Source organism: Homalodisca vitripennis, chromosome 4 (assembly GCF_021130785.1).
Source record: "Homalodisca vitripennis isolate AUS2020 chromosome 4, UT_GWSS_2.1, whole genome shotgun sequence".
Classification (NCBI taxonomy): domain Eukaryota; kingdom Metazoa; phylum Arthropoda; class Insecta; order Hemiptera; family Cicadellidae; genus Homalodisca; species Homalodisca vitripennis.
Genome location: NC_060210.1, coordinates 52,697,282 through 52,769,370, shown reverse-complemented (window position 1 = coordinate 52,769,370; position 72,089 = coordinate 52,697,282). Strand labels below are relative to the sequence as shown.

General features: G+C 33.4%; 2 protein-coding genes across 2 annotated transcripts; both read right to left on the bottom strand.

Annotated features, from left to right (window-relative positions):
- Positions 1–16,257: 16,257 nt before the first annotated feature.
- Positions 16,258–22,260, bottom strand: LOC124359321 (protein takeout-like). The gene is made up of 6 exons (XM_046811975.1): positions 22,139–22,260; positions 18,952–19,044; positions 17,781–17,937; positions 17,556–17,689; positions 17,168–17,320; positions 16,258–16,594 (listed from the first exon to the last, which is right to left on the bottom strand). The coding sequence occupies exons 1-6, from the start codon at positions 22,212–22,214 to the stop codon at positions 16,440–16,442; spliced, it is 768 nt and encodes a 255-aa protein (XP_046667931.1). The 5' UTR covers positions 22,215–22,260; the 3' UTR covers positions 16,258–16,439.
- Positions 22,261–39,803: 17,543 nt separating this feature from the next.
- Positions 39,804–49,808, bottom strand: LOC124359319 (protein takeout-like). Its single transcript, XM_046811973.1, has 6 exons — positions 49,668–49,808; positions 44,368–44,460; positions 44,022–44,175; positions 43,383–43,516; positions 40,731–40,883; positions 39,804–40,200 (listed from the first exon to the last, which is right to left on the bottom strand). The coding sequence occupies exons 1-6, from the start codon at positions 49,738–49,740 to the stop codon at positions 40,049–40,051; spliced, it is 759 nt and encodes a 252-aa protein (XP_046667929.1). The 5' UTR covers positions 49,741–49,808; the 3' UTR covers positions 39,804–40,048.
- Between the last annotated feature and the right edge of the window lie 22,281 nt (positions 49,809–72,089).

The following is a 72,089-nucleotide window of genomic DNA, read 5'->3' as shown; positions in this document are numbered from 1 at the left end:
TTTGCTATCATATGCTTTAATTTCTAAACGAACAATTTTGTTTATTTGCATATTTTGTTGAAATTGTTGCTGATAGTGTCTGTTTTATAATAGAGCCTAGCTCAATTGTGTTTAATTAAACCTAATTTCAGGTAAACTCTTTGTGTTATATCTATTACAATCAGTAACACTTTAACTATTTTAGACCAGTTTAGAGAAACTCCAAAATCAAAGTTAACAGCTTTCTTAGTGTAAGTACTTATGATGTAATATAATAGGATACTATGATATTTTTTAAATGAAATTAGCTATTAAATATGTTAATGATTAAGAGGACCAGAGGTAATTCTTATTTGAGGTTTGCACTTTTAATTAAAATTTATTATATTTCCAACGCAACATTGGATTTTTCTATTTGGGCCCCAGAAACCAAATATAAACTGTAGACCTGCATGTAATTCTGCAATAAGCAACATTCAAAACAGTACAGTTTTATACATTTTTTGGATATAGATATTTTTATTGAAAATTAAAAACTAAATTCAACGTCAACAATGCATACATTATAACGTTCTCATTCAAATGTAAAGATTACACATGATACAGTAAAGTATAATACACGTTCTTGCTTCCCAATCCATGCTCGCTATATCGTACCATTTCCACGGTCCAGTTTAGAAATCAGCAATCATTTGTAAAAATTCTTTATTAAAAGTATTTTCTTAACAATCATATAACGCAGTACTCAAGCACCATAAAGGTGCATGTAAAGGTAGTAGAAATTATATCAGAATTGATACCTAAGCAGTATCGTATACCTCATAAGTGAGAAATGGATGCGATGTCCCCTCAACGATTTTCTGTAAAAAATTGAATTTAGTGTTTCGTGTATTGCTTTGTGATTCCTCTTTCTATAATCACAGACTCACTGCACTCGCTTGTTTCCTTGAATTCTTTTCACAGAGCGAAAGGTTTGTTGAATCATGATAATGCGCAGTCCCTCCATTTGTTTATCTTCAGCTACTGTAAATATTCCGTCCCACAATGTGTAAGGGAAACCGATTCAATACCTGATATGTACACATTTAGGTACTTTGGGATTATACCGACCACACCCAGACATGAATCGTTATTTCACATTTCGTTTCTACTGATTACTAGATTAGCGTAGAACAATATTTCGTCAATATAAAACAGGAATTGTTTTATCGCAAACCCCTCCCCATCCTCAGACAGAGGTCAAAGTCGAGCGTCTAGTAGATAACGTGATTGCAGTCTCGCCGCCCGTTCAGCTGGTGCATCGCTTTGTTGTACTTCCGTGTTTTACCTCTACATTTCTCCAAACACAAAAATTCAACAAAAACAATCATTTTACCAAACTAAACTCTTTATTAAAAAAACACTAAAAACTTGTTTTTATTCTTGATCACATTCCGCCACCCAAAATGCGAGTGCCTCCGGCCATCAGCGCGGGCTTTGGCAGCACCTTCGGTGCTGCCCCGCGCTGATGTCGACGAAAGAAAAACATCCCTCGAGATAGTACCTATCAGTAAAATATCAAATTCTAGAGGGGCTAATCAGAAATATAAATTGAATTGTAATGGAAAGGCAATTATGTACCGTGCAAATCACGTGATGCCGCGCGGCCTGCCGTAATCAGGATTCTCGAGAAAGATAAGATAACAGCGACAACAATACCGATCACAATACCTGGAAATGCTTGTAAGTTTGTAATTTTGTAATTGAAGAGTTGTTTTTTCGTTCTATCATGTTTGTTTCTATAAATTTCTATTTTTGTGTTCTTCATACTAGTGTGGTCGGTATAATCCCAAAGTACCCACATTTATAATTTAGTTTATTATGTAAAGTCCAGAATAAATTAATTGGTTTTACTTGTTGCCACGATGTTTGAAATAAGATGTGTTGTTACTTTTCTTTTGATTTCAGTATATAAATGTAAACGAATTGAAATAGTGGTTAAATTAATGGAACATATGGTTGTTCTGTCATTATACAATGTATACAAACAACAGATGATTACATTTAACAGGCTCTTCCAATTTAAAACTTCGCTACTTTAGAGACCAAGATGGGGTTTTTAACTGCTTTAGATACCAGTCGGGTGTATTCCAGAAGTATTTTAGAAATAAAGCGTAGGCCTACATTCATCCCAGGGATCCTTTCGTATTTATAATATTAGTAGATCGTATATAGACAGATTTTGTGTATAGACGAGAGACGCTATTGGCGAAGTTTGGTCCTGTTTCTATTAAGAATGCTCTAGAGAAACTAAAGATGCTACCATGTTTCTTATGTGGATCAAAGATTATGCATTTAAAAATAAAGGATCTTCTGAGATGTTCCCTTTAACAACATGCCTTATGCTCAAGGTGGGAAAAGGTGTCGTGAGAGAAGACCTTTTAATAAAGTGAATGTTCAGTTCCACTCCATTTCACCTACCGCCTTTATCTGAAATCTGACGCTGGCACAAGCTTGACTAGTGGAATCTGGAGTCCACGTCCGTCTGGAGAGATTCAAAAGAAACTCATCTACGAAGCAGCTCAAAACGATCTCTTTGCATCGTTTCGATGTCAGAAACACCTGGACTACAAAATCAACTGTTATCTAGATGAAGAGGTATTCTCATTGCGTCATCAGGTGCACAATTGAGTGCAATAAGATGTTTTGAACGCGATAGAAAGCTCGAGTTTCTACATATATGTAGAAACTCTCTGTTATAACATAGATATGGTGGGAAGGTTCACTCAATACGAATACTGTCGGACGTGGACTCCAGATTCCAGAGGTCAAGTATGTGATTTCAGACGCTGCTCTAAAGTGGGAGATGAAATGGAGCTGACCTGAACATTAGCATTGAATCAACCCTTCCCACCGTAGTTACGTTATGCGTAGAATACTAATAATAGTGTCTTTCTTGTATTCGTATTAAATGAGCGTGTGCCCTGCGTAACGCATTGGAAGTTTTAGTTTTTATTAGCCTGATTTGACGTATAATAGTCATTGTTAGGTGAATCATGTAATGGATGGATGATCTCTATGCAATCCCAAACAAACTTGGTCGATTATGAGATACGAGTAAATAAATATACACATATCTATTGGATTTAACCAAGCAATTTGACATGGTTCTTTTTCCTCAAGACTGAACAAATATTTTAGATATGATGATATTCTATGATGACCTTAAATCCCGGACTTGTTACAAATAAAAAAATTCTAGACAATTACCTTCCGTAATCAGTAGCGGTGATTCAATTGAGCAATTATTAAACTGTGACTGTAAAATGATCTACTCTAACGAGCACATAATTGCAACCTTGCTGACAAAGCATTATAAGGGGAAATTGGCCTATCTGAGATCTAAAGGAGTGGTATTCTACTATTACCAGCGTATAAAATGACTACATGTAACGCATAGTAATGTTGTTTTCACAAGACTGAAACTATGATAAAATGTGGAATATATCATTAGTCAAGGAAAAGTGGTCTATACCCACTTGGTGAACAGTGTTCTAATAGATGTTTTTGTATATAAAAAATTACAGGAAAAGGAATGCCAATTTAAGATTTTAACACTATATTCTCAACATTTGGTTACTTATTTATACATATTACTTATATATAAAATAAATTAAATTATACGTATTATACGTATTTGGCTACTACCGGAAGTAAAGAGTACGAGCTATAAATAATACAACACCTCTCCACAAATCCTGGAACTATGAAAATGACTTTGAAACCACTCCAAGCATTACTGAGATAAGTCGAGGTAATTATGAGAAAATTTCATTCATAATGCACACATCAGGTCTCTTGTAACCTCCAACATGGAAATCCGCTAGAGGAACCTTGACAAGTCATAGTAATAGGTGAACCTCAACTCTGAAATTCGTTAGATGTTTTAGCTTCGGGTCCAAACAGTATATGATGCAAATAAATCCAAGATCAGCGCCACCTGGACTGGAAAAATGTCTTTCTCAGTATGACTGAGCTAAGTAGTGGTCATTGAAAATCTACTCCTAAAAACTGTGCTGCTCTTTACAGTATTCATGTGGTGTTCAACTGCCCTGAAGTGAACGATGAATTGTACTCCGTTATTCACCACTTTGTTTAGTTGAAGAACCTATCTCACTCTATCGTGTTTCTTTCCGTAATAGGGTTCATGCAGTCTCCAAACGAGACATCTGTAATTTTCTGACATTAATTTAAAATATATTATTAAAAGATCTTGTGATTAATAACGTAATATCCATGACAGTTTGGTTTTTTTATTATACTTTTAGTAGGTGAGTTTCTTTCATGTTAATTCCGTAAACACCTTCAACGCACCATACTTTAATTTCAGTAAGGAACGTTTTTCATATAAGCTTGCGTGAAACTATCGTAAATAAGTTATTCCAAATGTGTTACCGATATTTAAGGAATACATGGATATGTTTTACATAGTCAGCAAAGCGCGTTCAGATAACGACATATTGTTACTCTGGAATTGTGTTAAAAGGAGGGCAACATTTAATAAAAAGTTATAGCCTACTATGTTGATGCTTGTCACTGAACGTGCAGGAAGACATTATCACGCGGAGGTAAAATGCAGTTTCGCAATGCCAAGTTATATCTACCCATCTGCTATAACTACAGTCGCTAATTAAAAAATAACAAGCAGCAACCGCAGCCGACCAAGGACTCGGAGTGTCCTTGTAACAGAAGGTCTTTGACCGGAAGTCCTGTTTTTTGACATGGCGTAATCTGTCCGCGTCTTGTTAATTATACATTTCATTTTGGCTACAGCTCTCATTTGACTTAGTGTTTCTCTTCAGTAATCAGTACTATAACAAATGTAAGAAGTAGATAAATACTCGAAGAGAGAAATGTACACTGTTATCTCTGCGGGGTTAATATTCCAAACATTGATATGGACTATTAGCAATGAATCCTCTTACTCTACAAACTGGAAATCCGTTAAGCTTTAACTAGATTGAACATCTGTACTGTAATTTAATAATACTGTAAATATAAATGCAAAATCTATTTAGTTACATGCACTCTATGTTTTATAAATTCATTGTGAAATGGTTGTGTTAACCTTTTTACTATGTTATAATTGTATATTTTTACAGAAAATGCAGTTTTTGTTTCTTAAAGTATTATTAATCTGTTACTAACATACTATCTTGTTTTTACTATTTGTAAAAATAAATTATCTCCATTTATTGCTAAAAAGTGGGAGGAAGACGATTTTAAACAAATGTAAGCATAAAATATTAAAAGGTACATATAAAGATACATATAGAGATAACCTTTATGCATACTTATATGAAAGATTAAATAAATACTGTACGTATATTTTTAATAAAAAAAAAAAAAAAACTACAGTTTCTAGGCCCGAGTAGTAGAGTAAAAAAGAGTACGCCAGCAAATTATACGCTGCGACATATTAACGCGAAGTATGTCAATATTGCTTGATTATTATTTATTGTCATATAATTTACCATGTTTACTGCGGCACAGAATCAGAATGAGAGTAACGAAGGTCACTCAGAACAGGTCCGCGGTAAACATGTTAAACTATCACTAGAATTTGAATGTTCTAATTGTAGCTCACTCCTTTTCAGTTTATCCCGAATTTGAATATCTTACAAATATATTTAGAAGTTGATATAAGCAATTAATTGAATTTTACCAACAAAACGTTACATTACGACTTTATCTTGAAGGAATCGGACTGGTCTATGACAACAGATGAGTCATGATACAAGATTTTAGTTACCGCAGTTTGTGTTAAAAGTAACGTTAAGGCTATACCGATAATATATCGGACTGGTCTATGACAACAGATGAGTCATGATACAAGATTTTAGTTACCGCAGTTTGTGTTAAAAGTAACGTTAAGGCTATACCGATAATATATCGGACTGATCTATGACAACAGATGAGTCATGATACAAGATTTTAGTTACCGCAGTTTGTGTTAAAAGTAACGTTAAGGCTATACCGATAATATATCGGACTGGTCTATGACAACAGATGAGTCATGATACAAGATTTTAGTTACCGCAGTTTGTGTTAAAAGTAACGTTAAGGCTATACCGATAATATATCGGACTGGTCTATGACAACAGATGAGTCATGATACAAGATTTTAGTTACCGCAGTTTGTGTTAAAAGTAACGTTAAGGCTATACCGATAATATATCGGACTGGTGTTTGAGAAATTTGACTCATAAGCCATTTGAAAATGTTATTCACTAGAGTTTTTGATAAAAGTAGCGTTACACTACGACTATACCGACTGTATGTCGGACTGGTGTATGAGAAAGTCGACATGAACCCTTGCTCGCATCCACGCAGGTGCGGTTTCCCATTCTCGCTTCTCGTACCGGTGAGAGATACATCAAATGCACTCCAATCCGCTGTTCAGCTCCAAATTTCACTATACACTAGCCCTGTACATGCACAAACAAGCGTGGTCTCCTATCAAATATGTGCGTAGGCTACAACGTACAATATATATGATAATAAAACATGACCAGTGATACTATTTTGTAATTGTAATTGTGGTGCGGACTCATAGTGTGTCTATGTCGCCTATACTTAAATCTGGCACTGAGTAGTACGACTATACCGTAAATGTATCGAAACGGTCTATGAGAATACTTCAGTTGAGTTATGAGATACTTCAAGATTTTATTCACCACAGTTTGTGTTAAGAGTAGCGTTACGCTACGACTATACAGTGAATTATCGGACTGGCGTCTGAGAACAGTTGAGTTATGAGAAAACTAAAATGTTATGTTTGAACTAAATCTGTTGGTTGCCACTTTGAAGGTTTAAGAACATATTAGAACACTTCTAATAGGAGGATGTTACCAGTTTGTATTAAAGGTATTTTTACACTATGACTATACCGTGAATGTATCGGACTGGTGTCTGAGAACAGTTGAGTTATGAGAAAACTAAAATGTTATGTGGTAACTAAATCTGTTGGTTGCCACTTTGAAGGTTTAAGAACATATTAGAACACTTCTAATAGGAGGATGTTACCAGTTTGTATTAAAGGTAGTTTTACACTATGACTATACCGTGAATGTATCGGACTGGCGTAAAACAAGAGTTGAGTTATGAGAAAACTAAAATAATATGTGGTAACTAAAATGAAGAATTTAGTTAAAACAGTTTTGTGTTCCAAGTAAGGTTACACTACGACTATACCGGCAATATATGTCGGACTGGTGTATGAGAAAACTTGAGTTATGACACAGTAGAAGATTTAGTTACCGCAGTTAAAAGCATTACACTACGGCTATATCTTAATGAAATGTAATTGGGGTGAGCAGTTAAGTCACGGGAGGGTTAAATATTTCAGGTATCATTGTTTGTGTTAAAAATGACATTACACAATCGTATATTGTTGCACTAAGTTTAATCTAAATCGGTAAACTATTTAGGGGGTTCTCGTGTTGAAGAAGGTTTTTTGACATATACCTAAAAAATATGAAAAATAATTCAATCCACTATTTTTTAAGCTCACTGACAATACAAATTTAATCAATCAGTTTCACATATTGTATTATCGAAGGACGCAAGAGAACGTAACACAACTCTTACGAATTAATCCAACAACTATCTATTTACTATTTATCACATTTATTATTCTGTAACATGGTAAATGTCGTTATGGTAATCATATTTCTTTATTCTTTATTTTCTTATTGCCATCATGGTCATTTATGTTACAGTTTTTTTTTACCTTTAATCTTGAAATTGTAAACCTAAATCTATAGAGATCTTCCTTACACCAAGATGGACATATGTGCCACGTTTAAGTCTCTACGAATTTTCTATCAATAGCTATCGCAGGACGGTCAGACTGTCGGACAGACGGTAAGAGTCTCCGTCGATTCCTTAAGGCGTGCAATCGATTTTTAGGTACAATACTTTAAAAATGGTAAAAAATCTGTTACAGCCCTTTAAGATATCTTTTCTCAAGACAGGAAACGTGAAACATTGTACGTTTATTCCTTGTGGTGATGGGCATTCGAAGCAGAATTTTAGGTTTTACTTATAACCAAGCATAAAAATATTATTGAAGATTGAAATATGAATATAGTTAAATGAAAGATTACGACTTTAGATTAAAGAAAACGACACTTTTTTAATCTATACAAATGTTCCTTCTTAACTTATAATTATTAAAAAATAAAATGTTCTTAAGTCATTAATACTTCAAAATTATGCCACTACCTAAAACTATAATTCATTTAAATATTCTCAGAAAATTATTTTTTTTAATCTTCAACTGTTTTTATTTTGGGCTTGGTTGCAAAACATCATAAATTTTCAACTTTGAATTCCTTTAATTCAAAGCGGAGTGAACAATAAGTGTTTCTATTCTTTTTTTATCTTTCGGGAAGTTATTTTAAAGGGTTGTGACTTTATAATTTATTTAAATTAACCCAACCAGAAACCGATTGCTACCTAAAAATGTACTCAACAAAGATATATTCGACATTAATGACAATTTTTAATGTTGTTATTTCTGGAGGTGCGTGAGAATCATAAGGTAAGTGCAACTCGAAATGTGAACTAGAATTATTTATTTTATATTATAGGTGCAGCTATAACCACAACTCCTACCGTTATTTGGAAACTATAAATGTACCAGTGAGTATAGAGATGAAGCTAAAACGTTGAAGGCGCTAGCAATACAAACACAATTCGTAAATTATAGGTTTTGTTTAAGTTTACATTGCTGTAGGGAATAACACAGTTATCTGCCTCTCTCGTTTTCTAATTGTTTGCAATTTTTATTGCACAGATTTACCTAATATTTTTAAGTACTTCAAACTAATACTGTAGTGTGAAATGTATCACTCCTACAAATTTTGGATTTACAAAAAAGTTATATTCGTTTTATGGCAATACAAGTTGTCAAGAAATCATATACTTTATCTTTGAATTTAATTTAACACAATTAAAGCTTGGTAATTGTGTTAATACTATTACCGAAACCAATATTATTAATTAATTCGAGTTTTTTTTAATAATGTCCTTGATAATATATTGTAATTTTGTTATTGTATGTAATATTTATATTTTGAAATCCTCTATTAAATCTATATAAAATTGATGTATGTTACATATTATGAGTTAAATTGGTTCGAGTTATATCATATTAATTACAAAACAGATTAAATGCATATTTAATGTTAACATTGATTTACTATATGTAACAATACTTGTATTTTGTGATGTGTGATTAAATTATTCTTCTGGCTCTGAGACAACACATACTTTTAGTACAATTCGTAACACGGCGTACTCCGAAAACCCACGTATAATAACTCACATGGTCAGAATATATTTAAACTCTTGTACTGTAAAAAGAATAGCATCTGTGTAACATATTGAGTATAGTAAGAAGAGCTTAACCTATGTTCAATAAACCATTCTTTCGTTACTCTACTACCTTCACGCCGTACAATCTACGTCCTGTTTGCAAAATAATGTCGACATTTATCTCAAAACTAAGACCGTGTGGCAATATCGTTACGCTTTTACTCCCTCGTTTTTTGTATTAGCGTTATGGATGACGTCTCATTCTAAAGATATTATATATATATACAATCCTACAGATTTTTAATTTTTCTTCTATAATTAATGCTTTTCTTTTAAATGATGAATTATAAAAAAAGATTTGGGGTTTTTTCTAAATAACCAATAATTATATGGGGAAAAACTAAAAAAACATTTTTATGCGTATTACTCATATCTATAAAACGACTCTCCTCTCATAACTCTACGCTTAAAGGAAGATCCGAAAATGTTATTCTCATAGACATAAATAAAGAATGGTTGCCAGTACAGCCGGCTTTAAGTACTATATATTTCTTTTTATATATATGTTTAACTATGTTTTATATATATAATTTTAAAACTACATGCAATTTTATATATGTGTCTTATTGCTTATCGATTGTAATGTTTACTGACATTTTTACTAGTCTACTTAGTCTTTCTTATGGGTGCAGTAGTTATTACTGCAATGTAAATAATAGCATTTTAAAACAATAAATATACAGAATTAGTATAAGGTACAATCAAGTATTTACAGAAACAAATCGCTTTTACTGAAAATTTACAAAAAGTAATGCATTATAAAACTGACAAAGAGAATCTGATGGATTTTCCATATTTTTACGATGTTAGAGGTCTGTTTTGGTACATTCTTTTAGTTGTTTCCATCTCAGAGTTAAACACCCACATTCCGCAGTACGGGGTGGGAAATGCATGTGCCATAAGCTACGTGGAGGCTGATGGTTGTTCTTCATTGGCTACATATTTTGTTAGTTCTAACACAACAAAATAGTAATAATAATAATAATATTAATAGTATGTTGTTAGTTTTTTATTGTCTAAGACATTAAGAAGAAAAAAGAAAACATTTAATAACAATTATCAACATTTTAAGAAATTATTAGATGACGCTGACACATTCTAAATCTTCTTTACTGATGAAGGAGAACTGGTTTGTAGCCCCCGACCCTCGTACAAGTATTTTTCATAAATGTAACTCTGTCAATTCTCAACTTTAGCTAGAAGAAATAATCATAGTTATAGACAGCATGGAAATAAACATACGAACATTTATGTCCTGTACACTTGGGTAGTTAAATTTATTACATTTACTGCTACAGATGTAATAAATTCTATTTGTGGACGGCTTTTATAAAACATTAACCGCTTTTTATACAAATCTAATGAGTTTTATTTTGTAGATATCAATATCTTACAATGATATTAATATGATATGAAAGGTGTATATTTATAATAAACTCATATATTTCAAACATAATCAACAAATGAGCTATGCAGATATTGCAGGTAAATGTTGCTACATAAGGTCCCTCAAGGGATTAATATTATACTTTACCTTTGATATTATAGTACCTAAACCTACGCAATTTCAACATAGGTAAATAAAAATTAATTCGGTATGCAGATGCATATTATAAATTATATTGAAAACGTTTAATTAACTATAATACTGTGATAATTAACAAAGTATAATTGTTTGACAATAACGTTGCCTCAATACAATATACACAGACACTAATGACTCTTAAAGAAGTGATAAGTTATTCATTTCTTGAGAATACTTTTTGATAAGAGGATAGTTGACTAAATCATATTGGTAATGAAATCTCATCTGGATTTTCATCCATTCAGTGGAAAGGGGGGGTTCCGTACAATGTTCATAAAGCGTATAATTATTTGCATAATTATGTCTCGTTTGGGGGGGGGGGAAACTATCATGACCATTAGGCCCAAATAATAATAGATCTTCACAACGAAGATTATCATTTTATAATAAATCTGCTGTTTCAATTAAAGAAAGTTAAACACTAATACAAACAATATGGACACAATCACCCCTAGAGCTTACACAATCTCACTGTGCCGTACAGTCCAGGACTAGACACTGAGCCACGACCACTTGATAATCAATGTCAAGAACCGATGTGTTTTACTAAGTGAATACATTTATGATTCGGTAACAACTTACAAATAAATATAGAGGATATTTCTTCTCAGTTTTACTTCTTTGTAGTATATTTATATTGTCTCTAAAAATACTTAAGTTTATTGTATATGATTCTCTTCAAATAATGTATTAAAATATAAGTTTAAAATGTGGACTAGTATCACTGTACGTGGTTAGTAAAAAACAGGAAAATTAGGTTTTGTTTATATTAGATGCTAAAATTGCCTAACATTGCAGTGAATCTATTTTGAAACTATTGTATAGTTACATTTATATTGTTAAAGTTAATTATTAAAGTAACCGAAAGTTTTCTTCTAGCCATATACAATGTATCCGCTTCTTCCATCACAGATAATTTCATTGTTTACAAAACTAACAGAAAATAAATAATAAAAGCTGTACTCTCAGTGACTTGCTCACAGTCACCTAATATCTGTTATATTGGGAATCTCATCTGAACGTTTTCACTGGAGGAAATGTTTGCTTGAAGTTTTCTTCAATTCCTCCTCTCATTCAGTTTTTCTTAATGGACTAGACTCATATCGAAACGCTCATATCACAAAAATATATTTCATCCAATATAGTATAACATCGTCCTGTAGAACTGCAAGCTACAGTATAATGTCTAATATTGTAACTGAGATACATACTCCTGTATTTCTGAGTCTAATTTTTATTCTAGGGCAATAATATGTCTTTTAGGGTTTATGAATTATTTAAATGTACACCAGCTTCATACAGGTTAGAGCGTCCTGGAGTTCATCCTTAAAAGTTCACATGTCCTACGGCTATAACGACTATAACTGGTCAAGGAGACATCAGGGGCCGTAATTCTTTAAAATCTCGGTATTTAATCAAATGTTGCACATGAAACCTTGTTGCATTTTCTTATTGGAATGTCGTTTATAAATTAGGTCGTTATGCTTTAACACACATTTGATATTTGAGTTTGGAACAACGTTTAAAAAAATGTTACAAACGACTTAAAGGTTATGTTTAAAGCTGGTATTTATCAAAAAAATATCTACGATACCTAGTAATATTTGGAAAATAAATTAACTTTTGAATGCAAAGCGAAACCTGTTTTCGCGACACGTTGTGTGGCGTACTCCTTAACTTGTATAAATTAATATAACAATTTTTTACAATATAATATAATAATACAAATGTTGTTTATATACATATACACCTACTATATACATATATTAGAACGGAGTGTCTTTAAAATATAAAAGTACTTATCTAGGATTCTAGGATTGACTTACAATTGATTCTTTTACTCCAGATACAATTTACAATTGTACTGCAGTTTTATCATAAGTACAAATGTGAGTTCCCAGTCTATGTTGACAATCTGACAGAAGCCCAGACAGCAAGATAGGTCCACTCGTGGTATGTATTAACAATCATTTGCATATCGAGTACTCGCCAAACTACCTGGAGGAAGCAGGTGCTCAAAAAGTAGCCCGTCCTGTCGACTTCTTCGAGTCACAAAAACTAACCGAGACAACCAAAGAGGAAATGACATTAATTCTGCTCGAAGGTCAGTTTTTTTAGTAGATATTCGTGGTTTTGTCAACTCCACTAAGACGAGAGAAACGTCTTTGTGATCAATGGGTCCAAAATACAGTAAATTATCCTGTGCTTCATGCACTACATTCATTACAATCTACATCAAATGTTACATTTTGGTTTATGTATATCTGTAAAATTATTCACCGTTCGATCATAGAAAGAAGAACTAGAACTTGCAGCAAGCAGTGCTCTGCACGTTATATAAGTAGGCTGCGGTGATGACGCACATACACGATATATGTATTTTTGGAATTTTAAGTGAAGGCCTCACCTACCCCCCCCCCCCCACCATCACTGGCAATGGGACCTGGCCATAACTCTAAAATACCAAGTTTCCAACACAAATGTACAACACTTAGAAAAAGGTTTTGTTCGAAACAAGAATGCAACAAAAACAAATTCCGCGTGACATTCTCACCATCTACAAAAGCTTGCCGATGTTGCTATAAATTAAAATTGTTTGCGATGTCCCTACATGTAATTACTGGGTCACATACACCAAAATTGGGACAAAAACGGAGGTCTCTTACGAAACGCTTACACCGGTACTCCCAGATATATTTACCCCGATAAATCGAGACTATGTCGAACTTTACAGAAGAACAATAATTAGTCTATCACAGCTCGACGGCTGATAGAGGAGGAGGTCGTTCTTGAAACACTTTTCACATATCTACTTCAATCAGTTTAGGAAATGTGTAAATCCATATTCATAGCCATTTCTGCAGATTTCGACATTTATTATTGTGAACATTTTATAAGTTTCTTGGCTCATTAAGTTGTATATTTGTTGTTTTTTGGCTCATTAATTGTTCATTATTTTATGAGTTGATAATATTGTACGCCAGAAGGATGATACGTGTTGTTGGATACCACGCCAGGCTTTCTCCCACAATTCTTCTATACCACTGGAAATAAATAGATTCCAAGTTCCATCTAAGAGTTGTATTTTAATTTTTTTTAATCGTGTATTGCAATGACACGTTTTTAATATATATACACTAGCGTTAAGTAACACAAAAATGAATGAGTTGGGAGTTTTAGGCTATAAAAAGTCAAAATAAACACATGTGAACAAAACAAACATTTTTATTACAACAACTTATAGTCAAAACCATCACACATTTAATACCCAACACAGATAAAAGTTATATAAGGCTGGTGTAACCATGCTACTAGAAATACGATTCCAAACAACGTTTAGAGAGGGTTCTAGTTCGTAACGAGTAACTAGCCTATCCATGGAACAAATAAGAGAAAATTTGTAGAAAAATAGCTCATCTAATTAATTGCAGATGTGTATTTTATTTCCAAATATATTCCCATCCCTTTAAGTTTATAGAAATTAATGTTACACTGAGGAGCTCTTAGAGATCCCATGAAAAAGTTTACTTTTTGAAATTTCATATGCAAGTTGTTTTATAAATTTCGACTAATACTTAGAGAAATAAACATAGAGAAAATTAACACGAACACTTCCCTGGCCATATCTACAATGTATCATTGTGAAGCGACTTTGAGTTGAATTCCATAAGAACAATATTTGACCTCAAAAACGTTTGCAACGTTATATATATCTACAAATAAAAGCGCAGATATATATATATATTTCAATAAACGTTGAATCGCAAAAAGTATATATATATATATATATATAATATATATATTATATATATATATATATATATATAGTTATGAGAGATGTCTCATTTTGAAGATATATATAATTAGTACACATATAAATAGTTTAATTTTTTATAAGGTGTATACTTTTTAGTATTTAAAATTAAAAGTAAAATTAGTATTTATTCCTGATAAATACAATAAAAATGTCGAAAATATAAAAAGCTCTTGGTAGACATCAAAATTAATTAAACGTTATAAGTCTCACCCACAGCTCTACACCCACAGCTCTACACCCACAGCTCTACAACAGCTCTACGCTCTACACCCACAGCTCTACACCCACAGCTCTACACCCACAGCTCTACACCCACAGCTCTACACCCACAGCTCTACACCCACAGCTCTACACCCACAGCTCTACACCCACAGCTCTACACCCACAAAATAACAGCGTAAAAGTGTTTGAGATTTAACGTTTTTTTTATGCAATAAAAATCATTATGGCTACCAGTATAGACGTTTTTAACTATGTTTTTCATTTTGAACCTCTCACCAATATTGTGGTTTTTAATTGATTATTTTGATAATCGAATTGAAAAAAATCAATTTGAAAATTGTTGATGTTTTAACAATTACCATAATAACTCTCAACATAAATTCATAAAGTAAAATATAATATTTGTGATTTTGTACTTTAACTCAAATATAGGCTGTGTGTGTGTGTGTGTGTGTGTGTGTGTGTGTGTGTGTGTGTGTGTGTAATTTTTTAAATATTACAAATTAGTATTTGAGAAGGTGCATGTAGGAACACATGGAGGTTTTTTTATTATAAAAATACATTTTTATTGAATGTAGCTAAATATTTTATATTATTTTCATCTTTCAATTATCACTTCATTATATTTCATACACATTAATTCAAACTTTATTATTGTTTTGCTCCGTCAAAATGTTAAAATATTCACTAATTTCGGACCCTCAATATTTTTAAAAATTACTTACAATAACTTATTTATCCAAAATTGTAACTTATTACTATTTTAACCTATTTTGTATGAATTTGTAAATAAAACAAATACTTGCATACGCATACCCAAATCAAACTAATATAAAATTGTCCCATTTTTAATGATATTTATATAACATTTTATCAGTATCGGTCTACACTTTTCAAAAGTCCTGCAGCCTATCCACATATAATTAATTACTTATGTATTTACAGCGCTATGCAAAAGATCCACCAATACACAAATATCTTGTAAATATTAAAGTTTGCAAAGGAAATGTAACATACTTGTTCTTTGGCTACTTTATAGATCTGTAAAAACAACGTCGGATTCTTTAAGACCAATTTAAACACTCACGCCTTTCACTGGCATGCCTGTGAAAACCTATTCAAAATAAATAACAAAATTATATTTTTATATTATTTACACATTATTTCTATAGAATTTTACAAGCATGCCAGAAAAGGAAAGTCCAAAACTAATTTTACAACGAACACCATGTTAAAAAGAATCCAACGTTTCCAGTTTTGAAAAATAAGTCAACCATACACATACATACTCATGAAAACCTCAAATTATGTAGGGACGCGTTGTGTCTGATTTTATGGAAACGAAAAGTATTACACTAAAAAATTTATAAATAAATGAGAGATGTTGTGATGAAAAGAACTGATTTCTTGTTAAGATCACTGATTAAGAAGATATTCATCAAAAGGCACTTTCTCGGATACATTGTTGACAATGAGAGTAGCGATTCTAGTGACAGCTTCGCTGATAGCGGGTCCGAACTCTGCCATGACATCGCGCCAGTTATTGTTCAGGAACAAGTTCATCTGGTTACCTGGGTCAGAGAAATAGTCTTCTAAGAACATATTAATAAAAAGACAATTTCTTTGGTACATTGTACACATTGTACATTGCATACTTCATTAATCAAGTAATTTCACCATACTACACGGAAAATATAACATTTTATTTGTTAATATTGTAATAATTTACTTATATGAGTATGTTCAAACTGTTAGGTTTCGTTAACAGATGTTGGAACTCAGATTTCCATTTTGAGTAGCGCTTTAGAATTCCTTTTTGCGTCTACGTTAAACAAAAGTTGAACGGACTCATAAATAACATTTTCAGAAAAAAATAGAAAATAAAAATGTGTTCACGAATAAAAAGGTTAAAAACATCATTAAACGTAAAAACTTTGCACCTCAAAGATGTGTTACAGGAGTACTCAGATTTATACTATTTTCGAAATAATCTAATGAAAAATATAACATCGTATGAGTTGGAAAGTAATAATAATTTGTATAAATGTATAAAACTAATAACCATGTATTATCCATACCATTAATTGTTTTCTATATTAATAAATAATCAAGGATATGAAATAGTTTTTCATCCTTATACGTACCCAAGTTCTCATCTCCCTTGAAGAGGTTGGTCAATTTGATGTTGAAGCCGCCCGCTTTGAAGTCCAGAGAGGGATCCTTGATACGGGCGTGATCGCGCCCATCCTTGCCCTTGCGCAGGTCGAACTCTGCCTTGTACACCAGATGCAGGTCAGCTGTAATAAACCATCAGTAAATCTTTAATCGTGATTCGAGTAGCGTAGAGTTTCGGCTTCAGAGTGGCCAAGGTGGGTCCAGGTCTGAATGACCTTAATTCGTAATTAAGTCGTAAAACACCAACTTTTTAATCTTAACATAAGAAGGTAACTTCCAATTTATGTATGTCTATGTAAACTCTATTTGTCAATAATATAAGAATTAGGTATTGCAGGACTAAATATACAGACTTACTAATAGTCAGATCGGAATTGCCCGCGCCTTCGATGGGCAGAATAAGCACCTTGCCTCTGGCCGTGTACTTGCCCGATACCTGGAGTTTGGGCAGCTTGCCCTCTAGCTCCAGGTGCCTCTTCTCTAAGTCGATACTGGAACAAGCAGAGCACATTTAGTCACCGACCTCCATTGTGTGGATTGAGACCAGCAGATTGGATTACCAAAAGTGTGTGAGTTACCGACCTGACCCCTAAAGGCTGGATGTCCCTGAGTCCCAGAAGTCGACACTTGTTGCAAGTAAAGGTTAGGCCCAGGCCGCTAGAGCTCACTTTACTGTCTCCCACCACGACCTTCTCGATGACCAAGGGGTCGAGCTTGGGGATGCCGTACTTCGGGTCGCCTGCAGACAGGCAAGACACTTTACTGGACCACCTAACTAGTAATTTAGAATATATCGATAAAACTAACTACTAGCAAAGTTTCGACGTAATGTGAATCATAACATTTTAGTGGCACTCAACCACGCATAATTATTGTTGTCATAGCTAATTTTTACATTTCTGTACCATTTAGAGACAACCTGGGATTTCAGAAAAGAAAACATTGATGAGAACTACAAATTCACGCTTCCAGAATTTGAAATGATGTCGTTAGTTAACATTTTCATATTTTTGGATTATTCATCACCAGTACGCACGTTCGAGAAACTCATTGGCACATTTTTATGAGTTGACTTAACTAAACATAGTTAACTTTATTTTTCATTTCATTTAATTTTTCATGAACAAAAGTGGCCAATGCCATACTAAGCAACGTGATTTAATGTTAAGTACATTGGAAGATGAAGGAAATACAACATTTTTGTGTGTACAAAATGATTTTTTTTTTTTTTTTTTTTTTTTTTTTTTTGACGTCTTGTACAGACTGTTAGTAGTATATAATGGCACTTTTAAATATCACCTTTATTCAAGGGCGTTCATAAAGATCCTTTGATATTTAGCAATCTGAAAATTTCCCTCTAATGTAAGAAAAATAATGGTGCTCAATAACCCACTATTATTCTTTCAGACAACTGAGTGGTTAACAGTCTTTATACGTTTTAAACTGCGAGGAATATACTTAAATGTAAAAAAATACATTTATATTTATATATATTTTATACTTTTAAATACAAGCACATTTTTTGGGTTAAATGTTATTTATTATACGATTAGTAAAGGTTAAAAATTGTTAAATATGTAACCTTATAATACTACTGGAAAGTAGTTACTTTTTACTAACTATTATTAATTTTAAATCCTGTATTACGTAATTTAAAGTAGCTATTATTTAGAAATTGTCATTTTTAGTGTTTAAAAACATGTTTTATCCCTTTTCCGTTGATTACTTTAACGTTGTGAGAAATGTTACTTACCTCTTATAATAAAGGGTAACGCCTCCATGCCATGTTTGAAGACACACGCATTCAGATTAGGGTCGCTTCGCTTGCAAGGCTTGATATAGGAGGCTGGAACATCACAGAGAAAACGGAGTGTTTTAATGTCAGTTGTTTATTATTCGTTTTATTACAATAATGTTTAAGTATTCGTTTAAAACTATAAGCGTTTTTGTCTTGGGTTCAAATTCCTGAATACTCTCATCGGTGATACTGCATTGGTAGTCCTTAATTAAGGAATACGATTTAAATTATTCAGCGTATCTCTGTAAATCTCGAAAATGTGAGATAATCTCACCGAAATGATAAAAGTTGGTTTCCATTTTATTACTCATTAATCATCAAACTAGACTTATTCTTATACAGTAGACAGACGAAATCTCTCTCTGTAACATTTTCTGTAACAGGACCTTGGCATTTGACCAGTGACTGACAGGTCGATGACGCTGCTCTCCTGCATGTCACGCGTACTGTTACCGATCGCCTTGAAACTTCAGTTGTTACATTCGTGCACCATTTAGAACTAGTTTGAAACTGTATTTGAATTAGCAAACAATAGACATTAGTGATTAAAACATTGATACTTAACAGCATAGCAATACTTAAAAGATGTTTACTAAGAATATGTAATAGAAAGTGTTATTTGATTTAATAGAAGTACAGCTTACAACTGTAGGTTTATTATATTACTCCCACAATTGTCTTCAACTTGAAAGGAGTACATAGTCATCAGTTGTCAGATTTATTATGTTTCAGGTTTAGTAGGAGTCAACTAAATTCGGTGAGTTGAATTTCTTAACTCACCGAATTAGATTTTTGTGGGTATTAGATTATTTACTACATAGTCGTGCCAAACTTCAACAAATATTAAAAATGTAAGATGAAAGTCATGTAGCAGAAATGTAGCAAGCCTTTGTTTGTTTTGGAAATTAATATAAAAATGTATCATTCATTGTTAAAATTATAAGTTACATATTCTTAAAATATTTCATTACTGCCTTTTACATATTTAAAGGAAAACACTTCAGAAACAGATAATTAATATCACACACTTCGGAAAGAGGAAATTCTTATTTTAAATCAATTATATGGAACAATTTTACAAAAATATTATAAAATGTAATATCCTTGAAAACCTTTATTGTATGCGTATTATGAAACAGAAGCTTAAACTAATTTAAAAAAGTACTCGTACATCTTGCATTATTTTATTGTATTGTTACATTTTATTTTCTTAGTAATGATTAGAATAGAATATTATAAAAACATTCCGTTCAGTTTTTATAAAACATAGTTATACATTCACAGAATGTACATAAAAAGGTTAAACGACGCAAGTTTTATTCCCATTCAGATAAAAAAATAATTACGTACATGTAATTACCACTTTCAAGTAAGGCTTGCAATTAAATTAAAAGCTCACTCCTAAGCCAATGATGTGTTTTCATCGTTGTAGTTCCTTTATAATACGCATATTCCCGTCAAGTTTTACAAACGAAATGCAAACTCTGCCCATCAAGTCCGTAACGCATTGACAATGCTTATAATTTTAATGACATTAACGGGAATATTGGCTCTTTCTTCCAAAACAGATGTTACATGTGATTATTTTAGGTGAATTTTCTATTGAACATTAATTGAAAACTAAAATTTTAAATTAAATTTGTTTAAACGTTTTATGTGAATAACGATACAAAATATAAAATAAATAATAAATAACACCCTTCAGAATTTGGAATGACTATCTTGTACTGAAATCTTGTATGAGACTACAATGAAAACTTGTGAATATTTTTATTAATGGATTTTTTCATAATGAAGTAAATTAATCTAAATTAACAACTTATTTTGCATGATTGTTTCTGATTATTTGATGTATTGGCATTTAGTACCAATGCAATACAGTATGAATGTATTGCAGTATAGGTATAAGTACATTGTTAACAAGTAACATGTATGTTTTCGGTAAAATTATTTGACCTAGACAGATTAGATATAGTGATTTTTCAATACATGCTGGGCATCTTTACTAAGTAACTTTTCTCTTTCTTTATAATGGGGTGGGGAGGATTTCAATGTTTACTAGGAAACCTCACAGAGCCACTCCCTAAAACTACTCGGTCCTTTCATGTGGAGTTGCTTAATAGTTAAAAATGCTCAATATTATCATAGATTGCTCGTTGTTACTGATAATGTTTTTTACCCTGTCAATTCACAATACCGCAGTCGATATATTGTGAATTGGTTTAGTGCCTCCAATCGACAACATCGACAAATTCTGCCCGAACTGGCAATTCCTGAGCTGTCCTCAAACCCAGTATGGACCTCAAGCTCACCTCCTATGACCCTCGTAAAACGGAACTAATGGCAACTAGCTCAAGGTAAAATTTAAGTCAAGATAGCCAAAGTACACCGAGAACCTTTACACCAAACCTCTATGTGTACAGTTTTTGTGTAGTTTATGTGAGAGGATAACAAAGTTTCCTTACATTTTCCAACGTATTTCAAGAATTTACAACTGCTGAAGAGAAGTAGAAGACCAGGCGCCACTATTAAAAAAGAAAGTATACCAACTCTCAAAAAGTAATGTCCCAGCATTTGTAGCCTGCATTTTCGATGAAAATGTCCGAATTCTTTCTTTGGACAAATTATAATACTTTAATGTACGTACCTAGTTCCGTAAGTTTTTACAATTCATAGATTGGCTTTTTCTGAATCCCAAGATGTGCAATAATGGATACAAATTACATACAGTAATATTGTAATTCAGTAATCAACAATAAGCAGTCTTTGTACTACACTATTAATAAAGCCGAAACAAGTAGAAACTGGGTACAAAAATGTATCTTGTTAATGTTTCGGCTCCGCTAGTTGGTTCGCCATTTCATATCAATATTACGGCCGTTCAAATCTAAAAAAGTTGTAACTTCGTTATTTATAAACATAGAAAACAAACAATACTCTGAAATGCTTATAACAATTCCAAAACATTTTTAAATTGACAATGTTTTATATCGAACTGTTTTCAAGATATTTAGTACATTTGCCACAAAACTCTACCTACTTTTTCCGATTGACAAAATTCAAAAATTAATAATCACTCCAAAACTAACACAGTTGAAACAAGTAATGATACATGATTGTTGTGACAAACATTTATACTCACGAAGCTTAGCGGGGGAGACAAGGATGACAGAGCCCAGGAGCAGGACCGCTGCGGCGGCTAAGGCAGGTGTCCTCATCCTGTGTTGGCTTGTCGGCGGCTGGGGAGGCGCGGGGCGAGCGGCCTTTATATTCGCCACACGCTACTGACCTTGCACGGCCAAATGTTACAGATACTCTCCAGTCATGCCCTTACTACGAAACCAAATATGAACAGAACTTTTACAAAAAACATGCTGACCCTAACTTCACTAATACTAGCTCAACGTTCGGTCATTTGGTATCTGGACGAAACATTTGGTTTGTTACAGGGAGTGCTGAGCGCGCTTTTTGTGGCCCCACACGTAATAACCAACTGATTGTGTATCGATTGGCTAATGAAGTACTTTGTGAGAACAGACAAAAGAAATCGAAAAGAGTTAAAAGAATTCATCAACAAATTTGCATATAGAATTTAAATGATTTTCTTTTTATTTCCTGTTTTAATAGTGAATACACCGAGACATTTACATCTTTCCAGCTTTTTCGAAATAAAATGAGACTTTTTTGACATTCCACATTCCTTGAAATTTATATTTCCAAGGCTTTGAACTTTTTACATTTATTATTCTATGCTATCTGCTATATGATCTTAATTCTAGGAGAAAACTTTTCATACCCTAAAATTCTAAATTATATTCTATTTATTTGAATATTTATTTGAACCTGATTTTATTTATTATTACAAACATTTTATTCCTACTATTATTATCCAGCTATTTCTTTTACGAGTATTTTGAGCTCACGATCCCTTGAACTTCTCAGACCTAGGAGGAACTGGTCACCAATCATCTGGATTATCAAAGAATTCTTTTGAGTATCCACATACCTGTCCAAAAGAGTTATACCTTCCAGTAGAACCAATACTGAATATAACACAAAACCAGTGTATCACAAATATCTGGGTAACATAGAGTATCCCATTACTAACCTCAATTGTCGAGTTACTTGGGTAAGATGGTAGGCCTAGTTTACAGTGGAGGATGACTTGGAGTGAGTGTAGCTTCCTTAGTGTTAAAAGTGATTTAAATATGAGGGAATATTGCTTCCCCGTCCACTTTAGGTCTAACAGAACTAGGCTCCTCTTCTAAGGTCACAACATGACTGAGATAATAATGCCGCTACCCTCCTCGTGCGATCTCAACAGAAGACGGCTCTTTCCCCCAACCTTACCCATCATGAATATGAGGAAGCAGAGCAGAGTTCCTTTTAGGACTAAGTGCAATGAGGGAGTTTCCTGATATTCTTGTTCTAATTAAAGATAACAGCCACATGTTTCGCTGGTTTCTTGGTCTCTTTTCTATATCATTGAGACCATCTAAGGAACGGATGCGTCGAGATCGTTGAGTTTCTTGTTTCCCGGACTACTGAGTTCATGAGTCACGTGGTTTCTCTAAGGCAAATCTTGTATTAGTAACACGCATTATATTTTATTTTATGTCAGGATCTTTTATCTATTAATTATTTTATTGTGTTTGAATCCTTTTTTTCTTGACTATTGGTCCTACATACATTGTACTAACAAAGGAATATTTATGAGATCCTAGCCTATGAATACTGAAAACTCAAAATAGGGAAAGTTTAGTTGGTTAAAAGTTGTATGTACTAACTTCCAACCAATATGTGTGTTACCATCGGGGATATAAAGAAGAGTATTGAACAACAACTTATCGAGTGTGCTGAAACTGCAGTGATTGAGAATAATAAAAGCAGAAGTCTGTATGTGTTGAATAAATGAGATATTAAAAACGTACTCAATATACGAATAATCAGCTCTTTAAGATAACCTAGAATATTTGTTGCAGTACATACTTATTATTATGTGTTGGGAAGCGGGAAGGTGGCAGGAAATGCGGATTGGACGGGGTAATTTCGTATTTGGTAGATGAGTAGGGTGATATCAACAGTTTAAACAAATACAAATTTGGATATGAAAAGTATTTATACTAAAAGTTTACAAATTTAATTAAAGATTGTTAAGAAATTATCTAATACCTATACAAACTCTATGGACTGACGAGACTCTAACCTAGCGTATTTTTGGGACCCCAGTAAACTTATACGTCACACAGAAAAAAAGCACCCTGAACCTTCGGTTCTCACAGGTAGCAGTTATTTATTTCTCATACCGCTTATTATAATGCATACTTATTTACGAGTATTTCGTGTAGTATTGCTAATGACGTATTTTAGTATAACGTTGTGTACTTCAGGTACCACATCCAGTTAAATAGTAGTTAAACCTGGTGGATGAATGTAGCGTCTCCTCAGGGCTTGCCATTCCTGAGAGCTGAATTCGAATCCAAACAATTACTGTGACTTAAAAATAAAAATGGTGAACTGTTATGGAACTCAGTAATGGTTTCTGCGATAACTTATAGGAATAATTCTTGCCTAATCCTCGTTAATTTCTGCGATATTTAGTGAACATCTCGTGCAAGAATGAGTCCATTTCGAAGGGCACATTTATTTCAGCTCTAATGCAGCAAAGATGAATGCAATCGTCATGAACTCTGGAAAAAGATTGTTTCTCATAATTACCTTTTACATAGAACATGTTAAAATACTAATTAAAAACACAACTTCTATTAAGAAATAAAATGACACAATATTTAAGGAAACGTCTCGGGATGCGCCAAGCATGTTTTAAGTTAAATCTACAAATGTTTTTAGTATAATGCAAATAACACTCTCTTTCTAAGAAGATTCAGCAGCAAGAATATTCTAACTTTATTCATTACTAGAGAGCCATTGCGGATGTGCCCGGATCCTAGTGTAGGATTTGGTAGAAATCCTTAAGCTAGTGTCGACCTGTTCCCAAACATCGCTAAAATCAGTAATAGTCATTACGTTAATCACCGTTTCCGTACCCAACATTCCCCATTGTACCAGGCCCGTAATCTCGGGGTTCAAATATGGACACTACCAAGCACTATTACATGCATCATAGTAGGCAAACTTTCATACTTCAAGTATCGGGTATCCAAAATTACGAAGAGTATTGAGTTCTCGTGACTGATATTGCTATTTTGTACGGGTTATTATGATTAGTTGATAACAAATGCAAAACGATATAGTCTTGGTGTATCTAAAGGATTTAATTGGAAACCTTACGATAATTTTAATATTTTAACAATATTCTTAAAAAAACATTACAAGCATTGTAATTTTACGTGATTTCTCACGGTTAGATTGCGAAATCTCTACATTTCTTAGCGAGGCCAATGAATTACGAAGAACATGTGTAATATAAGTCCCATGTAACCCCGTTCTGTAGTTTCGGGGATCGCGTGTTGTCATTAACAGAGTTGTGGTTTTTCAAGATTGATTGTAAGTTATCTGAAGGAATATAAACGGTGGGACCGAGCACTAGTATGAATGAACAAACCATTCGCTCTAATTTGAGGAAACAAACAAGCGCAGTGAACCTATATGATATATATGAATGTGTGTGTGTGTGTGTGTGTGTGTGTGTGTGTGTGTGTGTGTGTGTGTGTGTGTGTGTGTGTGTGTGTGTGTGTGTGTGTGTGTGTGTGTGTGTGTGTGTGTGTGTGTGTGTGTGTGTGTGTGCACGTTTGTCAAAAGACAACGAATTTTTAATAACAGTCTTTAAAAGTAAAAGTTAGACTTCATCGTTTCTTATATCTACACTGCTAGTAGTTACCCGCTTCTTTGCACGCAATTTAGTATGCGTTGCAAGTGTATGACCACTGCTGGCTCGAGTTAATTATATTTCCGGCGCCAATTTTGAGTTTGTCTTGCTGCTGCAATCAATAAAATACGTCATACAGTGTAAATTCTTGCCCATTGTAGTTTTCTTAGTTCTTAGTATGTGTTGTTCCATACTTGAAACAACATGGTGTTGTTGCATTGTTTCCCGATGAAGAAAATATATCACAGATCAGAGAAGCCTACTTCTGTCAAAAGTGAACTCAGATAAGTTTTATATGTCTCTAAATGTATAATAAAAGTTTTATAGTAACATTGTCTTTAAATATAATATTTAATATTTGATAAAAATGTACAGTTAAAAGTACATTAACAATGACACTACACCTTTGTATTTTTATAAAAGATATTGTTAATATTTTAGAACATTTAGAGCTGGAATTGGTACATTATTCAAAAGTTCAGTCCAGCGAATTTTTATCTAGCACAGTTCTTGCGGACTGCTTTAAAGGGAGTCTTCGGTGTCCAATTCTGACCATCTTGTGTTTTAGGGCATTTGGTAAGGTAGATAAGTACGAGTACTTACCTAATCCCTTAACTCTACAACTGCGTTAAAATATTTGTTATTCCTTAGAGAATTTACTCACTATAAAATGTAAACAAATAACAACAAAATGAAAATAATAAACAATGTTTACACAGAACAGTTGATTACATTAGACATGCTCTTTTAATTAATATTTCACAACTTTAGAGATCAAGATATTGATTTTTTGCTACTTTAAAGATCAGTTGGGCGTAGTCCGGTTAGAGTTTTAGAACAAGAATAGGTCTATATTCATTCCAAACACCGAAACAATGTCCATGTAAAGTTTCAGTACTTCAATACACCAACAAACAAAGGCACTTTCTCATTTACAATATTATTATTATGTCATTAAAATCATCAGTAGGATAGTGGATTCGATTTGCATGGAAGAGAAATAAGATTAGGTATTTAATAATTATTATTAAATTTAACATAACATAAAATTATTCCTAGACTGAACCATAAAAAGGGTGATATAGCTAATAGAAATTGAAAACCAAAGACATACAGATCATTGTATCAGATATACAGACATGCATACCTTTGTAGAATTAATACAGAATGTACAAGAATAGGCAGCAAGCCGGTTGGTGCACAAAGTTGTTCTATTGAGGAAGTTAGATATTTCCTCCATACCTTATACCGAAGTAGATGATAAGCAACAAAATATATTCAAGCGACCATAAATTTTTAAACTATATGGAAATTTATGAGCTTGTTATATAACAAAATTAATTAATGTTTTAGTATAGACATAGACTAAAATTTAATTTAACTTTAAATACAATCCATATAGTTAATAACAATGAGTATTACACATTGAAATTTAAACATTATGCAGCTAAGAGAGGGGGAGGTATACAGCTGGAAAGCGGGTAATAACTATGTAGTAAAAAAATGAATGCCAGACTCACTGACGTGTCTTCGTGTGTCACACACACACAATGGCACAATTCAGGAATGTTTCCTACCCCTAAACGGACTATCAAAAGGTCGACACACTGTTCGTAGATAACTTCACAAGCTTGAGTACACAACATAGTTCCCAGAAATCAGGTTACCTGACATCGAGGGGTTGGATGGACAGTAGCACAGGAGAATTCACAAATTAAACTTAAAACTGGTCGAGGGAGAGAAAAACCTCAAATGTTTACTGTTAAAGCGGTATAAGAGAAAATTATTCCTCACCTTGGTTTATTAGTCTTACGGAAACATTTTAAAGAAGAGGAAGGGCAACGGTGACATGTGAACGGCTACTAAACTAGCAACTCTGCCCGAGATGTGGTAAAGCACTATTCATGTTCAAGAATGAGGTGAAGCAACATCACGCCATGATCACGCGACTCTCAGATAAGTCCTAGAGCGGTACAAAGAAATGCGTTGACCTCTGACCAACCAAACACGAGCGATCCCCTGATCCTCACAATCGTCTATTTCTATGCATCCTATGATGTTCCAGTGTTCATTAGGAATTGCGTGCTAGGTTGCGGGCAACTAACTCTAGTTTATATATAATTTGCTATTGTATATATATATAATTATTTATTTTGTATCATCTGTTTACAATATACTGTACGACATGCCAGGTCCTCTAAGAGTACTCCCCCTAATTATAACTTTGTAACGGTTGAAATTTTTCAATTTAATAAATATATGTATCGAATAACTCAAGAGAACAATTGGTTACCAACCCCCATTCCGTGAATATAAACTTTTCAATGCTCTAAATATTGTTCCCGTTTGAAATCCCTTGGTGTATGAGCCACCTAGCGGCTAACGCTAGAAACACACGCTATTTGTGACCGGCGAGTAGCGCCAAGCGGAGTGTAGTAGAACTAGTGCAGCGCGCGTAGTTTAGAATATTGTTTCAGAGACCTGAAACGGGCAATGGGTCGTAACGAAAGAGCAGGCAGCAGAGCCAAGCAATTCTGACTACCACCACCGACAAACCCCGAACATTTGCAGATAGGCGAGGGGTTAGAGGAGAGAGGGGCTGATAGGTGAAACGATGGTTACGACTCTGGTGACGGGTACGCGAACCACATAAAACGCGTACACTGGCTGTGGTCTTCATAATGATGGACAATACGTAACCAACGTCTACCCAACTGACTATGTAACATTTTACTGCCTATAACGAGCGCCTTCCATCCAATGTCCACACCACCACATGCCGCTGCACTGCATATATTGCATACAAACCAGGCGCATAATACCTGACCTGATGATCCTAAAATCAATACAGTAATTTTTTATACCGAAAGGAACCTATGTACCAAGTTCACACGAAGACAGACACGGTATTAAGATTGCCCTTAAGGGTCCTTAATAAGAATTTTTTAGATGGATTGTAAAATTACTTCGCTCTCTTCCAAATGAGGATTAAAGATGATGAAATACAGATTATTATGTCAAATTAAACGTCTTAAGACCATTAGTTAGGCACACACGTACAATGCTAAATAAACAATACTGCACTTCTTTATTTGTGCTAGTAGTGTTATAGAAGATGTATTATTTTTCTTAGTACACACCCAAACGGATTGTCCTCCTACTTGTTATGGTTTATTTTAAAACAATTCAAACATTTTTGTACTTTTAAAATTAAATACTCATAAACTTTACACTTCCCATTATTTCTATCTTTAAAATGAGATATCTCTTAGAGTTCTACCTCCCAATTGAGTGCGTGAAAAGATTTTAAGCTTTCATTTGATTTTGTGGACTAAAACTCAAAGTAGTAGTACTTCAGACGGCTCTTAATGTGTAAGACTGGGTTTGTTACAAACAAGTTATTTATTCTTACAGTTCAATTTTAACTTATAAGAAACTGTAAAGCGCGTTTGGATGCGTTTTGATTGCATATTTAAAATTGGACATCTTCCATAATTCTACTATTTTTCAGGTTTAACACTGTTCTAACGGGGTAAAACTCAAGATTGCTTTCCTAATGAGCAAAACCAACTTTAAGGCACCTATTTCAGTATGCCCTCTTCAAAATAGGTACCGCTTAAATAATGGTAAAATTCTAATCTAAACTTAGTTAATGACGTATCTTAGTTGGTACGAAGATTGATTATTACGATTATTTTATGTATATGATCAAGGGTAACATTTAGTTAATGACGCGTGTAATGGCACGTGTGAAAATTATTTTGATTTATCGTCACTATTAAAATATATGACGCGTGTAATGGCACGTGTGAAAATTATTTTGATTTATCACCACTATTAAAATATAATGTCATACGGTTGTTTTACTGTTGAAACATGTATCCTCTCTCTAAATAATGGGTGAGGTAAAAGATTGTAGGAGTAAGTAAAGGATTTTAACATTAGTAATCAAACTGTTGTCGTCAGATTCATTAACACGGATTACGAATACATCCCTGCTGCCACCGGCGGCCGTCTTTATACATCTAATGTATGGTTTTGCACTTTGAGGGTTGGCTTGTGAAGTTGCATAATTAAGCATTAAGTATTTAAGCATTGCCGATCGTACGAGCCTTCAAAAAAAGGATGATCTAGTGTGGTTGTTTCTCTATGTCAATAAAGTTCATAAAACATTATTTACCTTGCACTTTCAATTTACTATCTGATAAACAATTTTCAAAAGTCATTAATTCAATTTAAGGTCAGAGTGTGGCGCTTTTTAATGGAAAACCCTTATTATTGTATCTCAAATGTATTATCTCGATAAGTCCTTAAATCATTCCATTGTCTGCCCGTCTATCCATCTATCCGTCTGTGTGACAATTCTTGATCAAACATTATGTAGATTTAAAATTTGTTACATAGACTTAGATTCCAGGGTATCAGCCTAAAGGTCAAGGGACTATGTGCCAAGCGCCTAGATAGTATGCAACGCACGAAGTACAACGAACGGGTGTTGCCGGCATCGGGTTGAAGGCGCTTGTAATACCTTCTTTGTATTCTATAAATGGTCCTTCGATTGGTATGATACGTTGCATCGGTTTATTTCTGTAAGCAATACATACTTTCTAATTCATAAAGGCGCAGCAATACTTTATTAATTTACGAGTACATTAAATAGATCACAGTGGTGGTTTATAACTACTAATAATAACATTTACCCAAAATAGGTAAAATTGAAATTCTGGAACTGAAGTTTTAATTTAATTTACTTGTTAGGAGTAGTTTTCTTGTTACCTTACATCTATATGTATTCGATTTTCTACTACCGCTCTCCCACTAACGCTACAGTGCAACATCATAGCGGTTTTACAATGTGGAGAATCTCAGGCAAAAAAAATATATGGACAGAGTTTAAAACACCATAAAAATCAATACATCCTTAAAAAACCTAAAACACTGATTAGTTTACTGACTCTCTCCTAGAATTGCACATACTATCTTTTCCTTATCTCCACTTTTACGAAGTAATTATTCAAACAAAATGTCGTTGCCATATTTTAAATACAAGATTGGATTACGAGGTTTTGCAGAGTTTCTAAGTAAAATATCAAGTCTTTGTCTCATTTCATTAGGCTATATCTGTTACCATGTCACATGTGAAATCGTCATATCATAGTATTAATTTTGTTTACAAATTTTTTTGCGTTTTTTCGTTGCCACCTTGGTTAACCAATTTAAAAATATTCGTTACGCACAGCAAAGTCCCATAGAGTGACATTGCACCATCATGAACTCGATTGTGAAGGAAACAGGATTTTTCCGGACATTTGCCATCGTTCAGTGAAACAAGAAATCAGTAACACTACGTTTCGAGATCTGCAATCTGATCTCTTTTTCAGGTAAAGAACTAACCTAATACATAATTACAAACTAGGTTAAAATAAACAAATCTTACCAAAGCGTTGTGGCACGCCTAAGTCAGGAATCACAACCTACATGTTGTTTGTCAACTTCACTAACTCTATAAACGTGCACTTAATAAAAAACTATACAAAACACTAATCATTAAAACTTAACTACGGAATACAGGTCACAATACGTCTTCACTCGTCTACTAACCACCTACGACTGACCAGAGGGACTAGCCAATGGTAATCGTCACGGCTGGCTAAAACAAGATGGCGGAAATAAAAGAAAATGGGGACAGGAAGGGGCCCTTTCGTTATTATTGGTTCATGCGAGATGAACTTCTTAAAACCATATTGTGACTCCGCATTTATTTATTTATTTATCAACGGTAATACACCATTTTACAGATAAGGATATCAAGATGACAATACAAATTATAGAAAAACAATCGCTGGATCCTGTCTAGACGTTCAATGTGATTGTGCTGATAAGGAGACCAGACAACAGAACAGTATTCAAGTATACTCCTTACCAAGGACTTATATAGGGTATTCAACGCCACAATGCCAAGACCACTCCTTGAAGCTCTTAGTATGAAGTTGAGCATTCGTAGGGCTTTGCCGCAGATGAAGTCAATATGCTTATCAGGGCTAAGATCTGCAGAGAAGACGACACCCAGATCACGGACGATTGTACTGCTAGATAGTACAATTCCATTGAGCACGTAGTGAGATACCACAGGAGGTTGGGCAGAGCGAGGTGAAAGAAACAAACCAATGAACATTTGGCGGCATTTATGCTCATAGCGTTAGTGATGCACCAGTTCTCAATTAAGCATAGGTTCATCTGCAGTCTCTCAGTGTCAGAAGGGTCCCCTAACAGCACGGAAGACCTTGACATCATCCGCAAACATTAGGCAGTCAACATTTAATGACTTGACCAAGTCATTAATATAGAGATTGAAGAGAAGGGGCCCAGGCGTGACCCCTGAGGGACACCAGAAGTGGCGGTGAAAGGTCTTGACAGGGTGCCAGCGAAACTAACTAGGAAAGTTCTATCATTTAAGTAGGAGTGAAACCAAGAAAGTAGGCTACCACACATATACCATAACCGTGAAGTTTGGCCAGAAGGTGCCCATGGCTGATAGCATCAAAAGCTTTGCTAATAAAATCAATATAAACACTATCGACCTGAACGCCACTCGAGAAGGCAGACAAAATGTAATCCACATAAACAACCAAGTTGCTAACTGTTGACCTACCCCGGACAAAAGCCATGTTGCTGCGGCGCTATGATATTTTTGAATTGGAAGCTCACATAGTCAAGAACTAAGCTTTCGAAAATCTTCCCCAGAACTGGCTGAATAGCAATAGGTCGGTAATTGTGGACATCAGAAGGATCAGACGAACTTATGAATTGGCACAATAAAACAGCTCTTAAGTCCATCAGGGAATATACCATCCTCAAGTAATCTATTGAAGATGACATTAAGTTGAGGCGCAACAATGGGAGCACAGAAGCGCAAGACGGATCTAGGAATCAAGTCAGGCCCAGTTCCCTTGGAAGTGTCCAATGAAGAAAGTTTTTCTCTCCACATCCTCAACCCCAAACGAACAAGACGACACATTGATCTGGGTAGAGAAGTCAAACTGAGGGATGAGGTCAGCCGAAGGTCTATATACGGATGCAAAATAATCAGCAAATAGGTTACATATACCCTCAGGACCAGATTCACTTTTATCATCCGAGAAATATTCGTTTGCTCTGGTAGACTCATATTTTCAAGTTCCTGACAAAACTCCAGAAAGCCTTGATATTTAGGGGAATAGAGTTGTTAACTCGCTCCATGTATGTTACATGGCAAAGGTCACTCAACTTCTTACAATGGTGTTGGGCCCTCTGGAATTCTAAATAATGCCCATTGTTACCAGTAGCCTTTTATTTTCTGTGCAAGATCTTTTTGCACACGACAGCACTCCTCAACTCAGGAGAAAACCATGATGGAAATCTACACACACCGCCTCTCTTCAACGGAGTATGCTTCAGAACAATATCATGAATGGTCTTTTTGAAACTTATCGAAAAAATCATGACTATCAGGTATATGATAAAACACCTCACCACAGCAAAGACTAAGCTCGTTGTAAACTTCTTGAGTGTTTGCATCGCATAAAGTTATAATTCGTTGCAACATTGGACACCGACCCACAGGTTTGTACGGGTACCTCGATGTGAAGAGGAGGATGAGCAGCTTCAGAAGGCAAGACAGGATCAGAGGCAGGAGAGACGACACACTTCTCATCACTGCTGAACACAAGGTCAAGCATAACCCCTCGAGCATTATGGACTCTATTAATCTGATACAGTCGGTGCAAGGACATCAGGTCGCGCAATAGCTGAGATGACTTATTGCTGGCAGGTGGAGACATGTCAGACCAATTAACATCAGGGAGATTAAAATCACCAATCAGCAGTACCACATCATAATCAGGACCAGTACTCAAAAACTCTTCAATAATGTCGCAGAAGTTCGAGTAGGGTTCAGCAGGTTTATTTGGTGGTATGTAAAGTCCAGCAATAAACATGGATGGACTTAACGATGTCTTGTTTAATTTGAAGAAATACAGATTCAGTTGTGCTAATACAAGGACTAAGTTCGGTAACCATTATTGAATTCTTCACAGCCACCAATACTCCACCACCACTAGATTTGGAACTTGTGGCAGAAGATCTATCAGAACGAAATACTTGAAATTAGAAAGGCCAAGCTCGGCTGAGGATATGTCATCACTCAGATTGGTCCTCAGTCAAGACTACAATATCGTATACAGAAACAGGGATGGACTGTTTGATATCTTGAATTTTAGTTCTTAACCCATTAACATTCTGATAGTAGACACTGGTGACTACTCCGCTCAGTTTTTTGAAGCCTGCTTCATTATCTTCGGCGTTCCATTCACGTACCTTATAGTGAGATTCTTCTCTCCCTTCTCTGAGCGCACTTTGAGCTGGTCCCTCAAGCTGTTGAGATGATCACGTTCACGGGGTGTACGATCTCTTGACACTCTTACATCAGCAAAGTCGGGATCGATGCCACGAAGGACGTTTTCATCAAAGTTTCTCAGAACTCAATGACAGCCTGTAGAGTATGGAATAATGAGCTTTAGGGGGCGCACCTTTTTATTAGTCGCAGCACCAATACGGTAGCATTTGAAGGTAAGATCAGTTTGGGATGGACAGAAGGCATTGGTTTATTACAAATATCTGATCTGTTTGATACTTTTGGTTTTCTCTTTAGTTCATTTTTTAGAATTGGCAACCAAAGCGGCCTAATCTCGACTGATGGTTGACTGATTGGTTGGTCTGCCAATTTAATGTATGTTGCCTCAATTAATTTCCTTTTGAAGAAATGTGGTTCCCGATGTGTTATGTTGGCTTCATCCCAATTTATATGATGGTCTTCGGACCAACAATGGTGTGCAATTTTTTACTTTTCTGTGAGACCCTTTCTCGTGTTTTCTTTGTGCTCTTTTATCCTTATGTTTAGTGGTCTTTTTGTCTCGCCTATGTATTCCCTATTACAACTACATTTTATACTGTAAACACAGTTTTTGGAATCCTGTGTGCCATTTTTTTTTTTGTTTTTACGAAACTTTGTCTAAGAGTGTTGTGTGTTTTAAACGCGGTTGTAATGTTGTACTTTCTACCTACTCTTCTAATTTTCTCCGATAATCCCGACACATAAGGGATTGAAATAAACGCAAATTTATCACAACTTTGTTTTTCTGACTCAGGAATGATTCTTCTGGTTCGTTTGCACTTATTTATTACTAATTGAGGGTATCCATTGCTTCTGAGATCCGATTCAATTTTCTTAAATTCTTCTTTTAGTCCATCTTTATCTGAGCACAACCTCTTTGCTCTATCAAACAACGAGTAGGCTACTCATTCTTTGACAGATTTTTGATGGTTGGATTGATAATTTAAATATTTTCCTGTGTGTGTTATCTTTCGAAAAACAGTTGTCTTAAGGACATTCCTATCTCTTAATACACACACATCTAAAAAGGGAAGCTTGTTTTGGACTTCCACTTCCATTGTGAGGCGGATGGAAGGAGAAATACTATTAATGTGATTCAAAAAATTATTTAATTCAATGTCTCCATGAGAAAAAATAACAAAGGTATCATCTACATACCTCCATAAAGATATTGGCGAAAATAGGAGACAGTGGAGAACCCATTGCCATCCCCTCATCTTGACGGTAAATTTTACCCTCTAACTCAAAATAATTGCATTGAGTGCATAGTTCTAACAGTTCCATAATTACTGGCACGGGAAGTTTAGTTCTATCCTTTAATGTTTGGTCTTCTTTGAGACGAGATTTAATAATTCCGAGAGTTTCTGGAACTGGTACATTTGTAAATAGACTTTCGACATCAAAACTTACCAGTTTGTCAGTTTCAGTCAACTTTAGGGATTTTGACTTTTCTACAAAATCCCTGGAATTTTTGATGAAAGAGTCAGTTTCCAATGGCGTTAAGATGTCCAAGAGGACTTTAAACAATTCCCTGCAAGGTGAATCACGGGAACTAATGATGGGCCGGAGAGGGATGGTAGGTTTGTGGATTTTGGGAAGGCCATACATATGGGGGATTTTGGAGTGGTGAGGAGTTAATTTAGATCTAAATTTATCTGAAAAAAATTCTTTATGTTTTCTTAAAGTGTTTGCTACTTTGCGTTCAAATGAATCAGTCGGGTCTTTATTTAAAACTGTATATTTGCCAGTATTTAAAGTTTCCGCAATCTTTTCTTTATACGCTACTGAGTCAAGTACAACAGTAGCGTTGCCTTTATCGGCTGGTAAGATTTTGACCGTGTCGTCTTTCCCAAGGATCGACATGGCCTTTTTCTCCTCTATTGTCAAATTGGGTTTTGTGGGAGGAATTTTTCTGAGTAAAAGACTGGCCTCACAACGAAACCGGTCACCCTGTTCCTCAGGGAACTGTGAAACAGCCGACTCGATTCCAGCTACGAAATCCAGTGCCTTTACCGATTTTTGTGCCACAGAAAAGTTTAAACCCTTGGATAAGACTGATATTTCCGCTTCATTGAGGATTTTTGAAGAGAGGTTGATTACATTTTTATTATTTGCATCCGTATTCACGTTGCCATCTTTAGGCAAATCAAATTTTTTGGGCCTAATTTTTTCAAGTTTGGAGATTTTCTATTTCTTATCTGTTTCAGAAACTTTTTTACATCTATTTTGGATGCTTTCGAGAATGTTGTTGAATTCTGTACCGATCAGTGTTTTTAATTCAGTTCTTTTTACACTCAATACTATTTTGGAGGAGGCATCTTTCACGATGATGATATGCAATTCTTTCTTTAAGTAAAGATTTAGAAGCAGAAGACAAAATTTTACTGGCTTCCATACTATGAAAAGGAGTTTTTAGAGTTAACCCTATAGGCATAAGGTTTTCAACCTTACAGTTATGCAAAAATGTTAAATGATTAATGTGTTTAGTTAACTTAAGATGCAAGCTCTCAAGGTCTTTGATTTGTTTACTGGTTCCGGGTCCGTACCGAGAATCAATTCTTTGTTTGAAGGTTATTTTTGACGATGGAAGGATTGTGAAGGAAACAGGATTTTTCCGGACATTTGCCATCGTTCAGTGAAACAAGAAATCAGATTGCCTGAAGAAGAGATCAGATTGCAGATCTCGAAACGTAGTGTTACTGATTTCTTGTTTCACTGAACGATGGCAAATGTCCGGAAAAATCCTGTTTCCTTCACAATCCTTCCATCTTCAAAAATAACCTTCAAACAAAGAATGAACTCGATGTTGCTGTACAGATTTGAATCTTAATTGAAAATTTTAAAATATTTGGGTAATTTAGTCCTCAAGATATCGTGGGTACAGATAAACAAAAATTACATTTGTCCAGCACCTCAAGTGGTTGTCTTCGCTAATAATGGTCAAGCAATAATATTAGAGTATAGGTGTTTACGTTATTGTTACTATAGCGATATGGCATAACTGTATGTGATTAATAAAACTGATGGTGAAAAGAAAAATGTAAAGGGCGTTCTCCAAACATTTTTAATAGAGGGCAACTTTCATGAACGTAGCCAGGAAAACATTATGGGGGGTCCAGACAACTGATATTTTCCCGTTGTGGACAGAGAGTAAGGTCCCATTTTGTTCCTTAAAAAGTTCTTGGCCAGTTTCTTTGTTAAGAATGTCTTTCAGCAGTACATGTCAGTAATAATAACCGTTTACTAAAAAAGTAATTTTAAAAATTGAACATTTAGGGGGTGGTCCGGACTTCTTGGACCCCCTCGCTGGCTACGTCCCTGGCTACTTTTATTCTAGTTCATAGAAGAATATTTGACAGTTTTTTTATAACGTGGGCTACTTAAATATTAAATAAATATTTTATACTAAATTTTAATGTTTTTCAAATTTGTCATATTATTATCGTTATGGATTGTTGTTTTTATTTTAGTTGTAATTACTGTTACAATGTGTTTAAAATTGGTCATGTAATCACTATAACGATATTATGAAATTTTGTTGCAAAATGTATATTTACCATAAAAACAATATAGGTCTTAGTTAGGTATCAGCTACAGTTGCTACAACACCAAATATGATACATGTTCACTCCTGATTAACATACTACATATGAACTCAGTAAAAAGTAACATACAAACTGTTATCCGTCCCTCTGCACCTATAATGTAACAAATATTGCATATTTAGGCCCGTAATCTGCTCAAGAACGATATTTCGCAAGGTTTGTAACTAAAGTTATAAACAGATTTATTACTTTGCTCCTAAAATATTTACCAAATTTAGATTGCATTTACATATATGGTCAACATAATAAAAAAATTAAAAGCACTTCGTAGCAATTCAATAAAGTAACGTAGTAAATAAAACATTTAATATTAATTACCATAACGTACTGCGTGTCTATAAGTGTGCCATATATAAAGTGTTGAGTTAATACTCTTAAACATTATTTTATTAATGGTTCTCATTAAAATATAATATTATTAGTATTGCACGAAACAAATGTTTTAATTTGTGATTATGAAGTATTTTTCAAGAAAATGTCATTTAAATTATAAACAAAAAGATATACTTCATGAATAGAGTATAACTATAAAAGTCAGCCTTTGTACTTAAAAGACGATAAGAAATAGTAAGTAATTAAACATGCATGAAGAGATAGACGGGTTGTAGTCTATCGGATATTCCTAGCCAGGATAGTTCAGTAGATGAGTTACACTGGCTAGGATGGTACGCGAAGCGAAGAGAGAGCGAAGCTCTTGATCTTCAACTGAGTACGCTGTAACACAGTGCCAACTGAAATCTGATGTCCATCTGTGCGTGAAGAGACGAGATAACGTTTAAACAGCTTCATTAGGCGGAGTATCTATTACTTTTCTCAACGCAAGTTTTCCCAAAGGAGCCGCAGTTGCGTTGCAAGTGGGTGGTATCCAATATGCCTTAGCAGCGAACTATAATAACGAGGGATCGTTTTTGAAGGAAACAATCCGTTTTAACTCTAAGTAACAAAACTCAACTCAGGTTACAGAGAAAAACAGCGAATTCAGTTGAAGATCGAGATCTTCGCTCTCTCTTCATGCCAGGAGACTAAACTCTACTACATGAAAATGTTAAGATATATTTTATATCAGAGCAAAACTAACTAAAAATGAAACTTAAACTTTTTATTTATGAACTTCCCGGAAAAAACTCACTCAATCCGATTTCTTACCAGTTTATACAAAGCTTCATGGTAAAAGTGCAAAATTTGGCCTTCAACTAGTAATATCAATTGTCTAGCATCGACTTTACAGTGTAGCCTGCTTTTATTCCCTAAGATCTTCTGTGTACTGTTGTTGGGAAAGATATATACATTAATAATGAATTATTACTTACAATCGTAATTATGTGTATCTTCTTAGATATCCCTTCAATCCTACTTAACCTCTTGTTTAACGTTAATTATATAAGTTGTTTAACGCTGTTGTGTGTAACATTTGCTACATAGGCAATTTAAAATTTATTTACACACAATTTATGGGATAAAATGTATGCGAACATATTTTAGGATCTAAATAGTATTATAAAAATATAAGTAAAATAAATAAATTTCTCAAGAAAGGGTCCGCGGATGTATAGAATAAGACAGCAGGTTTTTCTGAAACTCGACTGTGATAACGGAATTACAATAGGGGTAGTTTGAGTTGACAATGAATCTTGTGATTGGATAGTCGGTGGCCAATCAAAGGCATCAGTTATAGTTAACTGGTAAGGAGAAAGGGTTGGTATAAAAACTGCCAACACGTCCATCTCGGCGTCTTTTAAGTATATTTTGTTGCGGTTTAATTGTTGGTTTTTTCCTAAACTTAAACTGATTACTCTACAAGTCTGCGCGGAATTTTGCGTAAGTAGCTCTTTTATTGTCGAATTACGATTTTTATATGGGAAATTTGTTGTCAACTAATGTTAGCTTTCCACTAATGTTATCTAGTGGTTGGTATGGAGGCCGAGGTAAAAAAATAAAACACTCAAGGGTCAAATAATTTATTAACTTAAGCAACTAGCAATAATAATAACGCTAAGGAAGGGTGTTTATAAAGTCTCACTATCTACACAAACGAGTATTTTTGGTAAACAAAGTGACTAATAATATAACATCTCTCTAAGGTGGGAAGAGGAAGGAATGATGTGTACAAGGAACTGTACATTATAATAGTACATAAATTATAGAGAATAAGATCACAGTAGGAGAGACCACAGCGTGATCACAGTGTTACTTGGGGAAAATCTCGTCATAAGGGACTTTCTCAGCGATTTGGTTGACAATCAGAGTTATGACCTGGCCGACGGCCTGTCCCACCGCAGGCCTGAACTCCTTCAGCACCTCCTCCCAGTTCTCGTTCAAGAAAACGTTCATCTGATTGCCTGTAAACATTGATAACAAATTATATCACTTGTTAATATTAGTTAGGCTCGCTGCGCTCAATCAAACACTGACCCGTCAGAAACAGTTTTTCTACATCAGTGAATACCTCAGTTTACTTACTTTTAACATTTAATATTGCTCTTTAACAACGTTCTAGAATTGTACTTTATATAAGAATACCCATATATTAAAAAGTACACTCTTTTGGCTTTACATATTACACATAACTACGACAATATGCATGTAACATACTATTTGTAGAGATACTACCTACAATCTAGTACTACTATACTGTACTTAGTACTAAAGAGCTCGCCAAAGATTTAAAATCGTATTGTTTTAGATGAAAGTTACAAAATTGTACGGTTAACTGGCTTTTAAAGTACAGTGGGAAAATGTATCCATAAGATTTGAAAGGAGAGCAGAATTCCTAACTTCTTTGAGTATGAGTAAATGAAAGGTAAATACTGTTAGTAGTTTTTTTATCTGATTGGTTCTTAGACTAAAATTAGTCTAAGGAGCTCTATACCTAGAGTCTTATCCCCGTTGAACAGGTTGGTCAACCTAATTTTGAACTGATTGGCCAGAAAGTCAAGTTCAGGACTCTTGAGTTGAATGTGGTCCTTGCCGTCCTTGCCCTTCTGCAACTCGAAGTCCGTCTTGTAGGTGAGCTTCAGATCTCCTGCAACACACAAGAACCTTCAATAGAGTGGAACCTGCCAAGAGTATAAATCTTTAGAGACCTTGGTTTAAGTTGTTTTTTGGATACTCTTTACTAGGTTGCTCTACTATATGCCAAATATTATGAGATGGTACTCGTACGTACACAGGTCATGCTTTATTCTTGCTCAACAACAAAGTACGGTGCTGAAAAAGTGTAACTTGTAGACATGCTTCATAGCTCGCAGAAAGACGCATTCCATTACTTAAGTAAACGTTTTAGTGTATTTGAAATAAGTACGGGTAGTTAAGAAGTGTATATTTAGCATTTTTTACTTTTGATAAATGTGCAATCCATACTAGAAAATGTGTCCCATTACAACTACTTATCTTATTTATATCGAAATGATTACCATGTTCAGTTTGGGAAACACTGCAAAATGAAACTGAGTTTTTACAAGAGGGTACATTTTTCGAATAACATGTAAAACTTCACTATGCTGCTAATTTTATTCTGAGTCGAATCTCAGCTCGCTACGAGTTTTGACACTAGTAGTTTTTACTATATTTAGCATATTATTAATTATTCTAGTTGTTTTATTTTGTTTAAGGATGTTCTAGGTTCAGCGATTTATATTACTTTTAAATCAATAATTTATTATTAGTTTGATTTAGACTAATTTTTAAATAAAAAATAAATGTTTTTCTTTCAAATTCACTGCATTTTTACCTCTCAAATACGCGTAACTTGAGTTCTGCGAGCATTCTTGATACATAAACTTATGTGTCGAAATTGTCTTTGATCTATTTAATGCGTAAAGCTACTATGTGAATACGACGAGAATTTGATTATTTACAGACAGCTTACATACAATACATAACATTGTTTTCATTATTCTCAATTCAAGTTGATTTGAGTATCAGGAGACTGTTCTCCTGAGAAACAAATTAGGAATATAGATACAAAATTAAAACAGAATAAAGAAATTATCTCAACATTTAAAATTATCTCGTCAACTCCATAGGCATTCCAATTATACTCGTATATTGTTTCTAACCATATTCATAATTCTTTTTAAGTGCACACATGGATCTTTCAATGAAGATCGATTAAGGGGGTTGACCTTTCCTTAAAAAGAAATTATTTTATCGACGTAGATAAATTATGGTATTTTTTTAAATACTTAATCACCTATACTGCATTTATTGATATAGTTTATTTTTAATACAACTTTTGAAATATAGTTTGTAATCAGTAGTAAGTTATTGTTTGAAGAATCACTTAGAGTAGTTTTACTATAACTAATTGTGTTTAAAAAAGTTTTAGTCTATGATAATGTTTTGAAATACTTATAGTAATAATATATAATTATGCTAGCAGTTACCCGCATCTTCGCACGCAATTTCCTGTTGAAAAACTGGACAATATATTCATGTATTCTTTTGGTATGACATAATAAACAGTCCTGAGATAATCGTTAGTCACTCAAAGCTATTCCAATCTCCTGATCCATTTTATATTTAAGTTTAAAGAACAGTGTTTTGGGATCCTTAAGCTGCAAAGTGAAACAGTTTTTATAAGATTCGTATTTACCTCCAGCATTCCATGATAGTTATTGAAATGCTCCAACGATTTCAGTAACAATTGAACTATTGTAGGTAAGTGTGGAGGAATCTTTAAGTCAAATACAGTGGCAATTAATGATATAATGTATGGTAAGATTCTGTGCAGTTTAGGAATGGAAGTAAGCTTTTCTTTGTTATGTAATCTGTTAGTATCCATGGTTAACAGCTTCAATTGATAAGAAAAATTTACTAATGGCTTTTATTTCTTAGTCTGCATGTAGGTGAGTACTTGTGATTTGAAATAATTATATTTTCTACGCCATGGTTGAGTTTGGCATGCTGCCATGATCAAGAAAATATTTCAAAAAGTGTATACTTATACCCATTGTAATATACATCCAATGGTAAGTTAGGTTTTATAAAAGTCTTTATATTTGTAGCAAAATATAGATAGTAACATTATCTTCCTGCGTTACGCTAGACCCAGTATTTTTCATTTTTGTTATTTAATTTAGGATATTTTAAAGATTACTGTAGATTTTGTTGAATATTATATAAACTAAAGTAATGGAGAACAATTTCATTAGAAATCTGAAATTCGTTACTTCTATGTATGTTTTAAATTAGTAAAAAAGAAATCATTGTTAAGCTATGAAATGTAGTGTACTAATAATTTCAACATGTTTATTATTTCATTTTTACTGTTAGCGATATAGAATTTGAAGAGGCGATAATAGCTATCTAATATTTTCCAAACTTAACCACGGTGCAAGACTTAAGTAAAAAGTCTTAAATAGACTACGACAATTTAAGAAAGATAAGCATTGTTCATAAGCAATAATGAATTAAAGACTCCAAATTTCAACGTTTTCCTCTTCGAGTCCTTGAACCTGACTGTCTCTACTGCCTGTTCTTTATTAAACTATTAATTCCCCTGCGTCGGATCACCTCTTACCAAGGGTCAGGTTCGCGTCTCCGTCGCCCTTGATGGGGAGAATCAACACTTTGCCGTTTGCTGTGTATTTGCCATTAACTCCGATCGACGCCACCGATCCTCTCAACTCAATACGTTTCTTCTCCAAGTCAAATCTAAAACAAGTTAAGTCCAGAATAAACAATGCATAAACATGCTAAATTCAAATATAAGCTGGCTTTATTATATAACAGTTGAATGAAACTCGAAAAAAGATTCATTATTAGTAGTAGAATCGTTTTAGGATTTGAAAATATTGTAACTAAATTTTAAAAATTGTTATTATTTAATAATATAAATCAAAACAGTTTGCATATTTTGTAATACATTCATGCACAGTGTAACTTGGCCCTTGTATAACATTAACACATACTGAAATGAATTATTGAATGAAAGTTTTTTAGTCACAAGATTGAACTAAGTGTATTTTTAAATGGATTGCGGCTTATTGATATCGATAAAATAAAAAATTACACTAATCAATATTTTATCCGTATCCCATGAATCGTGTTTATATTATATTTAAATAGAGTGATGGGCCACATATGTACCTCAAAGATCTATCTTTGCCAACATGATATTGTGTAAAACATGGATTCAGAAGAAGAAGACAGAACTCACATCGCATCTTCTAGTTTGACGTTTCTCAGGCCGCTAATCAGGCACTTGTAGCAGGAGAAAGTGATGCCCAGACCTCTGCCGCTCTTGCTGTCTCCCACCACGACCTTCTCGATCTCAAGAGGGTCGAGCTTGGGGATGCCGAGCTTCGCGTCACCTGCAACCATATTATTAATAGTATAGTGCACCTGCATCCCGTGCAATAAATATTGTTTTAGTTAGTTACTAAACTTCGGGTTATATTATCATTTGTACCCTCACTTTTTGAGTACAAAATTCATTATAAAATCAATATTTATACTGTAATATCATGAAGAACCAATTCATTAACATGTAATATGGATCTTACCGTCGATAAGTTTAGGTATCGCCTCTTGTCCATTCTTTAGTGCGCACTCGTTCAACTTAGGGTCGTTTCTTTTGCAAGCCTTGATGTACGTGGCTGTGGGCAAAAAGATTGCATTACATTAACAGTTATAATAATTAATAAGGGAATAACACCATATTTTGACTTAAGAATAAATATAAACAAAATTTTTGATAAATGGGACTTACACAATTTTTAAAGCTATCGATAATTTTTAACATACCTGCTCTTACATGAACGACCTTGGGTTTTACCATATGAAAGCAATGTTAAGCTTCAAATATTTATTTTACCTTACTATAAGTTATACTATACTTATTACTATACCTTATTTTTTGAGATAGAATTGTGAGAGATGTCTCACTTTAAAGGTATATTTAATGCCCATCCAAAAGCTTTTTACTTTGTCTTGTAAAGTGTAGCTGCAGCTTTTGAGTATTTAATTGGGAAAGTACAAAATGTTTGTTGTAAATAACCACGAATTAATAACCTAACAAAATTAAAAATCGTTTTGATGAATATAAAATATTTTTTATGATACAACTCCAATAACTTTACGATCATAAAAAAAGAATCCAAAAGTATTTGAGGTTGAACTTACTCTTATTGGACAAGTTAAGATGGCTGCCTATAAAGCCGGCTCTTGATATTTTCAGATATTCAATTTAAAGAATAATTTTCTTAGGAAAAGTAACGTTCTCGTGTATATTGTTATGAAAATATTCCAAATATTCTATTTGACCTACTTTGACGGTGAAGGAAATAATGGGCCCTAAATATAACATGAACTTGGACTTGTAAACTCAATCCTTTTTTAGTTTTTTTTATTGTTGTAGAAATATGTACAATTCTCACCACCTTCCCGCCACACACAATTATATAATATTTACTCAGAAAACGTGTTGTTTTTTCAGGCAAGGGGCCGTTGAAATACGAGCATATAAGTCATTACGTGCATATATATATATATATATATATATATATATATATATATATATATATATATATATATATATACGTTAAATTGTATAAATGGCAATAGCCTTATTTAATTTCAATAAACATTGAATCACAAAAAGTACTTGCTCCGCCGGGAGTCGAACCCGGATCTCTCACTTGCCGGGTGAATGTGCTACCATTACACCACAGAGCGCTTACTTTTTCCGATTCAATTATTTTGTATTTGGCCGTATCTGTCACATATGCGTTTAAATAAGCAAACTAACATATGATCGGAAGACCAAACACCTGTCAAACGACTTTTATTTACGTTAAATTGTATAAATGGCAATAGCCTTATTTAATTTCAATAAACATTGAATCACAAAAAGTACTTGCTCCGCCGGGAGTCGAACCCGGATCTCTCACTTGCCGGGTGAATGTGCTACCATTACACCACAGAGCGCTTACTTTTTCCGATTCAATTATTTTGTATTTGGCCGTATCTGTCACATATGCGTTTAAATAAGCAAACTAACATATGATCGGAAGACCAAACACCTGTCAAACGACTTTTATTTACGTTAAATTGTATAAATGGCAATAGCCTTATTTAATTTCAATAAACATTGAATCACAAAAAGTACTTGCTCCGCCGGGAGTCGAACCCGGATCTCTCACTTGCCGGGTGAATGTGCTACCATTACACCACAGAGCGCTTACTTTTTCCGATTCAATTATTTTGTATTTGGCCGTATCTGTCACATATGCGTTTAAATAAGCAAACTAACATATGATCGGAAGACCAAACACCTGTCAAACGACTTTTATTTATATATATATATATTACTAGCAATTACCCGTGACTTAGTACGTGATTTTCAAAATTGAAGGTGGCAGCTTCTTATTGAATAGGTTTATGACGTAATATGATGTAACGTTTTAATCAGTAGACATATATCTAGCACTTATTATTTCACTGTCCATGCTTAAGTTAGTCAAAAGTTTCTTATTTCAGGTTTTGCTCATGCAGGAGCATGCATTTCTAGTTTGAATTAATTAAATTTCTGATGCCACAGTTGAGTTTGCCTGCCCTGATGCCCTAATCAATAAATTATACACACGTGTTGATTTCAAAATCGTCTATTTCCAGTATAATATATTTCCAGTGCATAAACAGAGTTTGCCTCCTTTTCCTAATAAAGAACATATGTGTACGACATCTGTTTTTTCTTAAGGCGCAGTAAGAATGCCATACAGAATTTCAAGGAAACCAACCTATTTCGTATTCTTTATGCATGTGTGCAATAATTCACAGCTTTGTCCATTAAGGAGGATTTTGTATCAGCGTTTCAATAATATCTCCAATGGAAACTGTGATAGCAATATCGCCTTTGAAATTTACATTAACTAACGATCAAGTACTGCATGTTAAATACGAGTATATTCCTAAATTTAAATTTAAAACATGTTATAGCTCTTGTTAATTTTAGTTAAATGTTTCAACAATTACTTATTGTCACTTAGCTTTAGATTATGTTTTGTAAATATTATCATTATTTTTCAAGTTCCAAAATATTCCTGGACAGGTTTTTGTGTTTTTATTTCTTTAAAGCCTTCTTTGGACTCCAACAAGGTTTTTTAAGATTTAGCCGATTTGGTTCATCTGTTTTCGAGATCAGCATTTAACAATACATTTAGCGATTCGTTTTTTTAAGATTAGGATACATCGTAAATATATAGCTTTAAGTTCACTAAACAGACATATATCAATAAAAATACATTACAAATTATGCTTAATGAACTGAGCAGCCTTGAAATATTTTAATTCTTAAGTCCAAGGTCACATAAATGCACAACCTAGAAGGCATACTAACTGTTGATTAGAATAATTGTAAACAAGACTAATAGAACTAGAAATTATAGTTTAATGAAGGTGTACTTGTGCTGTGTGTAACTATAAAGCCAGTAATTAAAACTGGATTGTCCTGAATCCGAAAGAACATACTTCCGCTGTCTGACCTTATATCTCCTCGACGCAAATCTAACACAACTTGAAACATAGAATATGTGGAATCCACGTAGTTATATGCATGATAAATAACGACAATCGACTGAACGAAGGTTCTGCGCCACATATAAAAAATAGACTGTTTAATAAATTAAGAATAATTGGCGTTTTACGGATTCTGGCTTGAAATCAACTGCCACGAAAAGTGTGTAAAATATTAGTGAAATTTTGATACACCCCTAATGGGGGTGTTTTATAATGCAAGTTGCTTGTAAGTACACATATTACAAAAGTAAGAGAGTTCTTCAGCTACTTTAAATACTTTATATTCTATAAAAACCTAAGAAAGGCGTTGCTGATATTGTTGTTATCAAGTATAAAAGAAAAACTGGCTCCATTACGTTAATATGTTCCCACGCCAGTGCACGTATGTTGCATAAGCAATTCAAGCAATTCAAGTCTCCGCGGAAGTGGAAGTGTTTACTTGCGGTCAGTTTTTCCGATCACGCCCGTCTGAAGACGGCCTTGATTGCGAGTCGTGTCTCGGCAGTCTAATGGGATCCTCGTAAGGACCGGGTTACGTCACGAGGAGGGCAGTTCGCGGTTATTTATATAGTTTTCACTATATATTCTCCTTGATTTTATTCATTTATATGCTTGTTTTCAACAAAAAAAGTATTTGTTCAGACATATTATTATTGACTACGAATAGGTCGGCTACGAATTATTTCACAGTATAATTTTAACTGATCTAACATGATTTTTGTGTGTGTATTCTCGTATATAAACTTAAAATGTCGAAAGGTAGAATATTATTGAATGCCTGGAATGCCCATCGTAAGATGAATCTGTCACTCGGGAGTAGAGAGCGGGGTAGTACAGTGAGACTAACAACTGAATACTTTTGCTGTACCCTTCTTATGTCCCTGGTTACTGAACTTACTTCATAACCTAATTACACTTTCTGAAAGTTTTTCATCAGAACAAAAAGTTACACAGGGCGCTCACTTTTATTCTAAATTTATAGTGCACTATTATTTTCTTTCATTCTTAAGATTTTTAGTCACTAACGTTCACACATGAATTTGAATAACTAGATATGATAAGGTTTAATTGCACAGAATCGAGTAGATACGTTACTGCTTTTTATTGGTTAGATTATGTCTACTATTCTACGAGAACACCTCAAATTTGTATGTAATAAGAAATATTACTAGACTTTCGTAACAGAGCAGAATTTACTTCCTCTTAAAATAAACCTATGATTGTATGTTCTGAAAATCGATGTGCATTGGATCTTAAACATTGCTTAAATGGTCAGTAAGATTATCTCCAACTATTAACTTATTTTAATAATAAAGTTACAAGATTTATTATTTAAAATTAAATTTAGCAAGAAGTAATTTGTGATACAATTGTTTTGTTACTCATAATGTGGTATCAGGGTGCTCTCAATTTAGTCAATTAAATCATATTTAGTGAAGAAAATAACAAAGCCATTGATTTATTCAGTGTTTTCAACACCATGGCTTCTCCACAAAGCTCCATCATGTTCAATCCAGATAAATACTCAAAAATTTGTCAACGAAAATCTTTAGCACAAGAGTGAAATATGATTGTTTCTTTTGAAAGTTTACATGATATCAGATTGAAAAACAAGTGATGTAGAGAACCTTAGTTATAATATAAACAAAATAAAAATTCTAACATTGAGCATTGATTAAAGAAAGTTTTTTAATTATGCTAGAAAGTTATCGCAATTAGTAAATTTAAACCAACTACTTCCCCTTTTCTTGTCATTAGCTTCTATATCTTCTCTACTAAATCCATTACACTTTTACAATAGGATATAAATCTTTATAGAAGATACAATCTTAAGAAGATTGAAATTGTTTTTGTACTTATTTCTTATTTTGATAAAACCGTTCTTACTACAGAGATCTCCAGGTTTGAGAAAATCCCTCCTCTGTAACTTAACATCAACCAATCGGAACCTACAAATTTATTCAAATTAAAAGAAATTTAAATCCTTTTAAAATATTAACCATGTAATTATTTAATTGTAATCAATAATTATAAACTCTTTATTCTTAGATTTCTAATTCTTGCACGGTAACTCTATTTTAGTCGATATTATGTCATATTAAGTGGTACAATTTGAATGTGGTATATGTTTTGTGACCTATTAACTAGTGTGTCATTAATGTTCAAAGTTTATTGTTTAACTGTGGATTTTTTCTAGAGCTTTAAACTTAGTAGTATTTAAGCCTTTTCGATTAGAGCTGTTTCAATGGGTGAGAGTTTTGATATGTAGATGAAGTGGTGTACTCACGCAGTTTGGCGGGGAGGGCGAGGTCTACTACCACAGCCACCAGCACCACGACGACGGCAACGGCAGACTTCATGGCGGCGCGGCTGGGCAGGGAGCGGACTGCCTGTAGACTGTGACCACCGGGTTATATAGTGGCCGTGACCTTGACTGGTCGCCCTGATAACCGCCTCCCCGAGGTGCATCACAACAAACATTGCCAATCATAAACCGGGCCTGCCAAGTAAATTACACCTGTTCCAACCTCGACGTCTCCGGATACCGACAGGATTTGTAGAGAACATGAAAAGCACAGCGTTAAAGTCTCCGCAATATAATATATGTAACTCATCTTAATATTTATTTAATCTTCAAATTAAGCTCTAAAACTTGAGTGACAGTATTTGCAAAGATTGCTGGAGCAAAAAAGACTGTCACTAAAAATAAAAAGTTGAAATAAAATATAAATTATGAGTTACAATAAATTTAAAATGGCTACAAAATTACGAAAATAGTTTAATTTATTATAAGTAAAGCAATTTTGATTCCACATGAACATGTCAATATTTAAATCCACCTCGTTAGTATTTCTCCCTATTCAACAGGTAAGGCCTTTCTAACTTTACAATTACTAAATAACTACATAATTTGTTTATTTACACAAGTCTATCTGTTTTTTAAGTCTTTGTTGCGTTGAATTGTATGTACAATACTTAACATAATTTTATGTACATACTTGCGTAATACTAAAATTTTTATATTTAACACTTTTCCTTGTACATTGTGCATACAACTGAATAAATAACTACATAGAAAAAATGAAAACCTGCGTAATACAACTTGTGTGTGCGTGTTTGTGTTTGTGTTTGTGCTTACATTTCAAAATGAAGTAAAGTTCACGAATGGTTAAAACACTCCGATTAAAAAATCTGTGTATTTGTCTAAAATGAATGCTACCTTTTTAAAAACTGAACGTCATTAAACATATATCGGTACCTGTTTGTTGACGGCTATCACTTTGTTTTTCAGAATATTTTTACAATTATATCAAGGCGTACCAACCACACTGATACTTTGAATGTGTTCATTTATCACTAAACCCACGCCCAGGGAAGGAAGATGTTCTCTTTCGTGAGAAATATACTTGAATCAGTTATTTAAATGAATATAATCCCTTTTAAATTTCGTGTATATCCCATTTAATTTAAGTATCTAACCAACATCTGTAAAATTGAAAGTCTTTAATTCTCTACTGACATTAACACAAGGTAGGATCATGCCACATCGCGTAGGCTATAGCGTAATAAATTAGATTAGGTTGCATGCACAATAATTTCAAATACATAGTTCATTTCATCACTGAGAATTTTCTGTGGACAGACAACACACGTACCATGATAAAGAATGAAAGTTGCACATCTCCCACCAGACAAACAAAAATTGTGTCAGCCTACTGAGTGGATAGGCTTAAATGGCGCTCCGCAAAATCTTATGGTTGGGCATGTACTATCATAGAACTCATTTTTGTCTATGTAGAAATAAGATTACATGAAAAATGTAATGTCTACAGATGAAATCCTTCTTAAGATATCTTATCACATGATACATTTACATTTTTGTTCATTAAGTCGGGTTTCATAGCAGTGTTTTTATAATACAAGTGTACACACCCAGTCACTTATTGACTTGTATGTGTTTGGGTAGTTAGGTTATAATTACCACTATGTTAAACTCTCATTCAATTATACCCAGTTACTTTACAAATTTATTTATACTGCGATGTTTCGTTACCATTATGTTTATCCGAGAAACCTATATCAAAATGTTTGTTATCGCTTAGCCAAACACTATGGAGAGAAGCACCATAATCGAAATTGGTGGTTTCTGTTTAGAAATGGAGCTTTATGCAAACTTTTAACACTACGGATCTATTTTTTTTTTAGAGATATTGTACAGGCAGGCAGGCAGACTGAATTGAACATTTTCCAGCTCCCTAGTAATCGGTTTCGCTAGCGCTCAGGCAACATTGCATTCTTCCTATGATAGTATAATATTAAAGTGCATATTACAGACAACTTCTTATTTTTAAAGGCATCAGCTATAAGAACATATGTAAAGGGAGAAAATAATCTGTTTAGTTGTTATTGATAACTTGATATCAACAGTTTATCTTTCTATTGTATTTTGAGAACTTTAAGGTTTTTTGGAACTTCTCACCCCTTTATAGATTCATCAAAGGTAACTTAACTCTAAGATAATACTAAAGATATACATGTGTGTGTGTGTGTGTGTGTGTGTGTGTGTGTGTGTGTGTGTGTGTGTGTGCGCGCGCGCGCGCGCGCTGTATCGTTTCTCGACTTTTACAGTAGTTCCTAAAACAACCCATCCTGAATTTATTTTCGAAACCGGTTAGGATTTCACCTCTAGAAAATCTCTAGCAAATTGAAATTTGGGAGACAGTTACATTGAATGTAAGTAAACTGTGGGGATAATTTTCTAGTAAGAATTTCCCAAAATATTTAAAAGGAATTAGAGTAACATAAGGGTGTACATTTTATTTGAAGCCAGAGTATAAGATAAGACAGGGTTTGATCATTTTTTATTGAATAAAGAGATTGCACATAAGATATAAACGAAACAGCATCAGAGTTGAGGTAACAATATGAGATATGAATAAGAGCATTTTCTCGAATTTATTACCACAGACATAAGACAAGTCAGACGAAATGCTTCATGAACATGCCATCTTGAAACCCAAGTTGCCAACGAAAAAGGGTAAGAATAAATGCTGTTTGAATTTGCTTAACAATTATATAAAATGTATGCTGTGAAATACTCAAGATAAAAATTTTTCAGGAAATGCTAACGCCCACCACCATCGTGCTACGTTTTATTGCGTGGAACTATCTAACAAATTCATTCAAGCAAAGTATAAGTACCGTCATAGTACCGGTACCCACTTAAGTTTGAATCAGCTGTAATTTAAGGCAATTACAGTATTTAACATTTTTTAACAAAGCTTTTGCATAGTTTGTAATGTTGGTCATGAAGTATTGTAGGTATCAGTAATATTAAAAAATGACCTAATTTTGACACGGTATTTGAAGTAAAATGCATTGATTTTGTTTTGCAAACATATTACTTAATATAATTCTTCTCCCCCCCCTCCACATTCCATTTTAAGAGTACATAAAGACCTTAACATATTTCCAACTTTCCTGTAACTACAAATGTGCTTTCCTTATTCCATCGATAAGGAAATGAGTGCCTGTATCCTCCTCCACCTTCTTTTTGTTCAAACCCGTTATTAAATGCAATAATGCTAATATAAATCTCAATCAGACATAAGCACTGCTATTTCTCCTCCTTTCTTCAAACACCGATCATAGTATCTAACTTAACAACTACGTTGTACTACTCTGCCCACGCTTCACTGTGCTTGTCTTCGACCATAAATCTCTTGGGTGGCTCATTTCGCTCACTCGGAATGAGGAGAAAAAGATAATGGAATGTTTTACTATACGAGCTTTCCAAACATTTTGGGTAAATATTGTGGGATACGGTTAAATAAGTGAAAATAAACAAAAGCTTCCTCTAATACTATGGTCTATTTTGCTTTGTTTAGCGCCTGTCTGCGTGTCTGTATTAAAAAATATAACTAAAAGTTGTTTATGTTACAGAGTTTTAATTTTACAGATTTTTATGTCTTATTAAGATATAGATTTCTGCTAAAAGAAAACGTTTATTACTGACACTTTCAAAATGGTAGCAATTTCAAGTTTAAAAGTATATTTCCAAGAAACATCAGCTAGAGAAACAATTTCAAGGGCACATGAAACATAATTTATAGAATGACAAACCAAATTTAATACGTTATTTGTTAACACGAATGAAAAATAACGGAAAAATCTGGATTTACTATTCACCCTCAATCTAAATAAATCAAAATTAAAACAGGACTATTTTGTTAAATTTAAGACTTTTACAAGCTATCATTTAGTACAGCACAAAGGAATGCAGAAATGTCACATAGACCATTTCTGAGTTATGAATTTTTACTAATAATATATACATACATGCAAATACTAACAAAGAGAATTAAATAATAGTTTTATAGGCACAATTTTATTTATTTTCACCTATAAAACTATATTCAGAACGTTTACCTACATTTTTTAAACAAAACGTATACAAGTGTTTTTATCTTGTACTATATATTTAGTTTCGCAAAAAATCATACTAGAAATAAAAATACCTTCATTTTAATACAAAATATTCTTGTATACAGTTTCAGAATTACTATTAAGTTAAATGGATTTGAATCTAAACTTATATTAATTTCCTTGTACGTTTACTCGGTGTTTAGTTGCCTTGGAAGACCTGTTTTAGGTGTAAATCCCCACAAATTTAATGTTCTGAAGATGGGTTTGAAAGCCATTGGAAGGTCTAGGTATACGAAAATCCGCAACTGTCCTCGAGGTCCTGCGCTGCTGTCTAAAACTAGAAAGACTGTTGCATAGACTTACCGAGGCGTTCTTAGTATATTAATAGAACGCTCAATGCACCAATCGCATATTCCTTTTTCATCAACCGCAACTTTAACAAAGCCCGCTTAGAGAATGATTTTTTTTATTTCATCCGAACGTGCCTTTGGACGATGATCACAGACAGAATTAGGATGTCACAACATATTTGTATAGTATTGGAATAGAAATTGTCCTGTTCTCAGAAACAAAAGATGTGAGGATCCAAACTGGTACTTCATTAAAGTTCTCACCAACTTAGTAATATTATCATGAAGAAATAGTTCTATAATAAGAAGAGTATATCTATGTTGGTCTATTTTTTTTCGACCGGGATAAGAACAAAATACTGTACTTAAAAAACTGATTATCCATGCGCTAATTTTAACGGCCTTACCATATCTGGGGTTTATGAAGATCCCAGAACACAATAGTAGTCAATACCCAAAGTAGTGATATGCTTGTTATAAATTACAAAGCCGAGGTTTCAAACATCAATAAGGCAATCAAATCGGCGATAAGCGACCTACTTCTTTACACCGTCGCTTCCCTGCCCCATCAATCATCGTAGAACACTGGCTCAATTCTTTCTACAGTGGCATTAAAATAACTTTACAAGAGAAATCAGAAATAAACAATAATCAATGTATTGTCATCGTAATACACATGCAAATTAAACACCACACAATAACACTCTGGCGTATAGTGTGTAATAGAAGTAAATTTCTGGAATTACGTCAGGTGAGCAATTGAAGCAAAACATGGTGATTTGGGAGCTCTGGTCGGGTAGGGCGGCTCTATTACCTGGATACCCACCGTCACGTGCGAGGAGCACGTCTACTCGCGGTCTCCAGACACGACACTAGGCGGCCGCGAATGCTGACGTAAAACTGTGTACAATAATGGAATATAATAGGCAAACATACGTCACAGGCACTAATACTTCAGTTACTACTTCTGAATAACTCATTATAATTATTACACTATTCATTGGAACTAATTACACTTGGAATGGGTGACAGTGATTGCGTAGAAAATTAATGTTAATTATAATGAGAGTACTTTACATTAGGAGTTTAAGACTACACTATTTGAATTCTTCTTTCTTGCCTTCACTTTATAATTCAATTTTAAATCTTGCCTGTTTCGTTATTATTGTTATTCATCTTAATTATGCTGAAGAATGATCGTATACTAGATTCAGATTTACAGTTACACAATTATAAAGGGAACGAATAATCATTTACACGTGACCAAATAAGCATTTATTAAAAATAAGCATATCAAAACTAAAAGTAAACTTTTTTAAGAGTTTTTAGAAAGTTTACTATTTTTACAGCTAAAGTTTAAAATACCCTTATAATGCTTGTTATTACATCACTTTCCACATGAGGGTTTACTCCTGGCTGGTGTATACCTTCTAATTTAACCTACACCGAGTACAGGACTAAAAACCGATGTCACTCACGTCTGAGTTTCACCATGAATCTCCAGAATCGGTACATCACTAACAGCAATCGTCGATATACTGGAGTAAAAAGGTTAATCGATGTATCTAGTTTATTGCAGATTACTGCTAGCCAAAACGTAGGAGTATTATCTCCCCTCGTCTCCCCTTTACGCTTTAACTGGAAGAGGCTGGAATAAAACTATCCTTCCCTTCATCCAAGGTAGAATGACTGAGGTAGAGTCCTTATTCATCCTGAATATCATTCCGGAATCAAGGGCAGAGTTCCTTTTAGGAATAAGTGCAATTAGGGGTTTCCTCCAGCTTCTTGTGCTAAGAGAACACAAATATCGTAACCTCTGCGTACCTAGACATGTCGAATACAAAATTACATTTCCAACTGATTTATGTGTGATAACTGGGACAGTTATACAAAGAAGATATTAATTATTTAATATCGCACAATATAAATATTTCAAATTTTATTTATATAATATGAATGAACTAAAAGGACAAACCTATAGCAGATCCAAACAGATAGTAAACGTTTCTTCCTTTTTCGATTAAAAGAATTCCACTAATCCTAAAGTAATTCTCTTAAAACAGATTGAGCAGTCTGAATTCTCTAACAATAAGTTGATCATAGAGTTAAAAGTGTCTGATCAATTATTGATATTATTCTGATGAGGGTTTAGTTACGTCATACACATAACACAGGAGAATAGTTTTGTATTGGATGATTGATTATTAGGATGATATTCTAGCTGCAGTTCTGTTATTCAAGTTACTGTATTTGATGTAATCAATTTAAACTTTTATTGATTTATTATTAATAGTCCATTCAAATTACTGTACTAATACCATAAATAAGTATATTGCTTGCTTGGATTTTGTATTTCATACATGATGTACGCAAACTTTAATGTATTAATGTTTTTTATATTGCAGAAATTAAAATTCATTCCACCTTATATTTCCGCTTCTACTTCGTTCTTGTAATTAAGTAACCTAATGTTTCGGTATTGCTCTGCAGCAATTCAGTTGGAAGTTTTGTTAAAATACAAAAGTACTAAAAAGTTAGTCCTTTACATAAAAAGTTAGACTAATACTCTCTTAGAGTAAAGTTTATATTATGTATATACATACTTTTAAACTATTAGTCATTCCTACAAATATATCAACAATTAGTATTGTTAGCCGACAACCAATAATCCCAATAGCTATTTTTTTCTAAGCTACTTTCACAATATCTTTGCCAATGGTGATTAAAAGAATTAAAGTAAGTCGAAAACATTTTAACTTGAAGGTGACCTACTATTACTATATTAGAAACATTAACCTTTGCTAGACTATATAACTCATAAAAATTAAATATCTAACTAAGACCTGAGCACACTTCGTTATTGCAACAAACAATAGCTATTGTTACCTCAACGAGTAGAGCAGATTAATTACGCGGTCTACGGTAGATGCAGCGCCTTCCAATTAGTCCCAAAAATAAATTAATCAATTTTTTTACTGCATGATTTTCTATGATAACATATATTACATTATTACGAATATCTTAAGAGACCCAAAGCAATTTCGGGCATGTAGAGATCATTTCATAGTTCTCTATGCCCTGAGAACTTATTGCAGTTGTGGAATGAATTACATTTCTAGAGGTTTTCTACCGTTTTCCCACTATAGAACTACTGAAACTCCTATATCATTTTAGAATCATAGTGTTTATCCTTGTCCGGTTTTAACGTAACTCATTCACTCTCTACCGATGTCCTTGGGACAAAAATAAGGGATTTTCCATAGGAATCCATATATCGATGACAGTTGAATGGACGGATTCTAATCTTCTTGAGTCGGAATTATAACGAATATCCATGTTCAAATCGACTTATGTATACCCCATGGGAAAATCCGTAGGAAAATCTTAATCTAATTAATATGATATATACTTAATACGAAGTTGCTAAAATTGCAGTCGCTAAAAGGTTGTCGCCACCAGCTCGTGACTTGATGAATTCAAATTATTGTCTGTTTTGGAACCCACTTTGCAGACAATTTCCGATTTCCGAGAATTTCTGTGATTGTTTCGTGAATCATGGATCTGGAGATTTGAGGAAACATCGCAGAAAATTCATCTAACGTCAATCTGCGATCGTCACGGACCGCAATCTCGATTTTTTTCACAAGTTCGTCAGTCACAATTGCAGGATTTCCGCTCCTCTGATCGGAATAGTTAGCACCTGGTATCCCGTATAAAGCATTACTATACACAAAAATAGCTTGCTCTGTTATGAAACATACTAAACGTATAACCTACTGATTATGGAAGAACTATTGTTTTTATAACGACTAAGAATGGATAAAGTGACCATATTATCCAATTTAGAACAAAAAGCAGTAGTTAAAAACATTCAAAAACAGTGTTAGGAAAAAGATGAGAGAAGCTATACATGCAGTAAATTTAATAATTTACCTTTGACAAATCTGAAAACACAGTAAAGTTTAAAAATAAATTAATGTTCCATTATTCCTTAGTATGAATATAGGTTGATATGGCTGTAGTAATGGTGTATTACTCATTCCGTCGAACTTGATTAATTACAATAAATTACAAGGAGTCTTAGAGGGAGGGAAAATGTGTAAGTGCCTGCTGATAAAATCACATAGGTACTTTACACGATTTTACCTTCAAGAAATAAAAACTGAGGTTACGGAAGTTAAGAACATTTCCGAGTTGAGGCAAAGCCACACGTCAGGTCTTTATAGAGGTCACGCCACGATGGACGTGTGGGTGTGGGTTCACGTTCGTGGTGTAATCACACTTTATCCTGGAGCCGGCTGGTCATCTTGACTTCGGTCTAATATGGAAAATTTTAGACTTCAAATACTTTTAATCGCTTATGACTTATGGTCGAATGGTTTTGGGAGAAGTCTAAATTTAATATAAAATTAATAACCATCTTTTTGTACTTACTAAGCATTCAATAAGTATAAACTTTACTAGAGCACATAAAAAGTGCATGGCCCTATTAATCATAATTATCTTTCAAATGAGACATCTCCCATACTTCTAAAATCAAATATAAGGCTTAAAAATGCTTAAGGTTTTACCTTAGTCTTATGGGATAGTGTTCATTTTACTACATTTGGCTCTTATATGCTAATGCTGGTTAGGTTCAAGCTTATTCTTTTATAAGAAAATACTATTCGGCAATGTCTATAGTGTTAAATTTTTTACTACCGATTGTGACTCTACTGTTGCTGATGTGGCAGTGAAAAATATAATTAATGTTGGGAAATCCTGTCATGTATTATGTTTTTAATTCATCAATAACTACTATCTCGATTCCAGCAAAACATTATACATAGATAATTAATTGTTTGCTTTTAACAAATCACCGTGTGATGGCCTTTCCGAGCAATCAGCCGAGTGAGACTTGCCCACATGCTAGGACTGAGTCATAAACTGCCTGTCATTAATACGTCAGAAACTACTTTAATTTATATTCTCTCGAGACTGTAAATAAGCTTCATTACGTGATTGCTACACACGGCAGAGATGGAGAGTTTACACAAAATAAACACGGAAACAACTAGTTTTATTTCAAATATTTATTTTAGATTTTTTCTGATGTTTTTATATCAATAAGGTTATGTCATTTTCTTTAGTCGACCTTTCCCAACAGCAAATACAATACAAAATACTGAAATAAAAATAAATGTATTGAAATTAAATGCATATCTATTTAAACTTACTAATTTATTCTTGATAAAGTTAACGAGCAATAATCTCAACACTACTTTCATTTACTTAAAGTCGATGTATGAATTTGGGAATTTACATCGTTGTCGATGCCTCATAGCACCCCTCCGTGCTTTCTCCATTACATTTATGTGTTCTTTAAAAATCTTTTGGGTTTCCTACTTCAGGCCTCCAATTAATTATTATTTTAACTGATAAATTCGATGACTTCGAAGTGGATCCAGAGAATGGTGTGCTCCCTGTAACAGTCACTTATCTCAGTAATGGACTAATACTGTTTTTTTTATCGGTTGCTCCCTCATTTTCGTAAAAGGCATTTGAGCATTTTGATGGAAGATTGGTACGCCAAGGGAATATTACCTGGAACCCGTAGATTTACGCAGTGCGGATGGCAGTCCAATAAGGGTTCAAGCTATAATTACCAATGACCCTGGATTCAACGCGGATATCAATTTGCAATGATTATGTTTATTTTTAAACTAACTAAAATCACAGGTTACTCAGTGACAAATAATAATGGGCCTCCTATAATCTTCTGAGAATATTAAATGACATTTCAATTACTATTGAATTGCAAGTCCAGTGACCACTCGAAGAATAGCAAACTTGAATTCTGAGATTAGAATTCATCTCGTAAATACGACGAATCACTATTCTACAAAATGTTTTACAAAAAGTGTTCTACAAACTGTTCATTTTGCTGTTCAATAAAAATTAAGTTTTTCGTAGAGAAATCTTTATTATGTCCCAAAAACAGTTTAACATATTTTAAACATCACCATATTAATCGTTATCGTCATAATACAAACAAATCAATTGTTGGTTTTGTTAATCGGTCTACTATTTGCTATGTTTGCACATTTTAAAGGGTTTTATTCTTATAGTAAAACACCTACTTTGTTTCTTCAATGTTTTTACAGATACCTGATTTTTAGGCCTTTTTCTAGTCCTCTTGTGGTAAAGCAATACACAGCTTATTGAATTTTTTGTGAGCGGACGCGAGGCAGATAGTTGTAAAGTGAAATTAGGTGCTACTAAATTCCAAATAAAATAACTGCTTGAATAAATGGACTCTCGTGAGATATTAATTGTTTCTTATAAGTCTTATAGATCCTCAACCAACATGGTCGTCTTAAATGACAATATTTAAAGACAAATAAGTAATAATGTGTTTTCTTGAGTCATTTTCACGTTTATAAATAGGAAATAAGTGAGAGGTTTCTGATCAGAAGGTATAAACTGCCATTTAGTCTAAATTGTTAGAGCTGCATTTAAAATTCTGACTTAACATTATTATTTTGCCAACGCATTTGTGAGTCCAGCCTTACAAAAATGTTGATCTTCCTTATTATAAAATTCTTATTCCATATTATCAAATTCTCATTCCCAAAAAATATACGTCATTTTGTAAAATTTATATTTTCTGTTGTTTTTTTTATACCGAACAAGAGAAACATTTTGTATGTTTTGGATAACACGCTGTACACAACCAGAGTACGGTAACGAATTTTGAAATTTTGCAGTGGAGAATCAAGGGAGCAAATAAGCTGAGCTGGCACCTCGGCCAACATAAATATTTTAGATGTTTAAAAATTGATATTTAGGTATTTTAAAGATAATTTATAGAAGCCCAATCTATTGGAGAAGATAAAATTATTCTAGCAGTACTTATGTAGTATTTTTGAAAAAATTATATATCATATATAATTATAGAACATGCGTGATAAAAAAAGAAACAATCCAGTGTTCATATGCACTTGTAGTACAAAGCGTGGAGTTCCATTACATTTAGACATCGGTATAAACAGTTTATAGCTGTATTTGACTTTAGGAATTAGTAATAAAACATTTATATACTTCCACTTTCTTGGTCTCTTATACATAGAAACATATATGTTGTAATGTTATGTAAAAGAGATACTGTAAAATACTAATACTTAAAAACACATTTATAGTGTATTTTCTGAATATTTTTTTCTATATATACGATCTTTTAATGTGGCTATTTTGAAACTGTTACAGGGAACCATTATAAATTATTTCTGTAATTATAACATTAACTTAATAGTATATTCAATTTTGTCATAAAAACTATTTTAGCCATGTTTTAGTTTTCTCGCTTGTAATCTATTTTTTATTTTCTTGGATTGTTTTAAATAAACCCAAATTACAGACAACAATAATTAATAAAGTGCATCTGTGCCTCCAAAGTCAAACGGCAAACATTTCGTACAGCAGACGTAGACGCATAGTTATTGCACCCCCTGCATTGTTCATTTAAAATTACTTTTCTCATTATGTATTTTTTTCACATATACCAGTAATACGCTGTAATATACCAGTAGCTAATAAAAACTTCCTACAATTACAAATTGAAACGTATAATACTACCATACTTTGTATTTATTCATTTAATTCAGTAACACAAATTGCGTTTGTTTAGTAATATAACATTAGAGACTTCAAAATCTGCCGTTAAAAACATATTAGGATTTTTTCGACGTACGAATCTAACTCAGATATATGGTTGAAGTGATTTTTTTTAGTTTCATTGATTTGTTTGACTTTTTGAATACATCTTTCTAAATAATTAAGTTTCTTTATAAAACATTCTGACGTCATGTCAAATACATAGAGCTATTTATTTTAAACATAACTGATTAAGTCATTATGTGCTATATTACACTTAATTAGGGTTAACAATCTGCGTAACTGAATAAAGCAAATATATAAAATGTAATTTATAATAATAATTATTATACCTATTAAAATTGATAATGTGTGGTTTTATAAACTGGCAGATAATAAATACATATCTAAATAATTATTAATATTAACCATTAACACCTTTCACTCATTTTTGAATCGGTTTTATAAGTGACTTGAACTCCACGATTAAGTTTGAAACAAAATCATTCTTATTCTTACTACATTATAAAAAGACTGAAGGGCTCACTAAGGACTACCTGAGAAAGGGTACTATGTGTTTTACAAACAAATTACTTGCGTGTATTAATTAAGTTATTGCACCTTTAAAACTAAAAATTTAACTTCCTGAAGGCGTAATTACGCAAAACAAAAAAGCTTATGAACGGAAACAAGACATCAAGGTACTCGAGGTGCAGCAAACCACCAGCAGCGAAGGCACTCCACTACTCGACATCAAGGACAGTACAAATCATTCACAAACAGTAACATAAGTTAATTATCAAAGCTTTGTGTGTGTTTTATCGACAGGAAATTTTTCAAATATCTTTTACATGGCGCTAATTTTTCCTCAATTCCCCAACATAATAGTTACAACATAGCTGGGCGAAAGGAAGTATATTATTCGTTTTGATTGCATTTGGTATATTTTGTGGTAGGAACTTTTTTTACCCCAATGCCCTCCATTGAGATACTACACGTGACCAGTACAACTCGTACTGCAAAAGTGAGTTTCTAAAAGTTCCGAAAGTACATTATCGTTTGTCATACACTCCACGTGGATACGCTATTTACATGTATATAAAGAATTAGCGAAAGTTAAATGTTTCGTAGCCACTACCTAGTATTTTTTAAGGATTAAGCGGGAAATAAGAGTGTAAAACTTATTTTTCCGGCTTAAATGTTAGTACATGTTGAAAATATAGTTAAATTTAAAAAAATATGTTTTCTGCCTGTAATATTAACTTTGTATACTTACTCAGACGAACATATTGTACTTAATACTATGAAGATATCGAAAATTAAGAAAGCAATGTTACCAAAAGAAGTCGTCTTCGATTTAAAGTATAGTGTTAAGAGTTCTTTTAACGATACATATGCTTCCAAGGGGAATGGATTTTACTCGTAGTTCTATTTTAGTACAGGTGTCTCCTCTTCTTATGGAAACTAATAAAAGTTATGTTCACACAATCAGAAAAATACATTATAATTGACTTTTTATTGATATGGAACACAATTTATACAACATAAGGTATAACATCTGACTGTCTTAATGCTACAATTTAAATGTGCCACATAGGGGAGTTTCAAACATTGGAAAACATTTTAGGCATGAAAAATTGTGAAACATAGTTAATATATCTACCGCATTCCAAAATCAGGTCAACGCCTGATTTTCATTACAGAAATGTGTTAATTGTTAATTATTTATTAGATCTGATTACAGCGCACTGGTGTGGGCGAACAAGCACTTGTTGTATGGTGATACATGTGTCGGCGAAGGTCCACATGCGGACAGGAAGGTCAAGGGACCAGTTCTACAAGGACTCCTACAACTACAGGACGACCTGCTGTCTCATTACAATAAACCTGTCGTAGTTCTGTTCATAATGGTATCCGCAGTACTGAAACTGACATACATTACTATCTGATACATTTTTATTTATAAAGGATTTCTTAATCAATATGTACACATATAAATGTATCATGGTAAAAAAGGATTTCAACCTATCGATCAGAACAGATAAGCTGCTTAAGTTACAAATGTTTCAGATTTAATATGGATTATTATAATAATCATAAAGTAAATGAATGAATAAAAGTAGAAATAAAGTGAACATGCAAAAACAGGTTTACACCCTGTACTGTGTGACAAACCGAATGTTGTAAACTGCATATGGCTGAGATAAATTCCCCAACAAAATTGCCAATTTTTAACATGGCATTATTATGAATTTGTTTGGACATTGGAAACAGTGAGAAATTTGGTGTAAAATGTAGTAATCAAATGTGTACACGTTTTTGTTTTGTATATGTCTTCAAATAATAGGCAATTTACTTCTGATTACAGATAACATTCAAAAACATTAGCTGAAATCTTTTATTTTTATCTTAAATTATCTACAATTCCTGCATAACATCACTTTGCATATATATATATATATATATATATATATATATATATATATATATATATATATATATATACAAATCTATACGTTATATTACACGGCTTGCGAAAACGATAATTGTCCAAAAACGGCCAATTAAGTTGAAATTTGGATTAAGTTCGTTAGCCACCTTGGTATTCCATTTCGTTTCAATATGATGGCAGTTTAAAGTGAAAGACTAAGAACTCCGTTATTTATGAACCTATATAAAAAACTAATACCGTTCTGAAATACTTCAAAAATGTTTTACAAATATATAATGTTAATGGTCTGTAATAGAATCTAGAACGGTTTTAGAGATATTAAATATATTTAAATATCTCTGTTGTCACAAAATCTACCTACTTCTTCCAACTGAGCTGGAAGGACTATTACATTTTCGGTCAAATCTAAGAAATTACTTTCGGAATCCAGCTGTTCAGAAGGACAAACAACTATAAATTTATTCTACATAAACAGTACTATGCAATATCGCTAAATTGTTTATATAATGTGTGTTTTTATTAATTTGCGTATTTATTACGATTTAAATATTGAAATTTTCAAATTAACATACTTGAGAAACTTTATTTTAAGTTTTTAAAGTTACATAAACATTATAACTGTATTTAAAAATAATAATAAATATTGATCGTATCTAATTTTTTTCTATGCTTTGTTGAACCCTCGCACTTGGTTTGGATTAATATCGCAGTGGAATCACTTGTTACCCTTTTTATAACATGTCACCTCTTTATTATCATAACTCATTATTTGGTTGTTATTCATACTATAGTTAGTTAAGTATTTTATTATATAAATCTCGTATCACGGTGTTTGTTATCCCTCCGAAACGCCTCGACCGATTTTTAAGAAATTATTTCCATATATTGGGAGGAGTGAGAATAGGTAGTAAAGTATTGTTCGTACCGGTAGGTGATTAGGGGTCCCTATCCTGGAAGATTTTTAAAGGGCAAAAGTGTTGTAGACGAGCTAGGAACAACCATTAGGACATTTTCCAGTAAGATACCAACGCACGTGATGTGATATAGTTGGTAAGACTTTCGTTACGTTCTGTCTAGTCCTCCGTTGTGCCGTTTTATTTAAAATACATTAAATAAGTATATTTTGGATGAATAAAATTGAGTGTCATATACTAAACGTTACCTATTACGTCAATTACAAATTATAGACTCAAATTTCACGTATATATTGAGGTAAAATGAATAACGGTTGAATAACATTGGCGAGTGAGCCGTAACTTTCCACCATGATAAGACTGTATCTCAAGCAAATATCTATCTTGAAGTAATAACCTAAAGACCAAACAAAGGCAACCAAAAAGCGCTATAGTTTGAAGTTTGATCCACAAGTACCACGCCTTGACTTTATTTAAGTTGGATATTAGTTGGTAGACAGGAGAAATCCAACCCCTAACACTAAGTGTCATCCCTGATACCAACCAATCATCATTTATACACCAGTTTTCGTATCATCCTAGTGATAAATTAGTCATACAAATCTATCTTCAATCAGTAGTTACAGGATTACTGTCCGTGGTAGAATTTTTCATGTGTCATGTATTTCACGACATGAACATTACGCTTTATAGTACTAAATTATTTGCTACTCTGTGATGTCACGAACTTGCAGTAATCAAGGGGAAATAGAAAAAAAACTGCTTAGCAACTATGCCGCCGCTGTAACTATGCCTTTTGGAAATGAATAGGGAAGAATTCATGACGCAAAGTCATGCAATAGGGAATCGGTTGATGTCTTAGATGAGATATGGCATTTGACTATCACGTTGCGTGTGGTAGACGCGTTAGTGAGTCATATACCATTACGGATATGACTGTTCATGATCACTCAGTATAGACCAGGAGTGAAAATGTTAACTTATATTTTGAAAACCCATAATAAGCACAAGGTGTATCAGACATGAATAGACTGAAACGATGATGTGTGTGTGTGTGTGTGTGTGTGTGTGTGTGTGTGTGTGTGTGTGTGTGTGTTTTTATGAAATTGTTAAAAGTGGTCTGACTGGAGCTATTTAAAGAAAACTGAATATATACTTCAGACACAGAGCAAATTATAAACTGTAATAAATAAAGATTGTATGTGAATCCTAAATGGTCTGATATAATGTATCTGTAGTAATTTGAATCTTCGACAGAACTGTAAGACTAATAAATGACTCTCTCATGAATACTTAACTTTCATAGACTATAGTATGAAAAAGCGATTCCAAACCTAAATGTATCAACGAGGCTAATGACTTAAACCAATCAACATAATTCGTTCCGAGTCGAAAATGTGTTGCGGCCACGCGTTCCAATTATTCCCACAGACGTTCCAATTGAATTCAAATGCGTACACTTTCCTACTGGATTTGCATTCACGATGACAATAACTAAGTCGCAAGGCCAAACGACGGCCGTTTGAGACACATTTGGGCACACCATGTTCTTCACATGACTATAGACATGGCATGTTCTCGCGTTAGCTATGGACGGGCTTACAAAACATATCGTACAGTAAATTGCTCTTAGAAATTACTATTGATTTTTTTATCTAGTTATCAATTAAAAATGTATTACTTTTTCACTTTACATTTAACTTTTAAGACTAAATAATAATTCAGTTATATTAATGTATTGAACTGAGAACATGACTGTTTGGAGTTCTTTTAACGGCCGTCATCGTCTACAACGAGCTCTCCATTCTTCTTTCTGTTACGTAGGAGAACAAAGTTTGCTGAGTCGGCAAGTTATTATTTGTATATTTTACACTAGCTGGCGAACGAGTTCTTTACATGGTCCAATCTATGTAAAGAAAAGGAGTAACGGCAATACAAGCCGAGAATATATTGTCAATTGTAACTGTATACAGATTTTTTAACTAATATACACTAAATGGTAAAATATGTCAGTTCTTACTTTCGTTTATTTTTCATGTGTAATATATATTATTAATCAGTCATTTTCAAAACTTTCATTTGAAAATATTTTTCCTCTGAGAGTTAAAAATTCAAATATGAAAATTGTTTTGTGTAACATCTTGTATTAAAATAGTAGTAAAGAAGAATATTACATATAGCTACCGTGTATAAGTGTATAATTATAATAGATATATTATACATGGACGATCAATACGTCAGTTTACATAAAATAAAACCAAAGGTATGATTGCATTGTTTTTAAAAAAGCAACATTGTGTAGATAAATAGATAATCCTTGAATGTCTCAATAGGTTCTAGGAAATAACAATTATTTGTCGTATAAAACTTAATAGTCGAGATAAAAAACGATGGAAATGTTTTAAATAAAAATCTTATACAGTAAATGATGAAATACTTCATTATTGTGCATTGCTACACTTGTACGGTAAGTTTTTATCTAGCGTTCTGGTCATTTATAATCGTTGTTTGACGTCATCACTTGCACTCACTAGCATTCTCTCATAGCTCAGGTTCGGTTCGTGAGCAACCTGGTTGGTCTTGTTGCTCCACTTCGTGTTTCGCCTCCCAGAGGTGTAATCACTCGGATTATTCTTATATTTCTACAACATAGGCGAAAAGAACATGAGTAAGGAGGAAATAGAAATAATTTATACTCGTTTGGTCGTTGGGTCCTAAAACACTAGCTGGTTTTTAACTCGCTCAACTTCTATACGTGGGGGAACTAGATGAATATCCAACCTCGCAGCGCTGTGGCAGTTTTATTCCATTTACTGAATTTCGTATGGCTTCCCTACTGAGGATAATAGTCCTGATGCTTTTAAATATTCGAAACTTTAAGTTAGTATAGTATATTTTTCTGGAATTATTTTAATTCGCAACCCTAAAATAACTTACTTGCCTGAAGACAAAAGAACATGTTTACCACTCTACGAGGAATTACGCTTGTTTTGGGGATTATAAATTCCCTTAGATCCTGTTTCATATGCCTATCACTCCTAGTAGGGCGATAAAAATGTTTCTATTTTCACTGTTTTCAGAAGTAATACTCAAACTGAAAAGAGATACGATCACCTGAACCCCAAACCCAACAAGTACTTCGTACTCTAAGATGACAAAATATCTAACACCGTGATCGTGTATGACAAGAGATGGTATTGGCCTCGACATTGTGTGTCTAAGACAGAAATGGCCTTAATATGAACTCTAGCAGGTTCTCAGGCATTCCTGTGTGGAAGAGAACTCCATCTCTGCAGTGTATTCTGCATCAATTCTTCGCATCATGTTCCAACGAGTTTAGAGAAACGTCACCTTAAACCAGGACAGGAACAGCAGTTCTTTTTCTTAGCGTCATGTAAGCCCTGGTAAATTGTAAAAATCACAATATATACACTATTTTCCAGGTAATAATTGTAATATTATACCATAAATCGTGGTAATAGCTTGAAACCCGTATATCTACATAATACTCTTTCTGACTAGTTTATATTAGGATTTATGCAATTCCAAAATATGTTTCACCTGGAGTTGTGACATAAGTTGGGAAATGTGCTCAAGCTTCATTGCAGTTAGAGTCAGACGCTGCAGTCTATCCAGCCACCCCAATCCAGGACTGATTCCATTTAGATACTGTCAATGCTATGGGTATTATTGAAGAATTCATAGTCATTAGATAAGACTTACTTTGGAAGCTATTCTGTCTCTAACTGGTCCTGTATAGGTTAAAGCCCTCCAAAACGGAGTTTGAGTCATTCAGTTTGAGTCGTTCAGTTTCTGTCATTTAGAGCCATTAAATATTTAGCTTTTTGCAACTTTTTGCAATTCAACTGTATTTAAATACATCAGTTCTGAGAAGCCGTAACAGACTATACAGTGGTAGGATACCGCAGTAGTAAACCAATACAGACTTGTGCGTTTTATCATATTTGTTGTATTTTTCCTGTTTTCACATATACAGGGTGTTTACAAAAGGGTGTCATAAGCTTCTGTGGGTGATAGTATTCATCATTTTAAACAAAAAATGTCATATAGACATAGGTAGAGAAATTGTCTAATTTAGCTGCTAGCCGCCATTTTGTATTCTTTTATAAAAAAATATTACCTCTAACACTAGTTAAGCTAAAGAAACCACATTTAGTAGATAAGATTAAATAAATAAGAAAAAATTAAAAACATTCAGTGATTTTCTTTAATATTAACAAAATGGCGTCTGTTGAAAATGCTTAAAGTTATATATAAAAAAACAGTATAGTTGAAAAACCTTTACAAGATACCAACTATTTGCAGATTTGTATCGCAATAATTCTAAAATTACTTGTTTCAACAAAATGCGTCAATGCATAAGCGAGCATGATCACTTTAAAGATAAGATAGCACAGGCCAGGAACGCCAAACATGTCACACTTGAGAGTTATCGGTTTCATGCTCCCAGCTTGTGAAAACGTATCTTTAAAGTGGTCATGCTCACCTATGCTCAAATAGTTGGTATCTTGTAAATTTTTTATAACTGACGTAAAACAGCTGATGCCTATCAAAAGTCAAAATGTTTGCTGCTCCCGGTTTGTTGTGCAAGCGTAGAATGGTCGTGGTCGCTAATGCATTAACGGATTTCTTTGAAACAAGTACCATTAAAATTTTAATAAAGATCTGCAAATTGTTGCATGCACCTATTAAATATTTTTAATTATACTGGTTTTATTGTTTTTATTACTTTATTTTAAATATTTTCACCAGACGCCATTTATTTAATATGAAAAAATAAAACTATTTTTTTAATTTTCTCTTATTTATTTAAATATATGTGCAAGATTTGGTATCTTTAGCCTAACTAGTGTTAGAGATAATGATATGTCTATAAAAAATACAAAATTGCAGCTAGTGGCTAATCGAGATATTTCTCGGCCTATGCTTATATGACATTTTTTGTTTGTGATGAATACTATCACCTACAAAATTTTGTGACACCTTGTATACACCATGATGAAATAAGGTCATTGTGTATTCTTAGGATTTAAGAGTCAAAAGATAAATTAATCTAAAAAGTCATTCTTAAGCAGCCATTTGTGTGTTTTTTTAAGAAGGTGAAACAGAATGAAGAGTAAAAAATAAAAGATAAATATCCATGCCAAATTTTTAAACTGTAACTCAATATTCGGTCAATAATTATGTTTTTTTTTCTTTTCTAAACTTTTACATTAACATGATTTTCCGATTTTAGCAATTCTGAAGCTCCTGAATTATTGAAAAGCAATCTAAAGACATTATGGTGCTGCTTTAGCCACTAGGTTATTTCAGGCGCAAAGGATGAAGAGCATTAAAACATGTATTTCACAGAGAGCAGCCTATGCCATTTTAATATAGGGTTTCCATTCATTTGAATTAATTACTATTCAAGACGCTTGCAGCAATTGGAAACAATTTTTAAATGATAGTAAATGTTATTAAAAAATACAATTTAGACAGGAAAAGTATTGTTTCATTACATTTACTACTATTAATTATTATATTTATGCTGTGATATCCATTCAATTCGAAATAACAATAATCTTATTTTTATTTATGCCACATTTTATGAAAACTGTTATAAAATCAAATAGTAGGCTTAAAAATTATTTCCCAAAAGTCAATACCTTAATGAGAAGTTACCTGAAGAAAAGTTTTGTATACAATTCATTTAAAAAAATAATTTATCAGTTATGTACAAACATGGGAATGAAATACATCAAACTGTTTACTAGTCTTTATGCCTCGTGACAATGATCTAATCTTAAAAGGGTTTTAGTAATGTTTTGAAAAACAATTCTTAAATAGCCGCCTATTTCAACAAGGTAGGAGCACGCCACACCAGATGTCGCGTAACAGGCTTCGCTTAGGTGTAAAAAATGTAAAAACACTACTTGAAATATCTGTCAAGAACCATTTAGGTTAGGCTAGACCTTTTGTTAAATACTTTTAGTCTGATGATTATTCGTGTTATGCCGTGTACACAACACTGTATTGCTATACTTGTGACAGTAAATGATTTGATGAAAAATGACAACTCTACAGCTCACTTTACTTTCGATTGTCCTTCAGACAGATCAGACAGAGAGGCAGACAGACAATCATACAGAAAAGAACTTTTTTACATTCCTCCGGCAGATAAAATAAAAATTTGTCAGCCTGTAGAGCAATAGGCTTCAATGACGCTCAGGCAAATTCCTTGGTTGGACATGCACCATTATAAAGCTCATTCTGGTCCATATAGAAATGGTTTCATGCAAAATTTACAGTTTACAGATGAAATATTTGTGAGATATTTTGCCACATGATTCACATGTTTGTTCATTAAGTTATATATTAGTGTTCAAATATTTCAAACCTACAGAGAATACTACAACGCAAGAGTGCAATAAAAAAATCTTATCAACGAATTTTAACATTAACTCTCGGCTAAAATCTCGAATGGTTGGACTCTGTTGTTTTCTCGTTGCCCTCATGGTTACCCATGGACTCATGTAAACATTTCGACAACTCTCGGTCAAATATTATTTAGTAAAATGAGTGACCATTCAATTCAGTATTGCTCGTATACAAATGAAGCATAAAACATTTCAAGTGTATAGATCTATTTATTTTCGAGATTCGTGTAGAAGACAGACATTAAATTTTTACACCACTTCAAGTGACAGGATTCTTTAAAGCTCATGCGACTAGGAACACTATTGTTTTATTTGTAATAATAAGTTAAGTTATAGTAAGGCAAACTTATTGATAGGTTTTTTGCTCAATTATAATACTGTAACAGATCGTTCCAGAGATAGCTCTGTTTTTATTTTCTAGGAAATACAGACAACTAGTCAAGGCCCGTACATTGTATGATTTCTCTTATTTAATATTACCTTACTAACATCTGG

Excerpts from the sequence above, each read along its gene's own strand:
- LOC124359321 (XM_046811975.1), bottom strand. The coding sequence starts at position 22,214 with ATGAGGACACCTGCCTTAGCCGCCGCAGCGGTCCTGCTCCTGGGCTCT. Across the intron at positions 17,938-18,951 it reads GTTACCCTTTATTATAAGAG|GCGACCCGAAGTACGGCATC; the intron begins GTAAGTAACATT and ends GCCTGTCTGCAG. Across the intron at positions 17,690-17,780 it reads ATCCAGCCTTTAGGGGTCAG|TATCGACTTAGAGAAGAGGC; the intron begins GTCGGTAACTCA and ends TGCTTGTTCCAG.
- LOC124359319 (XM_046811973.1), bottom strand. The coding sequence starts at position 49,740 with ATGAAGTCTGCCGTTGCCGTCGTCGTGGTGCTGGTGGCTGTGGTAGTA. Across the intron at positions 44,176-44,367 it reads GATACCTAAACTTATCGACG|GTGACGCGAAGCTCGGCATC; the intron begins GTAAGATCCATA and ends ATATGGTTGCAG. Across the intron at positions 40,201-40,730 it reads CAACGGGGATAAGACTCTAG|GCAATCAGATGAACGTTTTC; the intron begins GTATAGAGCTCC and ends CAATGTTTACAG.